General features: G+C 37.1%; 7 protein-coding genes across 8 annotated transcripts; 6 read left to right on the top strand and 1 right to left on the bottom strand.

Annotated features, from left to right (window-relative positions):
- The first annotated feature begins 11,015 nt into the window (after positions 1-11,015).
- Positions 11,016-15,590, top strand: LOC114533476. The gene is made up of 3 exons (XM_028554998.1): positions 11,016-11,137; positions 13,832-14,122; positions 14,661-15,590. Exons 2-3 carry the CDS (start codon positions 13,883-13,885, stop codon positions 15,471-15,473), a joined length of 1,053 nt encoding a protein of 350 aa, XP_028410799.1. The 5' UTR covers positions 11,016-11,137; positions 13,832-13,882; the 3' UTR covers positions 15,474-15,590.
- A 4,733-nt stretch (positions 15,591-20,323) lies between these two features.
- LOC114533515 (protein C-ets-2-like) lies at positions 20,324-31,817 on the top strand. Its single transcript, XM_028555047.1, has 3 exons — positions 20,324-20,435; positions 30,003-30,265; positions 31,244-31,817. Exons 2-3 carry the CDS (start codon positions 30,032-30,034, stop codon positions 31,364-31,366), a joined length of 357 nt encoding a protein of 118 aa, XP_028410848.1. The 5' UTR covers positions 20,324-20,435; positions 30,003-30,031; the 3' UTR covers positions 31,367-31,817.
- LOC114533486 lies at positions 23,928-29,201 on the bottom strand. The gene has a single exon (XM_028555015.1). The coding sequence runs from the start codon at positions 29,199-29,201 to the stop codon at positions 23,928-23,930; it is 5,274 nt and encodes a 1,757-aa protein (XP_028410816.1).
- Positions 31,818-34,860: 3,043 nt separating the features above from the next.
- LOC114533465 lies at positions 34,861-38,765 on the top strand. The gene is made up of 5 exons (XM_028554983.1): positions 34,861-34,923; positions 35,403-35,541; positions 37,142-37,376; positions 37,861-37,901; positions 38,084-38,765. Exons 2-5 carry the CDS (start codon positions 35,433-35,435, stop codon positions 38,509-38,511), a joined length of 813 nt encoding a protein of 270 aa, XP_028410784.1. The 5' UTR covers positions 34,861-34,923; positions 35,403-35,432; the 3' UTR covers positions 38,512-38,765.
- A 1,168-nt stretch (positions 38,766-39,933) lies between these two features.
- LOC114533460 lies at positions 39,934-44,854 on the top strand. The gene is made up of 7 exons (XM_028554977.1): positions 39,934-40,312; positions 41,547-41,948; positions 42,140-42,375; positions 42,620-42,752; positions 42,970-43,177; positions 43,316-43,353; positions 43,738-44,854. Exons 1-7 carry the CDS (start codon positions 40,051-40,053, stop codon positions 44,115-44,117), a joined length of 1,659 nt encoding a protein of 552 aa, XP_028410778.1. The 5' UTR covers positions 39,934-40,050; the 3' UTR covers positions 44,118-44,854.
- Positions 44,855-45,372: 518 nt separating this feature from the next.
- LOC114533485 lies at positions 45,373-49,593 on the top strand. Its single transcript, XM_028555014.1, has 8 exons — positions 45,373-45,874; positions 46,158-46,233; positions 46,590-46,924; positions 47,538-47,776; positions 48,250-48,385; positions 48,502-48,643; positions 49,003-49,037; positions 49,119-49,593. Exons 1-8 carry the CDS (start codon positions 45,586-45,588, stop codon positions 49,469-49,471), a joined length of 1,605 nt encoding a protein of 534 aa, XP_028410815.1. The 5' UTR covers positions 45,373-45,585; the 3' UTR covers positions 49,472-49,593.
- Positions 49,594-58,654: 9,061 nt separating this feature from the next.
- Positions 58,655-65,640, top strand: LOC114533462. 2 transcript variants are annotated; one of them, XM_028554980.1, is made up of 7 exons: positions 58,655-58,940; positions 60,785-61,029; positions 63,638-63,772; positions 64,183-64,228; positions 64,415-64,454; positions 64,606-64,649; positions 65,224-65,640. In XM_028554980.1, the coding sequence occupies exons 1-7, from the start codon at positions 58,697-58,699 to the stop codon at positions 65,496-65,498; spliced, it is 1,029 nt and encodes a 342-aa protein (XP_028410781.1). In that variant the 5' UTR covers positions 58,655-58,696; the 3' UTR covers positions 65,499-65,640. The 2 variants fall into 2 exon arrangements, with proteins under 2 accessions (XP_028410781.1, XP_028410780.1); XM_028554979.1 differs by having other exon boundaries at positions 64,183-64,454.
- Positions 65,641-65,925: the final 285 nt, after the last annotated feature.

Here is a 65,925-nt window from a genome sequence, read left to right as displayed (position 1 = left end):
TAAACTAATCAGGATATACTGGGCCATAACAATCAAATCGATTGTATAGAAAGCAAGACCGAGGGACAACATGCAGATCCGGAGGTAATGTTAAAACCAATTCAGGTCAGTAATATTTAATTTGTATATATTGTATGCATCTACACACATAATATGATCATTTGACTTTATCTATAGGTATATGTTTATCCGCGTTAAACGGCAGGGAGGTATATTGGCCTATTATATTTTCATGCTTGGGGTTTTGAGTATTAAGGAAAAGTGCATGCTGATCGTCTTCATGCATCCTATTTTTTATCACTCTTAGTTTTTTTCTACAAATCACTAAGGAATAAAATGTTCGCATCTAGTCTTCTTGAATACTTGTAGATATGTATGTTAGCTACATCACAACCAGGGCACATCTAGCCTGCGCACAGACGTAATGTACACGTAAAATACGTGTACATTACGTCTGTGCGCAGGCTAGAGCACATCATACTTTTGTCGAGATCAACACGAGCTCAAAAATATAATATACATATACACTTTATGGCCTTCGAATTAAGACTTTTAAACATCAACTAATCAATATTACGTCAGATACGAATCTCTCACTGACCTGAAAACTACCGGAACATGTATCCTTTCGAATTCTATGAGCTCATTTTGAATATTTACAAGAATGTTTACGAACTATAACAACCTCAGTTCTGTTGAATTCTCAACAAACAAACGTGCATAATTATTACGCGGAATCCAAATGAGAAAATTAAAATCACTATATTGCAATCTTCCTTGAAATTACTGAAATAAGATATACTTATATATGAAATAAGATATACAAACGCTGAGTTAAATGAAAGGCGTAGCTCATATTAACTGTGTAATCTTATATTGTGATAAATGATACATCGTGATTATGCCAGAATCATATCAAGGTATTTCAAGGTACCGGCTTCCACTGGTGTTGACTGGATCGGAGACAGCGACCAACAGCATTTATATCCTGTGATGAGTGTGATCTGTATCTCCGCTGCTCCGGGCTCAGCAAATTATTTTGCGAATCGTTATTATATACATACTAGCAAGTAGCAAATGCTTACTATAGTCGACAGATTTGATCGTAGTAATAATCAAGTTAGTTGAGTACCTACAATATTTGACGCGCTCTGATAGCAGTTCAGTATAAATGAGGCCAAGGCAAGCTTAAAAATATAGCTATATAAATAAAGTAATATGTTATTCGAGCTACTGCTTTCGTATAGTAAAACAACATGCATAAACATTTCCATGCCCCATGCCCCATGAGTTTGAGTGGTGCTTGATTATTTCAAGACGAGAGAGGACCTCAGCAGTCGGCCGGCAATTATATGATTAACCTGACTATGAAAATTCCACTTATTCTATGTTTTATATCAACCTAGCCGTTTGGACGTTTCTGTGCCATACCAGAATGACAGGCACCAGTTCATATGAGTATATTTAGCTTTGTGGACGACCGGGACTCTTGCAGTCACACGAGCCTTCTTGCCGTTACCCGAAGTCAGACGTAGGCTTTTTTGGGACAGGAAGGAACACTTTACTCAGTACAACCCATCTCAAACATATTTATTACCTAATTTGGAAAAACGTTTACGGAGTTAATTAATTATTGGCTAAAAACTGGTTATACGCAGATTGCGAAATCGCGCATGTATATCCGACCTGTTAAACATTTCCCTGACCAATTTGCATGTTCTTTGACAAATATATTTTTTCCATGCAGATTGCTTTAAGCCCCGTTTACAGCCCCGTTTACACAGCCCCGTTTACACTACACTCGTACCCGTACCCATTTCATCCGCGAGCTCCGCCTTTGTTTTGGTAGCCTGAACACTAATAAAATTGGGTACGGGTACCAATTTTAGCCGTGCCGTGCCAATAAATTGACTGTAGTGTAAACGGGGCTTACCCGGTTACACTCGATTTATTGGCACGGCACGGCTATAAAAATGAATACCCGTGCCCATTTCATCTGTGCTTGGCCTTTGTTTTGGTAGGCTGGCCAATAGTAAAATTGGGCACGGGTACCCATTTTAGCCGTGCCGTGCCGATAAATTGACTGTAGTGTAAACGGAGCTTTAATCGTGATGTATATTTCAAAGAAGAAATGAAGTCTATTTGTTAAAATAGCTCATCTATGTTACAGTATTGAGCACAAACACTATAGCAAAAAGTCTTACAATCTTACAAGTCTGGCCGGATCTTCCAATTGATATTATATATTCTTCAAAGTATATTCCCAATTTGTAGCGTACAGGGCTTTGGCTTATCATGCAATCACTGCATGCATGCATGGAGCCACAGACATCATAGACGCCTACTTAGTTTCCGGAAACAGTGGGTCAATATTTCACTGAATGCGCTGTGAAATCCTAATCTATATTATATCAGTTCCAGGATCTAAGGCAAACAAAATATTGTTTTATGAAATTTGAAAGATATAAGGCGTATATAATCTAAAGATAGGCTATATAACGTATACAAAAAAAAGGAATATAAAACATTGCTAGCTGCTTTAATGGCGCCTACGATCCATGGTATCAGAGTGAGACGGCTCAGTGCCGTCCAATCACAGGAGTTTAAGTCGGAAGTTTGAAAATAATAGTACCAGGTCGATGAATAGGAAGTGTTTGTACAACTTGTATAAGATTTTGCAAGTCATTCCCCGCCTATTATGAAATTTCTACGCTCAACTGGCGATAAGAGCCCAACCTAGCATTATTTTGACCGCGGGTGTTGAAATTTCAACAGGATATACTGTATATATATAGTGTGTAAAAGCTGTCATGTGATGGGTGCTTTCTTTCCTCTTTTACTAAATGAGAGAGACTGGATTATTGTGGTGATGTGTCGGTAAATGAAGACAGAGGTTCATGGTGTACGGTGTTGTATAGTAAATCGCTAACTTGTTTGTTATACGATTAGGATCTTATTATACTCGCGGCTACATAAACTTTAGCCCATATTTGTTGATCATTATCGTCATTGGCAAGGATTATACTGCATGGTAAGTCTTTTTACAATGTTTTTATACTTATATCTGAACTCTAAAGCTTGTAATCCTAATTAACATTATTAAGTATTATTTATTGCGCACTTTGCTATATATGAAGTTACCACTATAACTTAAGCTTCGTACTTATAACAGCTACTGAATGCTTATGACACCTGAACTGGCAACAATTTATGGCAACTTTGATATAGATATATGCGACATCTGGAATTCTTTAAAATACATTGTTATTAATTGAGATATATTTACGTACAGTATAAAGTTATTGAAAATATGTTATTTGAGTGCCGTCATGCGTGCATTAGCTTACATTGCCAGTGACTGTTATCAACTACACGATTTCACTGATGCATCTGCAAACCACCTAAACCGAAGCTAAAACGCAGGTAATAAAAATATATTGACCTGATTAGGACAAAATACGATGGATTTAATGATAGAATATAAACGAGTTGATACGATTGAATATAACGATAGAATATAAACGGTGATTGGAATTTAATATATGTCGTCTATATTATTTAAGCACAAAAAAAAATTAAGGCGAGGTGAAAAAATTATACGTGTTCATCGTTTAGATTCGCACTTAAATATTCGCATTGAATTCACTTATGTAAAGTGTGTTATCACACGTGGTTGGCCCTCCTCGAGAGCTACTTTAGTATATAAAGAGACCAAGGGACGGAAGTTACATACGTTTTGAACCACTGTATATACAGGCTACAGCCTACTCGGGGATAAATATTGATATATACGTACTATATAGCGACACGCCAAAAATCGAGATAATTAAGTTTTGACATAGAATAGTTTGTCAAGGGCGTGGTATATTCTTAGCAAGTAATGTTTAGCTAAAATTAGAATGCTGGTAAACGACAGAAGCTATTTTTTTCAATTCATGCATGGTAATTATATATTTTTTACACAAATTCTTTAAATTTCACGACTGGTATTCCCTCAATCATAAGCACTTTTTGATAGGGATCAATGCAAATTTTCTGCCGCTGTCTGCTTCAATCTTTTAAAAAGAAAAGTGATATTCTTCCAAAGCCATAAAATTGTAAATAACGAATCGATCATTTGTACTTGCCATCTATATTACTTATTTAGACACCATACGCTTATTAACTTTTTTGTCAGAACGTGATCGAAGAAGAAAATTTCAAGTAGTTATACGAGTGCCACAATATAGAGTATGGATATTAAAATTTAAACGTGCGTGGGCGTATAACGCAATGTAAGTTCGTGAATGTAAGCTCTTCAAACTCCTCCCTATATCTTAAACAAAGACGGATCTCTTTCAATATCGGAAATTAAGTTGCCCAATAAAATACACGCTTTTCAAGTTCGTAAGATTATAGGTCATTGGGTCAATAGGTTTAGTAGATTATATGGGCTAGTTCACAGGTTCCGACTGTTGGTTTAAAGTATAAACTGGCAGTGATGACGCAAGTGAATACTTAGTATATATAGCATTGCATTGCACAACACTTCAAGATGTGTAAGCCGCCGTGCGGATTTACCACTTGCATGAGATTTCTTGAAATTATCAACACATAGTCAGTTTGATACGCGTAAGATAAAGTTCGTTAACATAATTACATGCAGCTCTGTGTCATGTTTTCAGTTGACGAAAAATATCTAGAGCTATACAAAGGGTTTTCAAATTACTATATCTTTGACGATTTCAGAACACTCGCACGCGCCAGTGTATACAGAGTCATACAGACTACATAAGACGTGGCTTTAGACAATTAACTTTAAGCATGGGTAGGTATATGCAATTCCCATTACTTTAAAAGTGAGAAAAAACTGCTTGCACTTGCAGTAGTCCAGTATATTTTATTACAGTATATATAGTGAAAGACACATAAGACTGACAGGCGAGCACGTGCATGTGATTTGTAAAATAAGAAAAACTGAATGCGCATGACCAAAATATATCCCCTTTTTAGCCTAAAATATAAACATAACTTATTTAACTACCTACATCAAATACAAATCAGTAATTTACTCTCACCTATTCGCATGGGTATTATTATCATCATAAATACAGGCAACTCGCACTCGCCCCTCAGCCGCAGGCTCTGTAGCAAGAGATTGCAGCGGCATTGCAATTAAAAGCGCGGTACATATGTCGGAGAACCGAACTGAGTTGACATGCACTTTTTTTCGAAATCAAGACCCTTGAACCTCTTAGAAATTATAGCTAGCTACATGAAAGTTCACATCATAAGTAATCCGGGCTAAGAGTCCTCCGTGCCCACGTATGTCGTTTAATTTTGTGGACTTTTAAGTATTTTTTAAAGTTATCACTTAGAAATGGATCCATGCATGAATGCAGTACTATAGTCCTCGATTGATTTCAAGACCGGTTTTAAGCTAAGCTAAACGTTTATTAACGGCACAGCCGACAGGTCTAAATTAAGATATGTAATGTTGCAGATATTTTGAATACGTTTCGTCAGTCAGTAAGCCCTTTTTCGAAAAACATTTTTGGCCAAAGTTAATCGGTAGCAAAGTTTTCACTGCATATGACGGTTACACAATATAGTCAAAATGAATGCTGAAATTTCACCGCTGAACAACATCTTTTCACATCAACACGCGAGTATATGGCTCTTAGACAATCCCACATCCCTAATATGCACTGTAGACGGCAGTATTATTGATACATGGCATTTTTGACGGAACTGAACGTCATTTCAAATAAATTTATCACTCGCCGTGTTGCCTGATACATGCTGAGTGTTTATACGTCATGAATGTAATTCAATTAACTGCACACCATTTATATCAGCTGAAATTCGATCTCAAGTCTAATAAACTTCGAAAAAGAGGAAGAAATTTTGCATACCAACATGATAACTTTCACGAACCTTCTTTATCACGCGACACGCGTATCTGTACATGCTGTTTGTAGGACGAAGGAGATAGTTATAAAAAGGTTAAGGCCTAACTCAGAATTTAGAGATCCGAACAAACTCCATGCAAAGAAGCCTCTCACTCCCAGATACTATAATCAAACTCTAAATATAGGAATATAAAAAGCTTCAGAGTCACGAAGAGAGAGAATGACAGTTTTTCTTTATCTTATATGCTCAGCAAAACCCACGGCCAGCAAGAAAAACTTTACGGAGGAGTGGATTTATGCTGCGCACTAACTGATGACGTTCATAGATTGCCAAAGGCAGTACTCGGTAATAACCGGAATGCCATCGTAATCTCCCGGGGTGTGTTAATAGATCGGTGACGTAAATTATTGATTTGACGTCACAAATGGCGAACAGCACGACAAAATATTTCGATACAGTTTTCTGTAGCGGGCGGGTGATTTAAATATATTAGCGTTACAATATATTGCGAAATCGGGTGCTCCTGCAGTTCGTGAACTGTATACCAGCTATTTGTTTCGGCAAATTTTTCAAATATATTTATGCTTTTGTATGTAAATATATATATATCGGTAGGAAAATCATAACCAAAGCACGTTATTGAGTATAAAAAGCGCTGGATCCGCCATGCACTAGCCGTGAAACAAACACCTTTTATATATATAATTCGCTATAATTACATGCATGAAATTGAAAAGGAGAACTGCCTCTCAGTTTTATATTTTCGTGGCAGCAATTAATGCATGTGTTCATTTCGAAGCGCGAAAACTTCTACAGCTCCTGTTATAAACATCAGTAGACTGACAATATTTCTTTCAAGAATGTTAAGATTGCACAAAGACGTTTTATCATTGTACACATGCATGCAACTAGTGTAGTGATATTACTGTCTTTACTGGCATTAAATAATATATATATATTAAAAGTTACACTGATACGTGATCTATATAAACAAGGCTCTCTTGTATATGCTATATATATGGCATATTGATGGCAATTAAGTTATTTTTAGGAGAAAAGGCTTAATTCTTTAGGAAGAACTGAACTTCCAGGCAATAGTCGGAAAACGTGAAAGAAAGACTTTAAACTTTACATCTGCACATCAATCAGGCTCACACACCCCATAGGAATTCAACTTGAGTACAACGATTGATAACATTTGTAAATCGGTATCAAAGTTACCGTCAATAAAAGTGAGAAATTGCGACGCGTTGGCGAAATGCGTCGGTGTCTTTCGTCAGCCTTTATCTTTTAGCTCGTAACAGCGTAGACCTTCAAATATAGATATTTTATATTCTGAGAAATGATTTCCAGTAAACCATGAAAGAAGACGGCTACTACGGCGAAACATGATCAATATATCGCGAAAGAACAAAACGAAAAACACGATGCGTGATCTCCCTAAAATTGCACGCAGACATGCAGAAATGTTGCCATGGATGCTTAACAGCAATCTAAGTTGGGGGGTGAGATTAAACACTAAACAGACTTATTAATGAAATCTGTAAAAGAAGAATTGAAAGTTGTCTTTTCTTATTTGTTCCTATATACGCTTCTAATGTAGAGGCTCCAAAATTGGCCATGATAAAGTGCCTTTTAATTTCCTATAACTGATGAAGAGCGCTTAAACAAAAAATAAGAACTATATACTATACTAGTTTCAGAACCCGATGATACAGGGCCAGTTGTAGCAAGCCCATAGCTTAAACGGTGGATAAGTTCAAAATAGAAAGCAAGTCTAACGTTTTATTCAACAAGCGAACTAAATGTAAGAGTGTTATTTAATTTAAGCTAAACGGGCTTGATGAAACCGCGGCCCCAGCTAACGAGCATGTCTGAGCAAGTAATTAAGGCAGCACTTTGCCTATATCTTTGCGTAATACAAGTCAGTAAAAAAAAATTATGCAGATATAATCGTTCGTTCCATGCTTGTAAACTCGCCCACGCTTTCAAAGGGCTATCATGTGGTGACCTAATACGATGACGTTCGTATTCGAAATGTTGAAATACTCGCTGTCACAATTAAGACACCAGGTAATCAAACATCGGTGACGGTGGAGGGAGTTTGCAATATTCTTTCAAGTATAAATACAGTCAACAGGAGATATATAGTATACGCATATGTTGTCTTGATAAATAAACAGTATATATGTATACATACACATATGCAAAGTATGTAAACGTAAAATTTCCATAGGCTTTTTTATTACTTTTAAGCTTGGAACTAAATGCATAATATGGGGGCTTCCCCTGAGACTTTCACCAAACTGCTTACAAGTATGGCTGAATTTCAAAGTTTACCATTTTTTACAAATTGTAGACATGCAAGGGCGTATAAACCGAGACGAATTCACGTTACTTACATAGCTACTTTTCTCAATTGATCATTTTAATATATACTGAAGGGTTATACGAAAATGTTTCGTTATAACGAAACAAATAATGAATTTCTGAAGATTTCGTTTTTCTCAAAATACTTTAAGTCACTAGATCGATGTTGAAGATTACCATGGATTGTCTGAGGATGCACTAGAGTAAAATGTCCTCAACGATCAGTTTCTACGAATCCTGAATCCAGATACAAGTGGTCGTTTTTTGTCGAGATTCTCTCCCATACTCGCCTGAATACTGAACTATTAAGCCTGTTCTGCCACTGGTATGCACTGCATGTATATATATACGTATGATGCGAAGAGAGATCTGAAATACCGTAACGTAAATGGTCTACGAAAAATCACTTTCACCCCCTACTTGTTATCAGTTTCCGCGAGCAAATTCGCCAATACCGCTATAGTGAAGAACGCGTTAGACGGTTACATGCACTCATATCCGGCTACGTGGGAAAGGGGCTTAACTTAAGTCATGCGACTTACTCGTACACATGAAGTGTCCGTGATCTTTTAACGTAGAAAGACGTCATATATGAAGAATTATAAAAAAAGGGGATTGCAGATTATGTTACAGGTATATTATCCGAGAACCGTGATCGCCATGATCAGGCAGTGTACAGAGTGTGGCAATTGCATACATGCGCGTGCATTTTCTTGTCGGATGGGTTTTCTAATTTGGAGGGCCGTAAAAACACGATTAAACATGTCGAAGAGAACGTGCTCGTTTTAGAGTCTTGAACGTTGAAGTTCTTGTACATTTTCAAGTTGTCCTGCATCTAATGCTATATATACATAGCTTTTATCACAACCAACCAATGAATTTCGGAGTAACTACATGAATAACGATCCAATGGCATGGTTATATAGCTATATATATATATACAAATTTCAAAAATATTTTTATAACCGGCAATTCTACAAGGCTTTTCAATGTCGGCAATGTCGAACTGTTTTAATTTAACTGATTTTTACCCGCGCGAGTGTAACTTTTAATATGTTTATTTCTCACTCTAAATCTGCCATCGTCATCGAAACACGATTTCGCAACTGATTTGCATGCAACAGTTAGATGCTAGTTCGTACGTCGCATTTCGTTCGATTGCAACATATATAAGTGTAGAGACAACTATAGATGAGATAAAATTGTTATCTTTTGTTTAAATTGCATTTGCATGACGTAACAAAATGCGACGAACGAGTCGATAAAATTCTAGACTCATGCATCTTCAGTGTGTATAGATAATTAAATCATGCTAACATTTCCGATGAATGAAAGTTGCACGTTTGGCATACACAGTAAATGAGGCCATGATTTGGGATTTCGTTTAGATCCACTAAATTGCCGTCTGAAAATTTCCGCGCGTACAAGTTGTTATAAGTCCGTGTGTGTGCTTCGATCTGTATAGATACAAGACGCCAGTGTCGTATAATGCCGGGAAACCCGGGATATATTGAACCAAAACACGTGGCTCTTATATATTACGATCATTCACAAGCAGAGCTATATACAGTGGTTCGTTGAAAAAAAACATAACAAAAATACACCCCTTGACTTTGTCTCTTTATTATTAATGCATGCTGCAGTCCACATTGCAAAGCTGCGTCAGTATACATATAAAATTCAGTTTTTTATCATAATTTTATTTTTAGTCACATCTTGAAGCGTCGATTAATTCTTTTTAAGCAAACAGCAAGTCGTATTATTTTCACGTACAGTACGTATATATTATACAGGAAAATTGTATATTCTTAATTCTTTATACTTTATTCCTCATTATTATTTCGACTTAAAAATATCTTCATGCCGATTAACCAAACCGTAGGGCTATATATGTCAATAGCAGGAGTTGCCGGCTATGTCCCAACGACACTCAAACAATTTAGTGCGACAATGCAGTATAGTAGTGCATGAGATAAATGAAATAATTTCTTTTCCCTTCGAACTATATATATTATATATACATTCTCTAGATACGTCTATTACCTAACATCTGGCGACTTAATACTCCAGTAAAATCATTTGGGTATAACGCAGTACTGTTTTATTGCAATATATTTGTCATGACGGTTACATATATAATTCTACAGTTCTCATGCATAACCTTAACGGCTTAAGACAATACTGTAACAGCGCAGAATATAATTTTATAATAACTAAACAAAGACCGTTTGACATCTCCATCAGTAAACTCACCATTAAAGTACTCTATCACATGCAGCACGCCGTAAAAGATCTATTTAACTCTGTTTGACGCTCGTGAGAAGTTACTATTCCGAGCGATGGTTGACGTCAGTCGACGACTTATGCTCGTGTTGCTTTAAGTACGCGAGCGCTTGCCGAACAATTATCGAGTTAAAATTATCGTGATACGAACGTCAAACGGCGCCCAACGATCACGCGACTACGTCAATATATGAGATTCATTCGGTATCGTTTTCAAATACGTGAGGCGAAATTTCGACCAAAAAGCAAGAAAATTATATCCGAAAAGCTTCAAAGCACCTTTCAGATGCTTATTGTATTACCTTTAAGATCTTGAGCTTCAACATGCGTCGTTTCATAAAGAATCTTGCTACCTGCGAGCGAATAGTTTAGTATGCTTTGACGTCTCGGCAAAGCTTCATACGTAAGAGATACTGTGGGGGTCAATAGCCAGCCCAACCCTTTTCCGTGGCTTTAATATAAAAAGTTAGTACAATGGCTTGCAACATGGTTATTTGCTGTAGACGAACGAAGAGGTGTAACACACAAAAATATTTTACAAACGCAACGAGGTTTCGATTACCGAATGTTTCGTGGCTTGTTTTGAACGGAAGTAAGTAGGCACGAATAGTAAATATATTAATAAGACAAGAATATTATATGAACTATGTTATGAATGCAGTGTTAGGTCACTGAGGACTGTTACAGAAGGCTCTAGTATTTTGTAGAGGCTTCGCATACAGTATAAAATATTTAGTGGCTTTTTCCAGCGAAAGTTTAACGTAAAACGGATTACATGTGAAGACATTACATGAATGCTATTTCATCTTTTAATATTGGCTAAATTTCTGAATTTTAGCCATGGGAATATACATATTGTAACTAAGTTTACGAGCAAGTTAATATACAAAATTATTATACTCGTCGGTAAATGCATATCTATACAAAGCCTGTACATCGTACGATATTGCAGAAGAAATATTTCTTTGTTTGTATTCATAAATTTAGATTCGGCAAACAAAATTCGGCCGATCACTATCACAGGCTTTTATTTTGTAAACTTAGGACACAATTGTAAACACGCGTCAGGGGAATTGCTGTATGTATATAGCAATAATAATGGTAGTTTAACGTAAATCCATAATATAGGAAGTAACGTAAATCCAAATAGCTTTAAGATCGTTTTTAACGCAATGATACTGTCATAAAATTTTTATATCACCACAAACATTGACCTGGCATGCAATAAATAAAATTCTGCATCGTTCACTGATCCTTCTCTATCATACGGTGTATAAATGCATATGGTCAATGCTAATTCTGTGCTAATGTACAGTGTCCATATTGATGGCAAAGTGTATTTATATTGATGTTATAAAGCTGTATAAAACTCGTATTCTCGCCGAACCGCTATAACCACATATAATATATAAGCATGCAAGCGATTACTTTTACTATATGCTTTTACTCGCGTGCGTGTTACACAATAGCATGCCGAAAACCAATATCATTTGATGACGTCTACTTTTTTATGCAGCAAGCACCGACCGCATTATATAGTGCTGCTGCATTGGCTTGGCAATATAAAATTATTCACTAACAATGGGCATAATTAATACTACCGACTTCGAGCGAAATATACTCTAAAAAAGTATATCTGAGTCGTGATATCATACTCACCCTACCAAACTATAGGACTATCCTATAGGATTGGGTTAATAATACATGAAGGTTTGTCACTCAAATCCATGCATAAAACTTTTTTCATGCACGTTCTTTAAATCTTAAAGGGCTTGATACAACCGGGCCCTGAATGTACAAATTCAATTTTTAAAACAATATATAAAAGCAAAAAGTAATTTTAGGTGACAACACATCAAACATGTAGTATATAATAGACACGATCATTTTCTAAGTGATGGCTCGAAATAGTCTCGTAATTAATTATATCCAAATGATTTATTTAAAAATCTTGTTAGAAACTAGTCAAAAAGAGATTGTTTTAGACAACGAGCGTGCTATAGCCTGATAGGAACATCCATGCATGGTCACTGACCTTGCTACGTTTTTACTGAGACTGGGTCGAGCAGAAATGAAAACGTGTGTAATGTAACAATGTTAAGTAATGGCATTTCGCCAAATCTGGAAAATTGAACTTCCTTTTCCACAGGTGTTTGTAGTAATGTAATCTGTTATTGATAAAACGGTACTGTATTGGTTTTACTTCCTTTGCTTTCCCGTTCACATTGCAAGCAAACAGGCGATAAAACATCCATTAGGAGTGAATTGTATTCGACGGTTATTTGAAAGCATTTGCCGGATTCGATGCATGCTTTATACTATAGACGTATTGGCATGTGATGACACAGTTATCTCAGAATATTACCATTTCAGAATTTTTTGACCATGCCCCACTGCATGGTAGAGAAAGAATCACTGCTTATAATAAACGCCCTTTTTACAAATATATATATATATAGTTAATTTAAATACTCTGGTCTACCAAGCCCACGTACATATATTGTCAGATAAAGGACGATAGTATAAACTTAGCTACCTTTATTCAGAACAAGGTTTCCTGCGTAAACGGACATCCTCGTCTGAAGTGTGATATTTCAGGCTGTAGAGTGGTGCAATACTAAAATAGAAAAACAGTTATTAAGCAATTTTCATGTCGAAACAAGAAAGAAACTTATTATTATAACAGCCAACGAGTCAGCAATGATTTAATATAGACTAGACAGCGTGGTTTGACTTGATGCATGCAGGCGAGCCAGGTGTGACATATAGTTTCCTATTTCAGTTGTGAAATCCACTCGGTGTATATTGTGAAATATAACGCAGCTGCATTTGTTACAGTTTAGTAAATATTAAAGCAGTGATTGATAGTTTTATACATATATATATATATATATAGAGCATTTGAGAGTGGAATAAATTTAGAGGTAATGGCAGTAAATAAGAGCTAGTTAAATGCTGTCTGCACAATGCAAACCACATACTGTTTGAAAACACAAAGTGTAAGCTTTAGTGTTAGGTTGATGTTGACAAAGTATTGGTTTACGAGCAAAACCTAAAGCACGAGAGTTATTTTGCTACAATTCTCATAAAATATTGTTTATCAAAATTATTCACGCTTATCTACTCCAGAAAGCGGAGGCGGAAAATAAAATTCACTAAAGTAGTTGTTAACTACAACCGGTTTACAGATCGATGATATATGCATGCATTAACTCGTAAACAAATGTGATGACAGTTGTGGCAACATTATACAGCTCTTAATCAACAATTTGCTTTTCTTTTGTAGCTTTATCAGAGAAACAAGACTTGACATTCAAACCAGCTTCGTGTGATCAATATGCCTACCGTAAGACCAAGAACAACAATCTATTTATGGGAGTTTCTCCTTCAACTGCTGGACGGTGAGGAGAGCTGTGCAGCAATCTCCTGGGTGAACCGAGAACGTGGAGAGTTTGTCCTCAAAGACCAGAGTGAAATAGCCAAATTGTGGGGAAGAGTTAAAGGCCGACCACGCATGGATAAGATCAAACTTGGACGTGCTATGAGGTATTACTACAAGAAGAAACTGCTCGCCAAGGTATGATCATCTTCTATGAAACACGGCATGTAAGATGTCTCAGGCCTAGTTCATACGTCGCATTTTGGTCGCGTCGAATGCAATTCAAACAATAGATAATGAGATGGTATAAACCTTATTCAGCCTCATTATCATCTCATTATCTATTGTTTGAATTGCACTCGACGCGACCAAAATGCGACGTATAACCTAGGCCTGGATGAATTGTATTGTTGTCCTGTTATCCCCCACTAATCTGCATGCAGAGGTTCGCTTTACGAACTCAACAATGACCATCACGCGTAGGCCTTTTGTTTGTTTGTTAATCCGCATTACAAGAATTTAGGTTTTTAAATTTGCATTCCTTATTTTCCTCGTTCATTTCATCGTTCAATAATAAATAATGAATGATGCTAGCTCCGCTAACCTTCACTATCTTTTGTCCTAAACCAGACCTAAACTGGCTAAACTAAAAACCCAATTATGTAGTTGAAAGAATTTTATACCAAATTGACCATATATATAAAGCATTAAAACGGCATTTTTTATATTTTTCCAGGTCCCAAGACGAAAAGCAGTTTATCGTTTTACGAAATTTGACTATCTGAAACAAAAACAATCCGAAATAATTCGCCACGAGGATTTTCCTGAGGTCGACTTTAGCGGCAACCAAATACTTGATCTAATCAACGATGACAAGTCTGAAGGCGAGTCAGTCGCCCCGGAAGTGGACGGGGACGATGACGACACGCCGCTGGAAAGTTTGCTTGCGGAAAGAAATCGAGAAGTATTTCAAGAGGAGAAATGTCAGAAATTGCCTCCCATGGAAGCCAATTTAGATCCGTATGGTAGTATGGACAATATAAATGAGAGTGTGTGCAGTTTTTATGATTATGGCAACCATACAACAAACTTCACTTGTCCAAACGATGACTACAATGTACCATGCAGTGACATAGAACCAAACGATCAGTACCGACGAGAAAGTTATCCAACTTACATAAAAAATGGAGCATATGAAACAATGAACTATAATATGCCTCAATATTATTATCCATCAATAGACTGCAATAACAACTACCCACAGGTTGATGTTGAAACCGGTGGCCATTTAGCATCGTTGTTATTGAATAGTATTTTGATGAGTGACCAACAAATACACGAATCAAGGGAAAACTTTAATACGATCCCAGTACCTTGTACATCAACATCAGGTAATGGAACTCCTGAGGCGATACTTTCACCAACCCTCGCTCAAATGAAATCTGAAGCATTAACAAATAATTTGACACAACAAGCCGACGATACGAACTCAACTTGGAACACATTGAAGGAGTTTGAAAGACTATTGATGATCAACAGAAGCTTTTAAACTCTTAAAGAATTACCATAGTATAATTTACACAGAGAACTTATTTAAAGAGATTTTAATTATTATATAAAAACTTGTACATTATTCAGAAGAAAATTTAACAAAGTTTCAGTTTAACAAATGCATTCAGTTCTGGGGTTTTTTCCACATAACTTCCATGGCGTGGTTCACTAAACATGAATTTTTAGATGAGGGCATGCCCTCATGACTGTTGTCACAGAAACCGGTTCCAATTCCAGATCCCGAACTTTGGCAAAGGAGAAAAAACATTTTACAAACCCTACCGCTGAACTCTACTGCGCAGAAAGAGGATTTGGTAATTATGGGTGCCATACTGTGTTTTGATGTAAAATTCTCTACTGCATGTTCTTATCAGTAGTCGGCATGATTTAGTGCTGAAAGTCTCCAAGGGCCTCTTTACATGGAGCGAGTTATCCCAGCTAGGCGCATCACGTCACAGGGTTAACCTGATTAGTCTTTCATTATATGCAGTTTCAACTCGCCTACCCGGGATAACTCGCTCCATGTAAAGAGGCCCTAAAAGCACTCGATAGGTTAAAAAATTTCCCAAACAGGGCTGCGACACTTATTTAACAATGTTCTGCACAGCTACGTTTTTCTGAATGGATCACTGCATGCAATCAGGCCAGGGTGCGGCAGTGTGTGGAAGTATCAATTATATAAAGCAAATAAAGAAAACTGAACGACTTGAATAAACCGCAATACCTTATATAATACATCAGTTGTACTTGATTTGCAATATCAAGAATTAATTAGGTCTCCATAAATGTTTTCTACCATCGACCGCTGCCGTACCTTTTACTGAAATTGGCGGAAGAAAGGAAGGACATTGGAGAAAGCCTCCTATAAATTGGGCGAGATAACAAAATTAACTCTATAGTTCTTCATTGATAATGCTGATAGAAGTAACACACACACCAAATAACATTTCTGAGAACCAAACGACTATGGGTGAATCCTTATAGGGGGCGGTTCCGCATGAGAGTTGAAGGTTGAATCCACTCAATCCAGTTAGCAATCATAAAATATAAATGCTGACATTTATGTTAATATTATTTAATGCAACGGAAATATAATCATGGGCAAAAAACAAGAGTCATTCTATACAAAACCTCTATATCTATATCTATATACATAACTTAAAGTGTTATTGAAAGGTTTGAAAGAGGTATATCGTGCAGTATATCTTGTAGATTCGATTCCGACAGGTTAGCAATACTTCAGAGCTCGTGCCGCACTGCCGCGCTGTCAATACACTTTGTACCGAAATCGGCTTGCAACATATTGTATTGCATTTTCCGGAAGCACCAAATATATTGGTGTTCAAAGTACACGCAGCTAGATTCGCAGTACCTTTCTTTGCCTTTTTTGCGTGTGTTTTGGACCCTTTAAATATCGTTATCAGTTATCACTATTGTCCGCTTCTCCATCGTCCTGAATATGCAATATGCTCTCTCGAATATTTGTTGGGTTTTTTCGCCCATGTCTAATTACATTTAACCAATATTTATATAGTAGGGCTAGAAAACTTCTAGAAACTATAGCGCTTAGGTTTTCAGTTAGAAATGCACACAAAAATGGAGTATACAGTATATATATATATATATATATATATATATATATATATATATATATATATATATATATATATATATATAAAGAATAAAATCAACTGTTGTAGTCTTATTGAATTATATCGAATAATAAGCTGTATCAGTATCGTCATGAGATATCGTCGTGGTGCCGAAGAGACCCACTCTAGTCGGAACCTTTAAAGTTTGTGACCATTGCACTGGTCAGTCGGTAACATCAACAAAATCAGATCAGATAAGGCCTAAATCACATAAGGTAGGGCAACCCTTTTCTAAAAAGGATTGAACTGTTAAAAAGCAATCTTTTGTTGGGGTAGATTTTCTAGACACATCACGACGACAAACATATCAAAGAAAAGACTTCTCCATTCAGGTCTTTTACAATTAAAAACGCTTGGAACAGAATTACAGAAAGTATACGAATCCGGGAAGTACCTGTTGATTACGGGGCTGTTTCTTTTACATTCGATAGGTCGGCCTATTAAACTGTTAAAATGAAGGTAAAAATTTATGCAGTTATATGCAGCTCATATGCAGTTAATAAATTAACTTTTAATAAATAAATATAACCTCTACATCATATAACATGTGTCAGCCAGTGGACTTGTGATCAGACACACTTCTCCCAGCCAATGCATGGTAAAAATGGTATGTGATCATAGTCCAAATATATATAATCGGCAATCATACCGTAAATGATCGATTAAGCGCCGCGGCGCTTATTACAAATTCCGAGTTGAAGACACGGCGTTTATTCAAGCGCGGCGGTTATTAGACTGCAGCGGCGCTTATTTCAAAGTTAGTGAAAAGACCAGCACGTACTAGAAAAAAAACGCGAAGTTGGGCTGTTGGTTTAGTATAGTTTACAGTATGGCTCAGTTTACAGTATACAGTATACACGGTGAATCTACGACATGCACAGATGTCAGGAGACGCGGAATTACTTAGAAGGAGAAATTTAAACTTAGAACTGTTATCTGAGCCCGGTTGTAAAAGGTATGCAACAACAAAACTTCAATGTTATATACTGGCTGTGATCAAATTCTCAATCGTATGGCGTTTATTTATACATAGGCGCTGCATGCGGCGGTATATCATTTACGGTATATTAGACTAAGCTCAATAAGTACAAAAAGATATGTTCAAAAATGTTAATAAACTATAATGTATATGAACATTGCCTTTGCTATGTGTATGATAATTGTTCCAGATCGAATCGATAAACATTAATTTGAAAAAAGGACCCCCGGTTTTCTCTATACACGCACCTTGTATAGCGGCGCGCGCTCTCTCTCTCTTTCTCCCACTCTCCTCTCCCTCCCTCCATCTCTCCCCCCATTGCTCTCCCTCCCTCTCCTTCTGCCTCCCTCTCCCTCCCTCTCTTTCTACAGTTTCTACACTGTGAACATACTGTTCTGCCAACTAATCGTGTGAACCATAAGTCATGGCAGTCTAAATTAGCAAAGAGCACGTTAACTTCTTTCTATTTTGAAGTTCGTGGCGCTAAGCGTTTGCCTTCGCAATACGTCGGAACTTCATATTGCACCCACATCGACACCATTCCTCAAAATGGCGGAAATCAGGTTCCGCAAACAATTTGCCTACTCAACAAACGTTCAACCAATAAGCAATATTGCAGCAACAATCGTGACCGGTGAGACTCGGATTATGATTTCAGATAAGCTAAATTTGGTCTTCAAAAGACAAATATAGAAACTGCAGGAATTGGATATGCCTGTATAAAAAAATGCAGCCAAACCTCGACCTCGTCGTATAAACGATACAAAATGCTTGTTCGCGTCTTATTTAAGACGGGCTTAATAGGCTCCTAAAAACAGACAGCTCGCAACTTATTCAAGTCGCGTCTTAAATAAGTTGCAACTTATTTTCCCTCGTATAAATGGCCCTATCTAGTCATGCAGGAGACAAAAAGATCAATGAGTGATCGTGACAGATTATAAGTGTGATGTAAAGAGGCAACGTTGACTGTTTTCAATGTTCCGATAACTCGTGCATGGTCTTAAGGTAAAAGAGCCTGGCTAAGCGTGAGAGAGGACGGAGAAGAAACTACATGTATAAAGCCAATACATGCCCAGGTTTAAATCAAGATACACGAAACCCACTATGGAACTGACGTACTTCACTCCATTGCCCGCGCGCTTGATTGTGCAATCCGCCGATTCGCAATATTTGTCGGCCCCCATAATCAAAGCCGACATGAAATTACATAGAATAACTAAGGTTGTAAATAAAAAATTTCCAGTTATTTCATATTATTTAGTACACTTGAAAATCAATCTTTTAATTGTAAAGCTCAAAATAGATCATAGCGAAAATAATTATTTATTAATTATAGCTTAAAATAAATTATAACGGACCGAAAGCTTTGCAGTATTCAATATACTTACGTGGTGTACCTACAAGATAAATTACCCATTGATGTCACCATGCAAACATACAAGAATATTAAATTATAGCGAGTTTAGAATAACAAAACCGGGGGAAGATAAAGTTAGAGCTAGGTGAAAAATGAAGGGGAAAAGTAATAAAGCGCAACTGAACTATAATATGCACCTGAATGTTCCTGAAAACCCATGAAGCATCACCGTAACTGGACTGAAAACATTTAGTCTTATGTATGTATTAATTTGCGTGCGTGTGTGCATAGCTGTGATCAACCTGCTCACAATGACTTCATTTTATACTTGATCTGGAATAACCCATGCATCGCCAACAATTAAAAGGGCACCCGAGATGTGCCGCCATTTTATCTGTGAAATTTCTTAGTAAATCATTCATCCGAAGCTTCGAAGAACGTTCGCTTATACTTCGATTGAAATATCGCATAACGTTAGGTACACGTTTAGGGAAAATCAACGCAAAATTAGGAGCAAGGTACATCGCACCATGAATATATATATAATATGCTTGCACTATAGTTTCAAAATAATTAAGCACCTTCCATTGTAATTATAATAGCTGACACTTAGGAAGACGTATTATAATATAAATAGTACACTGTCTAGAACAACTCATTCAACCAGATCAACTATGCATGGTGATTTGTTCATCCATCCGCAATTGGACATTGAAATAGATTGCGTCGAAACTTTAAATTTCAGCATGAATTCACGTATAACACTATAGCTATTAGCTAGGCTTGGGATACTGTGGTAAAGCGAATGTTTGTCCTTCAACTTGTTAGTGCTTCATCATTATGCAAACAATATGTTGTATCCTTAATGCATGGTTGCCCTTCGTTGGGTATAAAAAATTTGCATTTCAATGTGTCTTTTGCAATTGCTTCATGGGTTTGTCGATGAAAGACGCAAAGAAAACGTCTGCATTGGTAAGTGTTTCAGTTCTTTTCTTATTTCTACCTAATTGTAGAGATAGTAACGGTTTGTCTCCATATAAGTACCATTCCGTTCTGGTATAAATCAGGCGTAAGGAAGAGATAGTTGCTTTACCATGTGAACATATGTTTCCAGTTAACTAATTGATCGAAAATCAATATAGCATTGAATTTTCCATTTTCGTATCATTTCGGTTGAGAAATGTCACGGACTATGTCACTACGGCGAAATTTAGCAAATAATTTCCAGCTGTTTTCATGCTATGTTATCCCACCACGTTATTTGTGAGAAACAACTACAATGAAACTCTAAAGTTGAGATATTAACATACTATATATACAGACACACCCGCGATTAGTTTAGTGATAAGGGGCAACAACCATGATCATGGCAATCCTTGACCGTTGCAATACCTAACGATTGCAGTCAATTCAGTGTGAAACTTCGACTCATTTAAGTCGAAATTGACTATACAGCGCGTATATCATGAATCACCTTTGTTGACTGCTTGATCTGTATTCATGCGCTGCTTACCGAGGCCTAACCAAGCAAAACAAACGATAAAATCAAAAATACCTCATATTCTGCATTAAACTCATTAGAACACAACGAGTAGCCCGGTTCAACCAGTATTAACATAGTAGCAATCAAACAGTATGGAATTTGCTCGAGAATCTATTCAAAGAAGTTGCGGTGCAGAAGAAGGTGCAATTCAGAATACCGAATGGTTGATTTAATTAGATGCAAGCAACCTTTGTACTGCTGTCCTGCGATTATAGTCAAATTGAAACGATGCTTAACCCGTTGCTTTACGATTTTAAAGAAATCATAATCATCATTTTATAGTATTGATTATCGATATACTGAATAGGGAAATCTGCCTCACTTTTTGACGTTCAGAAAGGAACTATAGACAGCAAGGAACATTAAAACAAACGAATGCAATAGAGCATGCCAAAATAAACGAGCTTGCATTGGGTAATGTCTTTCTCAGCTGACTTAAACATGAAAGAGAAATTCATGGTATATATGTTAAGCTTTTGTTTTGTTATACCATGCAGGTTTTTCATCTGTGTTGTATACGGATATAAACATGCACGTACACCACACAATAATGAGATTAAAGATCAGCAAGAGGTGTCTCGCTTCAAGAGTTGTGATGCCATGACACTGAAGTGATCACTCAGCTTTAGTTGTGATTAATGACACATAGCGAATTCATAGTTTGTTTCTCAATTGCATTGGAGTAATGATTCCACACTGTGTTAGAAATGTTCTTATTTCATCATTACTGATATGAGTTAATCGAGTTTTAATTTAAACAGGTAATTTCAACAACAGGAACATCCACAATATAGCCGCAGCAATATTGTTTGTTTGCAATTTACATCTACATGCAGTATCATCATGACTGTGATTTGTGATTTCAAAAGTGTTAATACTAATAGTGAATACGTGGATTACCGATAAAAATTTCCTCTTTTTTTCGAATAAAAGAATTCGCACTAAGGGCTCTTGACTGCGGATTAGTCCACCGCGGCACTCTTGCGGTGTATATAATATTTGAACATGCTTAATAAAAAACTATAGTGAAACAAACATAGCTGTTTATGTCATGCTTCATGCCCACACTTTACCACATGCACCCTAATAAAGCTCCATCAGTTTCTAATAAGTCTCAGGTTGAAAAAGTATCTGCAATTTTTTGAAATACTGAAATCTCTAACTAGTGTAGAAAATATCCACATCAAAATACAAAATTTTATCTCGTTACTCGTATATTGGGCCTTTGCGAGTGATTTTATAGTTCGTATATATTTTGCCTTTCACCATCTCGAGTATACTAGGCGGAAAGTTTAAAATATAAGTTTAAATTCGAACTAATATTTAGCCGGCAACCGAGATTTTAGTACAGCGGATTAAAAGCCTGCATGTACGTGACTCCATGAATACATTTTGAAGTACCAAGAATCGGTTGAAAAACGGCGAACTATAGTTTTGTGGTATGTTATCATTGCAAGAGACCAATGTTGAATGCATTTCTTCAATGTCAAAATATTCGACTGCCTGTTTCATGACATTGTCTAACAAAGGACCTTGTCATCGTCTAAGTGGCGACTTACTCCTGTATCCCACAAACACTAACCCGGTATAGAACGGCTATAGCATTGGAAAGCACCATGATGCGAGTTCAAACTCATCGAAATAACGAATTCAGTTTCCATTGTTTTACTGCAGTGACTGCCACATATTTCTCAATATCTCTGAGAATGGTTTTTAAAAAAATTGAAATAGTTCAGGTCCTTCTACAAGACTACAACTAGCGTACAGTTCAGTGTCACGAACTATAAGTTGCACTTATACAAATTGTTGGATAAATGTTTATACTCGCACTTAAAGTACGTGGGGTACAGTCCGTGATGTAAACAAACGCTTGTTTGCATCAATATCAAGAACGGTCAAAGTGTTTGACACCACTGATTTTGGTTTTACATACATTTAAACGAGGTCACGAGGATACGAGGTTAGCCTAGGCTTATGTTCAGAAATATATATACAAGTCATGCTCTTTTTGAGCAGATTAAACTGATGCACATAAGTCACTTTAACCCCCTTTTAAAATATAAAGCCGAGGTGTGAATTCAAATCCATTTTGAGATGACGGATACTTTTTTGTAATTTGCATAAATAATGTTCATACACTAAAGGCCGACACAGACCGGACGCGAAGCGGCAGGGCGCGAATTTTGAGTTTTCAGAAGCATATAAATTAAATTCTGGAAGTAAAATTTGGAAATTATGGACGCTAGAGCAGTCAAAATGTTTTATTGTTATGTAATCTACAAGAAAATTATGATAGTTTAAAATTTATTTGATTTTGAAAAATTGAAAACGTTGAAAATTCGCGCCGCGTTGCCAATTCGCGTCCGGTCCTGTGTCGATCTTAACGCGGGAAACTATAGGGAAAGACACATGCAGTGGCGTAGCCAGCCTAACGATTTTGTCCCGCAATGTTAATTTCGAGTTATTATAATTAGTCACTTCTTTACATATTTATTTGTCGGGAATTGTTTCCCCCGATCAATAATCACTCGCAGATTCTGGTTTTTTAAAGGTTTTTATTCGCGATATCTACTCTCCGCGCTGTCTCACACCACTCTGCCCTCACTCTCTTTCCTCTCACTCCCCTACTTATCTTGTCAATCAGCTGTTATTTTACCTTGTTCACATTACTCGCACATATTTCGCAATGTCTCCTATAAATGTTCTGCAATTAAAAGTTCAATTAACGCTAATGTATATATATATATAGTCACTAAATGATGAATAGCTGTCAACTTCCCAACACCCTCCCCCTATTTGCTACACGAAGGTAACAAATATAATAGAACAATCTTAACAAAACGTTTTATAATAAAGTTTAAATGTATAAAATATATCGTTCTCTCAAACAGACAAGTCTGTTTGTTCATTTTTCTTTACTGTCACTCTTCATCTCCGGCATTTTCACGTATTCGTATCGCTGCGGCTGCTGCGGCGTCTCGTTTCGGTCTAAATTCTCCAACAGATGGATCCAGACGAGGATCCATATCTCGATCGTCTTCCTTTTCTGGCTTCGTTATGTCGCACGAGAGTTCTAGCGGGTACAGGTGTTGTATGGCACGTTCTAGGTGGCTTTTACCCGCTCGCAGCTTCGCTACACGAACAACTCCGTCACGACCGGCAATCAGGTCCTCCACGATACCTAATTTCCACTTGTTCCGGTTGCGTTCGTCGGCTCTGATTATCACCACGTCACCTACTTTCAACGAGAATCTCTTGTTGTTGTGTTTGAGATTATGTCTTTCTCGCAACCCTCTCACGTACTCGTTCGTCCATCTTCTCCACATCATGTCTTTGCATTTTTCGATGCGCTTTGCGGTCTTTCTCAAATCCACCTCTTCTATATCTCGATAATCTTGTGTCGGTAGTAGATTCGGTCGATGGAACATCAGGGAATTTGGTGTCAGTATTGGCATTTGTAGATCGTCTTCGACGTAGCTGAGGGGTCTGTTGTTTAACGCCACTTCGACATCAAGCAAAAGATCTTGCAACGCATCCCAGGCAAGTAAGGTGCCCCCGCCAGCTTTGTAAAGTGCGCGCTTTACTAGACCAACAATTCTTTCAAACTGACCACCCCACCATGGTGCTCGACTCGTGTTGAATTGCCATTTTATCTCGTATTTCGCGAGCCAGTTGTGTAGTCGTTCATCTCTCATGACATGTTTGAGCCAGTTTGCTGCTGCCACAAACGTCTTGCCATTGTCAGAGTAGATCTTCTGCGGCCGTCCTCGTCTGGCGATAAGGCGTTTCAAGCTTTGTAGGAACTCGTTAGTTTCTTGATTCGGCAGTAGTTCGACGTGAACTGCTCGGGTTAGACTGCACGCGTATAGTACTATGTAAGATTTTGCTTCGCGTTTCTTTTTGGTTAGATATCTGATGGGTCCCGCGTAGTCTACTCCGACAACTTGGAACGCTGCATCACCTTCTGTTCTATCTCGGGGAAGGTTTCCGGTTGGTGGGGTTGCTACTGCGACTGCTCTGAATCGTTTACATGTATTGCATTTCTTTGTCACCCGTTTAGCAATGCTCCTAAGACGCGGGGTCCAATACTTCTCTCTGTGCTTAGCCATAGTCATTCCAACTCCCCCATGGCAGCTGAGCTTGTGGGCATGCATTATCATCTTTTCGGTGAGTAGTTCGTTACCAGGTAAATACACGGGATAATGTCCTTGTACTCTGCCTTGGCACTCGTAGAGGCCTTTCGCGTTTTTCTTCAAGTTCAGCCGTTGTTGGTCTTCCTTAAAGGCTTCCGTCTCCTCGTTTCGTTGTTGGACTCTTTTTTCCCAAAATTCCATTTGTCGACTCATCTCCTCGGTTGTTAAGGGTCCAACTATCTTGTTATCGCGACCGTTCTTCATATTGTTCACGAAACGGCTCATTCTCGCTGTTATTCGGAGCGTTTTCCAGTAGTCGTGCTTCTTCAGGAGTTCATCCAAATCGTCTTCCAGTGGAACTGCCACCGCGAATATCTCTTTCACCGCTTTTGTTTCGGCTTGTGTCTCACTGGTATCCCGGGTAGTGATGTTGGGGGGCCATTTCTCTTGATCGAGCAACCAGCCGGGGCCTTTCCACCAAAGACTTCCAGATTGCTTTACGTTACCACCTCGGCTGCCAAGATCGGCAGGATTATCCGCTGACGTCACGTGCCGCCATTCGATGTAGCTCCTCTCCTGGATTTTTCTGACACGGTTCCCCACGAACTGTTTGAATTCGCCATTCCCACGGATCCAGTGTAGGGCTACAGTGCTGTCTAGCCATCCCAGAACTCGCTGGACTGGAAATCCTTCTAAGGACTGTTTCACATTGTGAACCAGGTTAGTTGCCATGTGCCCCGATACTAGCTCGAGTCTCGGTATCGTTAAGCCTTTCTTGGCCAGCCGCGACTTTGCTGTGACGAGACCACTGCTGACACTGGACGGTTGTCGTACGATCGCGTACACGGCTGCAGAGACTCCTATCCCACTCGCATCGCCGAAAGCATGCAACTCGATAGATTCGATTGGCTCCTCTGATTTAGCAAGGCTTCTCGGTACGGTGACTTGGCTTGGTAGGACTTGTTCGTACTTCCACCATCTTTGCTGTAGTGTACTCGGTAGGGGTGCATCCCAGGCAATTCGAAGATCACAAGCGTCCCTGTAAAGCGTTTTTCCCGTTAGGGTTAATGGAGATATTAGGCCAAGTGGGTCGTATATTCTCGCCATCTTCCCTAGAATCCCTCTCTTGGTACAATTCGCGGTATCGTTGGGGATGTTCACTTGAATGTTATCTTGATCTTTATCCCAAGCAAGACCAAGTAGCTTCGTCTCCCCCTGTTTTACTCCAAGTTGTTGCTTGGCATACGTCTGATTGTCGTCGTTCGCTGTTGTGTCTTCATACTCGACTTCCTTGGCGTTTGAGTGCCATTTATGCAATTGAAACCCAGCTTCACCGAATACTTCTTTTGCTGCTTGCTTTAACTCGAGAGCCTTGGGTTTGCTATCTGCTCCGCCGATGAGGTCGTCTACGTACAAACTTCTCTCCATCTCTTCCACTAGGTCAGGATACTTTGGTTTGAGGCCTCGCAAATGTTCCTTGATCACGCCAGCAAGCAGGAATGGGGAAGGTGCCAACCCAAAGAGAGCTCGAGTAAATCTCAGGACTTCTTTCTCCTTGGTTTGTAGGTCTTTCAGCCAATGGAAACGCAAGACGTCACGATCGTTTTCCCGAATTCGCACTTGCAAAAATGCTTGTTTCAGATCTCCCGTCACTGCGATTGGATGAAATCTGTTTCGAACCAGCACATTCCACAGGAGGTTTTGCAAGGGAGGTCCGGTCTCCAGGCAATCATTAAGTGATGGTACTTTCGGGTTAGCACGTGCTGAAGCGTCGTAAACCACGCGCATCTTCGTCGTTTCGGCTGATTCTCGGATGACAGGTTTGTGAGGAATGTAAAATTCCTTGCCTTTCGCGTCGTTATCCACACGTTCTACAATTCCTTGCTCGAGCTGATCTTGTATTATCTTATCATATTGCTCTAACGAATCTTGCTTCTCCAGTTTTCGTATTAGGTTGTCAAGTCGACTCAAACTGCCCGCCTTATTGTTTGGTAGTGAGGGATGATTTCCCTTCCAAGGGAGGCCAGTCTCGTACCACCCCTCCGGATTTCTTGCCAGTTGTTCCTTGAACTCTTCGTACACCATGCTCTGGTCGCCCGTTGCAGAGTCCTCTAGTCCAAGTACGTCCAGTCTACACAACTGCTCGTAGTCCGGGCAAGCAGTTTGCGTCATTAGCATTGGGGTCAGGTTGATTTCTTTGCCGGGGGTAAGGATTGTCCATCCAAATTTCGTAAGCTCGGCTACCGGCTCATTGGGACGTCCAATCTTCGGTTTGGTCTCGGTCTTAATTCGGGCATATTCGCTTGCACCCAGGATTAGGTGCACTGGAAGTTCCGGTTTTTTGTCGTTGTCATGCATCTGGACATCACTCAAATGTGGAAATTTGGCCAAGGTCTCTTGGTAATTGGGGTTTTTTAACGTCAACAACTCCTTACGGTCCACCTTGGTTACTTCAGTATGTAATTGAAAGTCCCCTTCGAGATTGTTGATAGACATGTTGTAAACACTAATTACCTTGTTGACCGATCCCAACATCATCTCAATGTGCTTGAATTCTTTTCTCGTTGGTTTAGCTTTGATTAGATCTATAAGGGCTGATGACGCGTAAGAACTACCCGCCCCAGTGTCCAGTAACGCGCGACATTTCACACCATTGACGTCAACAATCACAACGGGGTAGGTTACCATCGCATTCCCTGTGCTTGAGGCAGTCAACAAGGCACTTGAGTTGTCAATTCCATCATTGTCACGATTATCACAGATGCTCGTATGGTGGCGTCGATTACATTTTTGGCATACCGTGCGTGATTTGCATTCCGAAGCTTTGTGGTTAGGCCGAGCGCAATTGAAGCATAGCTGTTTTGAACTAAGCAACTTTTTCCTGTCAACTGTTAGTTCTACTTTCTTACAATCCACAGATCTGTGATCAGCGCCATCACAATACACGCATGCTCTAGGGTTTCTTACTTCACGGTCTTCTTGTCTGGTATTAAAATTCCTCTCACGCTTGAGGGGAAACTGAGGGGGTTTCATTGCATGCTTCTCGTTTGACGGCTTAATGGGGTTGCGCACCGTCCATTTTTCTAGAGCTTTTACTAGTTCGGGGAATTTCCACTCCTGCCAGTCATCGTCCATACGAACAAGGTCCCCTCTAATGCCCTCTAGTTTGTCGATCGTGGCCCTGACATAACCATTTACTTCATTTAGCTTTCCTAGGGTTTCTAAGGACTGTACATTACACATTAGTTTCTCGTAAAACTCATGTATCTTCGATGGCTGGCAGCCGTGAATGTTAGGCAAGGACATGATATTTTGCACATAACTATTTACTATCTCGCTAGATTTCCCATACCTTGTTTGCAGAATATTTCTGGCTCTTTCGTAGCCCTCGGTTGTGCACGGCAACCCTTGAATTGCGATCCTCACCTTTGGCGTTACTAATTCTTTTAGGTAATTGAACTTTGTAACTGCTGGGATTTCTGCTGCCTGGATTTCTGCTTCGAACTGGTTCCAGAACCGTAACCAATCTGCGTAGGTGCCGTCGAACTTTGTAATCTGCAGCTTCTGAAGCCTCACATTGGGTTTCCGCGATTCGTTCTCGCTCGATCTTTTCGTTCGTTCTTCTGTTATTTTCTTTTCATAAACTAGCTGTAACTCCAGTTTCTCCTTGTCGTATTTCAGCTTTTCCTGGTACTGTTCATCTCTGCCTTGAGCGGCTAGGTTCTCTTTCTTCCTCAGTTCATTCTTTTTCGTAGTCTCGATGACGGTCTCCAACTCGGAGATCGCATTCTCGATAGGTATAATGTCGTTCGATTTTATTCCTTCGGTCCATGCTCGTACCTCATCAGGTGTAATTCCCTCGCCAAGCTTGATTTCTTGAATGCGTAGCTTCAAATCATGTACTTCTTGTAGTTTATCGTTTAGCGTTTTCCGTTGACGCTCTAGCTCGTTAATCTTGGCTTTAGTAATTATCTCCCTCGTTTCTTCGTTAGTGAGTCGAAGGAGATCTGCTTTTGTTTTTATCTGTTTCACAAGATCCTCTGATGGTTGCGTCTCGGTCATCCCGTCGGAGGTGCCACTGTGTCGGGAATTGTTTCCCCCGATCAATAATCACTCGCAGATTCTGGTTTTTTAAAGGTTTTTATTCGCGATATCTACTCTCCGCGCTGTCTCACACCACTCTGCCCTCACTCTCCTCTCACTCCCCTACTTATCTTGTCAATCAGCTGTTATTTTACCTTGTTCACATTACTCGCACATATTTCGCAATGTCTCCTATAAATGTTCTGCAATTAAAAGTTCAATTAACGCTAATGTATATATATATATAGTCACTAAATGATGAATAGCTGTCAACTTCCCAACATATTGTTTTGACAGTCAATGAACACCAAAATATTAGCATAGCGGGACAAATCGTCAGGCTGGGGTAGCTACGCTACTGGAGAGACAACTTACGAAGAATGACAATAGTGTAACGCGCGTATAGTGTATTTAAACTTCATGGAAATGAAAAACTTCATTACAAAAACTATACACAAATATGTAGGTCATTACTGTTTATATATATACGGAATTGCATGAGTGCATTTACATGCATATAATAACATCGTTTTCGCTCATATGGCAGTAACCCTGTGTATGATCCATACGTGCAAACCTTGTACTTGCATGTCTACAAATTAAAACTCATTAAACAATCATATATATAATTATAACCAATTTGTTCAGATACTTTTTGATATGTTTCTCCCTTCTGTCTAAACGAAACCATTTGAGTTGGAAAGTATTTGAAGTAAACCCCCCTATTATAAGCTCTAAACCTCGTCAAAATAACCGAGTTACTTTTTTCTCATTGTATAGGCTACAAGCGATTTCCTTAAAAAACAAATATGCCTTTTAGAAGAACATCGTATTTCATTTGGGAATTCATTCTTGCGATGTTGCAAGAAGAAGAATGTTCGTCGATAATATCCTGGACAAAGGAGTCAGATTTAGAGTTTGAGATCAAGGATATGGCTGAGTTGGCGCAGTTATGGGGAATGCTACGTGGTAGACCTGAGATGGATAAGAAGTCATTCTTCCGAGCTTTCAGATATTATTACAAAATAAACGTCATCATAAAGGTATGTTTTATTAATAATGCATGCATGTCAATTAGTCATACATGGTTTGCGACTCATTGCAGTTGTATTAGGGGCTGTTTACAATTTACATGAGCCCAGTTACCCGAGATTCAACGAAGCGTGAGAGCCTGAGAGGACTTTGAGGTATTGAAATAAGTCCTTATGATACCAAAAAAGCACATGCTATTGTTGTGGTGATTATACGACTGCCAGGATCATGTTATCTGCTCATTTCAATACCTCAGAATCATCTCATGCTTCGTTGAATCTCGGGTAACCGGGCTCATGTAAACAGCCCCATATAGTTGTAATAATTGTTATACAGGGTGTATAAAAAAAAACGCAACCACTTAATATTCTAAAATTCATATTGTTCATAAGCTCAATAGATTTTATGCCCCTGGGATTTTAAAATGGCTTCTAATCGTACAGTTCAACTGCTAATGGTCAAATCAGCTAAACTAATAATGGTGCAGCTAACAACTGAACAACGAGTTTTTATTGTCGTGCATGATAACTTGAATGCTAACTGTCGACCTTGTAAAATAAATTGTAAATAAAATTTTACTCGTTATATACTTTCAATTCAGCTCGTTCGTTTACGCACCCGACTTTGTTTACCGACGATTGTGCCGCTAGAATATGATTACAAGCTTTCTCGCATTCCAGGGGCCAAACGTCTTTTGTGTTGTAGAACAAAGAGGATATTCATGAATATTAAGTGGTTGCGTTTTTTTTGATACACCCTGTAGTGTGGGGGTTTATTGCATGGTTGTGAACATGGTGATGTTAACTGGTATCGATGCATGTTCACTTAACATTAAACCTGTGACTATACATTCATATAATTTCTATTCCCACGAATCATGGTAATCATGGTGGCAATCATGAATCATGGTGCATTGTAATGCAAGATGATTGCATGATGAAGGTAAAAACCATCACTGGGTCTCAACCAAACCATCATTTTTCAAACAGGTCAAATCAGGACGACGATTATACAGATTTAATAATCATCCATTCCATATTGCAAAGAAAGCTGGAAATGAACGAAAATGTGGGAAAAAGGCAAAAATAATGAAGATCGTCTCTACAAATTGACTCTGACAGACGACAAGTTACATATTATAACAATTGTGTAACTCAGTGTATACAGTCAGGCCAAGGAATTGAAGAAGATGTGAAAAGAGCTATTTATTTTACAGAGGCCATTATCGCCAGTAGGTCAAAGAAGAACGCAGTACATTCCTTTGCGATCTTCAGTTGTCGGCTGTATGATGTATGGGAGTGATTTAACCTTAAGATGACTGATTGATTGATTAACTGAATAAATATGAACAAATATCCATTAATAAACAACCAGTGTGTAGATAATGAAGAGAGTAATCCAAGTGAGTTAGTTAGTTGTTCACTGTATTTGTTGCCATTGTTAGTGATAACAAATATCGTACCGAACATGCACCTGGAAAACAAGCACCGAACCATAATCAAACCTTAGTAAAATTATTGATTGTAGAAAGTTTATTTAATTTATGTACTTTTTTATTATTCTTGTATTATATATGATAGTTTATGGTTATATACAATGTATATTCCTTTTTCGAAGATTTAGCAGGCTAGCAGCTAGGGAGTCATGACAATGATGGGTACCTTTCTTTAGGTGTTGTTGCATGCAATGTGTTTATACACCTAAGTACAAAATCCATATAAGGAATACAAAGCCGAACATGCGCATAAAACAAGTGGATAACTACTTCCAGCTTTGTTTCAACTTTCCACTTCTGAGTGTGTGGTGCATGAGTCAAAATTCGTTGTTGATGCAACCTTCTTGAATGGTTAGGAAAGTGACGACGAATCTATACATTATACACTTAGTCCATGGAGTATATCATAGACTATACAAAGTTTTAAATCGGAGCATTTTATGAATTATGTGACGACAGACAAATGTTTCAAACATTGCTAAGATGGCGTGATAAAATATTGACTTCGATAATAGCAAACTACTTGACTTAATGAAGAGGTGGCGAAACAACCCAAAGCCATGCACTTCTCTCATCTACGTAAACACATTGTTAAAGTAGTCTGAGAGACGATTAGTCGAAATCTGATCCACCAGTAGCCAGATATACGCCAAAGCAAGGAGAAAATAATTATATCGAGCAAGCAGTAGAACGTAAAATCTATCAAGCATGAAGTTTATGTATGTTAATGTTTAGCCTGAAAGCTGTCCGGTTTGGCTTACTATAGACTTCCGCATTTTTTAAGAAAGCTTGGGATGCAATACGTATAGACAACAGCAAACTCCATTTACAAAACTTCGAGTATCTATATATCATCGGGTTGATCATTTCACAGCCTCAACATGCAGGTTTCATTGTTGTCAACCGTAGCGTGGTATTTTACTCTGACGACATCGGCATTTTTTCTAACTCAAGACAAGGACGTGAAAATAATTCGGGCAGAACGCGACAGATTTACAAACGTTGCTCGTTGTAACGAGACGAGTGCTGTGTGTTTCGATGAAAACTGCAATTATTGTCAATGCATGGTGAATCAGACATATATACAGATGAGGGGACAATATGGGGAGTGCGTGTCAAACGAACATGTAGTCTATGCAACAGGTAATAGCTATTAATTTCTCTTTATTAAGTGGGTCACAAAAATTAAAATGGTGAATTTGAAAGTTAATGTGAAATACCATAAACGGACGAAGCCTGTTGTTTTCGATTTTCTCTCGTAGCTAAATCCGTTCAATGTATTGACCTCGGAGACGTATTTATTTATATATTAAGGTTTGACTGCAAATTAAATATTGTGATATTGAAATATTGTGATAACCTTCATTTCATGCTTTCTGCTGGACCAGCGTGGCGTACAAACTGAAACCATACATACATTTCGATAGACTAGTACACAACTAATATACAAAGCTTTCGAAACGGTTATATAACCATTCAAGTTGATAAGCATGCACCACCACCACATGATGAGGTTCATATTGCCCTACTTTGATATTCCAATTACACTTATTCACTGTTATTTTATAGTGGTGGCAATTATAATTAATATCTAAAATATATCTTTTTCATCTGCATGCATCGACAAATATATCATTATTATATTTAGACATCCCTCAACTACAGATTTAAGCTGAGTCATACAATATGGTTTGCTACTTGCTATTTCCTTTATTTATTGATAACGGGAATTGCGCGATGAAGCTTTAGTATAACAAGGAGTATCAAGGACAAGGATAAAAACATAACAATGTTGACAAGTCAATACATATGATATTGAGGCTCTAAAATGGTTTGCATAATGTCGAGAATTTTTTGTACGAAGAAAACTATACTCGTAAAAAAATAAATTTCATCTTCGTGTCAGATTTCGTCAGTTAACAGCTAGGGTGGACTGGTTTTAAAAAGACCTTAAATAAACCTGTCAATTTCGCTGTATGCATGGCCCATTGTCAGCCAATCATAGTAGAAGACCTGGGATCGGTTGTACAAAAACTGGATTGCGCTACCTGTCAATCGTTTTGAAATTGCTTGTTGTACACTGCTAGACGAACGGAAGAAACTAATAAAATAGTCCGAGGAATAGCGAATGTTTCACATTTTTGTGTCGATATGAAGCAAGAGACGATATTTTTTATTTATTTTACAGCATATAAATCTTCATTTCTCATCGTCAGAAATCTTCATACCAAATGTATTTACCAAAGTCCAACCAAATATTATACGTTTGTCCAAAATGATATTTGTAATAAAAGTAATCCAAATTATCGTTGGATCTGGACCAGCCATGGGCAATTGTTAAACTGGGCTACCTTAGAATGTGCGACAGATGATTTTTATAGTGCAAAAAAAAATTATCACCTTATAATGAAGAGATGTGACCGAGGTAATCAGAAGCAACTATGGAAGTGTGTGGGTGAAAAAAAATACGACATGCAGTCAATGACAGGCCGATACATCTACTATGGAGATTATATTTTTATGGGGAAAAATAACTCTCAGAAGACCGAATGGAAGCGCTTCGGTTCTCAAAATGATGTATGTTCACAAGGTAAATTTTACGAAATAAATTAAAACACCAGGCGATTACTTCGGAATATTTCTCAATATTTTAGGACACATTTGTGCTCGTTATACAGGCTGTTCCCGGCGAAGATCTAGACGTTTGAAATTTAAAAAAAATTCTAGCGCAGCACCAACCATGGTGCTGCCTCGCAACATATCCTATTCTTAACATTAACCGACCTCCTACATGCAGGCTATATTCAAATCATAAAAATTGCCTTATGCCGCGGTATTGAAATTAAGCCATATTCTGTAAGTCAATTAGGAAAAATCTCGTTCGCCACGCCCCTGTAATCTTCTCACATACCTTGACAAGCGCGCAATGTGTTTTCAGGTGTTACAGCATGTGACAAATTTGCAGACGGTTCATCCCTCCTCATCCTTAACAAAACAAAATGTGAAGAAAAGTCGGAATGCGTGGGAGAGAAGATGATAAGTTTGGAGAAAACAACATGCCTTCTGTCTTCAATTGGAACTCAATATTTAATGGAACATGGAACATGGAAAACGTTAGTAGTTAAGAATGGTACTGTAGGAATTGATTTAACAGAAGAGAAAGTGCGCCTACAGGTATCAGTTTAAACATAAAAGAAGTACATTTGTGTTATTATTTAGTAATACCTCTCGTTTTGAGGTCAACATTTGGGGGGGGGGGTGAAAAGCTATTTGCCGCTCGGAGATCAAAACCTATCAACTGTTTGTTATCTCTTTCATAGGAAGTATTTTTCAAATATATCATGAATGGCTATCATGAATTCACGTCTGTACTTCGTACATGCATTAATCATATACACATGCAGAATACGCTATAATTATAATCAAGATCCATCTAACAATTTTCAAATAAACTAAACCAATAAATCAATTGTCAGTTTTCGAGAGATGCTTATCAGCAAATGCATGGTTTACAGTTGGCAAATACAGAATTGATGCGAACTTGAGTGATACCATATGCATATACAGTTATAAAAAATAATTTGCAACTAGTATAAGAATATAATTTGAATAATATCAATGCGGTTTAGATACTATTCTCATTTGTTATATAGTGGAATTTAAAGAAAACTCCAAAATCCTGGATGGGATTAATTATTAAAGTACAATTTAACTGTTCGAAGTTCCGAACCGTAAGCTCAACAGACGATCATGAACACTGCGTCGTGATAAAATATACAGGGACTTCTACAGGTGAGGAACTATACTTAATTATATTTAATGAAAGCCGTTGTAACGATTACTAGCAAGAGGGTTTTCTGTGCAAAACAATACGCACACGCGTTTTTTGTGGGAGAAGAGGTTTGGGGGGAGTTCTCCAATAGGATGTAACCTTTAAATCGTAATGTCATGTATGCGCACACGTTACATACCATGAAAGAGGTAGCTAGCCTCTAAGACATCAACCTGACCAACTGTACGCGCTAGTTAGACAGTATACGATTCGATTTTTACCGTGTGCAAGCTTCAAACCTTCTGTGCAAGTTATATTTTGTTGAGCATTTGTAAATCTTTTTGCTCACCAAGTTTGTGCTTTTCCAGCGGCTATAGATATTTTAATATTTTGGAGTAAAACAAGCGTGGCGATAAACTGTCAAAGAGCAAAGCGGGCGCGTTTGATTCAATATCGCATTTCTAACAATTCGTATTCATCCGGATGTACAGCAACCTTGCCCAAGCAACCTTGCCCAAAATGAAGACTACTGAAAACTTTCTTCGCGTCGAATGCAATTCAAACAATAGATGAGATGATAAATCTCATTAAGCTTAATTAACATCTGATCATCTAGTGCTCGAATTATATAACCTAGGGCGTATTACCTAGGGCTCCTTATGGTCGTAAACACCATCCCGATGAGTACGTGCTGCACAGCGTATTGAGCTCATTGCAGCAATTCCTGGGCCTATCCCGGGAACGAATGAGTCAAGACACCCATATAAATCGTAAAGGCTGTAGTCCACTGTTCAATGTCGGTGATTTTTGCGAGAGACTAAAAAGACCTTTTAACATTAATTACCGAGTTCGCAAGCGTCAAGGTAAGAGGCTCATCGTCAGATGCATTAGAGAAGTTTTTTGGGAGAAGCTTAGCTAAGTTAAAACACTCACAAATTGAATTCCGGTAGGAAATTGTGATTTGAAAATATGTTATACGTTAACTGCGCATCGGTAAAAGCGTTCGCTGTCGCGTCCTGACGAGGATTATCCGAAGCAGTTGCGGGGACCATCTTTGAATCAGGAGAGCTCAAGGAGGCGTGCCGCTGTAGTCGGTGAATCAGCGTGTTTCGCCGTCCGTTCGTAAGCAAACCCTTTCCGAGCCGTTAAGCTTATCTAGTTCGGTGGTTGAGCTGTCCAGTGCAGTGATGTGTTAAGTAAGAAGGTTGGGCTGGTGCATTTTTTTATGCATGTCCCTCTGAAATGCTATTGGTTGTCATTGCGTGTCATTCTAAAATGCTATCGTTTGCGCCAAAAAAAAGGAGTTTAATTGGTTGGATTGATCAGGTCAAATGCCGATTTTCGCGTGCGATGCCATATTGGATCTACCGCTTACTAATGCATTGGAACTCCAAATAACTTGTTTTAAATATGCTTTCCACAAAACATATTCCATGCTTAGAGGCAAGGAGAAATCATTAAATTAGGGATTCTTAGAATGGGGCAAAGGCCCCTGGGCCCCAGATTTAAGATAGTCCTAAAAAGACGAATTCACAATAAAAAGGAGGGGCCCGAATATCTCTGTTAACTGTTAACTGTTAAGTCTACCTTCCTAAGAAATTTTTCTCCTTTGACACACAGGATTAAATTACAATAAAGAAGTCTTTCATGATGATAATAGTCATTGGGTGACAAAAGAGCTAGAGGAAAACAGCAACAGAACCAGAACAACTATAACACGTCTACCTACTACACAAGGAAGTAATCGTAGCAGAGATAGTGACAACGATAACACGCAAATTATTATTATTGTCTTTGCTTCAATTCTCTTCTGTATTGTAGCAGTTGGAATAATTCTGTATAAATATAGACACAGGTAAGTAATACAAAGCCAATGGAGCATGTAGATTTTAACTATTATGGCGGTTTTTTGTAAGGATATGTACGCACGCGCTTCAAAGTTACAATGTCACTTATTATAAATCCAACAATCATTTGTTAGATGTTCTTGTTGAAGATTTATTGTGTTTTTGCTGGCGCAAAATTATTATACAACAGGTTTTAAACCTTTGGCGTCTTAGCGACAATGGAAAACGGCCTTAACTCAAATCCGGCAGAAATTTAACCTATATAGCGCTGAATGTATCCTTGAATATTGAAAGAATTAGAAATATATTTCTTTATTCTTTTGTTCTGCCTTTTGATTCCTCTGTTTACTAAGGCAACGCCTTAGATAGTGGATTTAAAATTTCATATAACGGTATTCCTATATGAGTTTTTCACAACCGGTCCCCTATCCGCAAGAATTTCCAATAAGTATAAGTCTATATTTAAGTCTGTTTAATTGTTTTCTTCAACAGGTTTCTACGTCAAAAAAATCAAAAGATAGAAGAAATTCCAGGTAATTTAGTGAACTGCAAATAAGGATTAAACCTTGACAACAACAAAGATAATCGGTAAATTGTACTCGCTGCTTATAGTATATAGAATACATAAAATATATATTCTAGTATAGGTCAGTGTGGTTGTTGACTGTTATAGAATGTGATGATGTTGATCATGCAAAGACGTTTCTTTTCCTAGAAAACCAAAGTTCCTCATCCGATGTTGGAAGGTTGCCAGAGCCAGCAAACCTGTCCGGTGGCCAAGCAATTCCTACAGAATGTGAAGATTATGTTATACCAAGAAATGAACACGAATACCTGTATACAAACACCGGCGATCGAAAATCGTTTGCACCGACACAAAGCCCCAAATATGAGTATCCAGAAAGGCAATCATGCACCAACGAATTACATAGCCATGCATATGAGTATCCTTCACTTACTCCACCGCTTTTGAAGAATGATAGTGAAGGCAGTGCACTGTCAATGAAAAAGAAAGATACCGGTGTAATGGATGGCGAGTATTTTCCACTTGGAAAGCGGTCGTTAAATAATGATAAAGATGACCTTTCCGGTTATACATCTCTGTTGAAAATTGGCGATCAAAGAAACAAATCAGTGGAGTGATCGTTTACTGGACATATTAATGAGTGTCACAAAAGTTGCGCAAAGAATGTGAAATAGTTTTGATTAGGTAAAAACAGATTTAGATCGAGAACGGGATCGAACGTCAACTGACGACGTGAAAATTGCAAAAAAAGGCATGACCCGTCCATGACGTTCCTTTTCTCAATCCTGGAGTCTTGAGCGGAACATTTTTTTCAAAATCGTGAGCGTAAGACCTCGTAACGGCGGCTTTCTTTAATTTTAGGTTGAATTGATTCTCCAAATGCTCTGTTGCTTCTTAAAAAATTGCCTTTCATGTTGTTATAATTTTTTAAAACCATTTGATAAGATTGAAAGCACCCCAAAAAAGTCATCGTGAAAAAGAATTATTGAGAACTGGCAAAACGAATGACGTTTTGTTCACTTCATTTCACTTAAAAAACTTAAACTGCGTGTTTTTCAAAGGTCTATGCCTGAACTAATTTACAATCAATAAAGTCTAGTTATTTCCATGCATTGGTTTGCTGATTCCAGACCCTTGCTCCTTTGCGACTAAAATTCCTTTTCATATACAGTAGAACTTGTTTATTTGGAAAGCCTATATAGATTTAGATTTTTCACTCTAACATTTTTCAAATATAGATTATGTAGAAATTATATTTCGAGATAGTACTCTTAATTTCTCGTCTTTTTCTCATAAGGTTGGCATGCACTGGAGTTTTATGTTAGCGTTAACCACAACACGAGCTCTTCTGTCCTCTTATTTTTGGTTTGAAGCAAAACTCTTTCCATTTTATCAAATCTCACAAATTTGAAAAGCATTATATGAATGACGCTTTATTAGAGTGGGAAGGCTGCACCGCCGCAGGTTTAATTTGTTTACATGATCACAGTTAAGCTGGATTTCCACTTGGAGGGAAATAGTTCGCTAGCGAACTATTTCTCTGAAAGTAGAAATCCACCCTTACCTAGAAAGGAAGCGCGTGACACGACTGTGAGGTAACACGATGCTAATGGTATAGTGTATAATCATGCATCCTGATTCTGTATATAATTGTGCTTATGCAAAATTTATTATAACTTATTTAACGCGTCGTTCATCTCAGGAAATTAGTATTTATGCTGCATGTCACTGCATGTGTATATATAATATAGTAAAAAATTACAAAATCGTGACAAAAATTTTAAAATCAGTTAAGAAACTACTTGTTTAGATGTGATTGTGTGAAACTTTCTGTGAAAACTTTTACCAACATAAATTGATGATCAGGTTCTTTTCACCGTTCAGCCAAAGGCAACAGTGCAGTGTTTATGACGCCGATGACACTTCCCCCCACGGAACTTAAAATTGTGCGAAAAATTGCAACATCATACAAGGTGAACGTAATAATTATCAGGACTCGCCACGCTTTGTTAGAACTTCCGCTTTTTAAGAAAGCGTGGGATGCAACTGTGTATAAACATGTCATATGTGACTGTAGCGACAACAGCAAACTGCCTTTACGAAACTTTGAGTGTCTATCATCGGATCGATCAGTTTACTGTAATTGCGATCTCAACATGCAGGTTTCATTGTTGTCAACAGTAATGTGGTGTTTTACTCTGTCGACATCGGCATTATTTCTAACTCAAGGCAAGAACGTGAAAATATTTCGGGCAGAACGCGACAGATTTACAAACGTTGCTCGTTGTAACGAGACGAGTGCTGTGTGTTTCGACGAAAACTGCAATTATTGTCAATGCATGATGAATCAGACATATATACAGATGAGGGGACAATATGGGGAGTGCGTGTCAAACGAACATGTAGCCTATGCAACAGGTAATACTGTCTTTACTGAGCTATTAATTTCTCGGCATTAAGTGAGTTACAACAATTAATGGTGAATTTGAAAGTTAATATGAAATAAATACGGTTGAAATATTTAACCATAGCCAGGTCCATAGTCTAAACGGACGAAGCCATGTTGTTTTTGATTTTCTCTCGTATATCCGTTCAATGAATTGTAAACGTATTTATTAACAGGAAATAAAATATTTTGATACCTTAGCTTCATTTCGTGCTTTCTGCTGGACCAGCGTACAAACTGAAACCATACATGCATTTCGATAGACTAGTACACAACTAATATACAAAGTTTTCGAAACGGTTAACCATTCAAGTTATAAGCATGCACCAGCACCACATGATGAGGTTCATATTGCCCAACTTTGATACTCCAATTACCCTTATATTACCGTTATTATATATAGTGGTTGCAATTATAATGTCTAGAATATATATTTTTCATCTGCATGCATCGACAGATACATATTATCATTATATATAGACATCCCTCGATCAGCTACAGACTTAAGCCGAGTCAATATATATAATATGGTTTGCTACTTGCTATTTCCTTTATTTATTAATAACGGGAATTGCGCGTTGAAGCTTTAGTATCAAGGACAAGGATAAAAACATAAAAATGTTGACAAGTCAATACATATTATATTGAAGCTAGATTCAACGAGGCATGAAATTATTTTGAGGTATTTAAATGAGCAGATGACATGATCCTGGCAGTCGTATAATCACCACAACAATAGCATGTGCTTGTTTGGTGTCATAAAGACTTTTTTCAATACCTCAAAGTCCCGTCACGCTTTGTTGAATCTCGGGTAACCGGGCTCATGTAAACAGCCCCTAAAATGGTTTGCATGCATAATGTCGCGAGAATTTTTTGTACGACGAAAACTACTCGTAAAATAATAACTTTTATCTTTGTGAGTTTGTGTCAGATTTCGTCAGTTAACAGCTAAGGTGGACAGGTTTTAAAAAGGCCCTAAATAAACCTGTCAATTTCCCATTGTCAGCCAATCATAGTAGAAGACCTGAGATCGGTTGTAAAAAACTGGATTGCGCTACCTGTCAATCGTTTCCAAATTGCTTGTTGTACACTGCTAGACGAAATACCTTTGGAATAAACTAGTAAAAAAGTCCGAGGAATAGCGAATGTTTTTAAATTTTTGTGTCGACATGAAGCAAGAGACGATATTTTTTCTTTATTTTACAGCATATAAATCTTCATTTCTCATCGTAAGCAATCTTCATAGCAAATGTATTTACCAACGTCCATACAAATATTACACGTTTGTCCGAAATGATATTTGTAATAACAATAATTCAAATTATCGTTGGATCTGGACCAGCCATGGGCAATTGTTAAACTGGGCTACCTTAGAATGTGCGACAGATGATTTTTACAGTAAGGAAAAAAATTATCACCTTATAATGAAGAGATGTGACCGAGGTAATCAGAAGCAACTATGGAAGTGTGTGGGTGAAAAAAAATACGACATGCAGTCAATGACAGGCCGATACATCTACTATGGATATTTTACTTTGATGGGGAAAAATCAGACTCAAAAGACCGAATTGAAGCGCTTCGGTTCTCAAAATGATGTATGTTCACAAGGTAATTCCCAGCGGAACGTTTCATTTGGATTGAATCTATGCTCTATATGTGTCGAAATGTCTGCTATATAGCTGTGATAAACTGTAAACTCAGTAACTCACTATACATAAGGTGTTAGGTACACATCACGTGCACGTTCAAAAATTTTAATATAGTTCCAACTTACCATGACTCATGCTATGTGTTTTCAGGTGTTACAAGATGTGACACGTTTGTAGACGGTTCATCACTCGTCATCCTTAACAAAACAAAATGCGAGGAGAAAGAGTCAGAATGCATCGGAACGAAGACAGTTAGTTTGGAGGAAATGAAATGCTTTTTCTTGCCAAACAGAACTCAATATTTACACAATGAAACATGGCAATCGTTGGAAATAAAGAACAGTAGTTTACGAATAACTTCAACTGAGGATAAAGTACACCTAAAGGTAATATTATATAATTTATTATACTGTATCCTACAATATCATAAGGAGTAGGTGAAAAGAGCTTTGTCGGTTTTTTAAACAAACTTGAGCGAAATATCAATCAGTTTTGAAAACTATAATATGTGCACGCGGAGCAATTTATTTATAGCAATAATAATATATGGGTTGCAAAAAGTGAGCGTGAAGGTATTTAATTACCATTTTAATTATGATTTTCTAAATTTACTCTTTGTCTATCTTGCAGTGGAATTTGAAGAAAACTCCACAATATTTAGAAGGATTGATGGTCAAAGTAACATTTACTTGTGAAAATACTTCAACAAATGCAGGGACAATTGAACATTGCATCGTGATAAAATACACGGGAACATTCACCGGTAAGAATGGATAATTTTCAAGTTTACGTGGTTATGATTAGAAAAAATAATCAAGAATCTAAACTTATTTCAAGATAAGTCAGGCCGTTGTTAATAATTGCTGTGATTTGATGCTGAATAAAGAAATCTGCTTTTAATGGTAAAAGGTAACAGACGTAAGACAAAGTGGTTGCTTTTCAACAGTCTTGGAACTGATATAAACATCAATTTAAAACAGGTTTCTATGATGAAGTCGAAGATAATGGTGACAACAGTAATGAGGGTAATGAAAATAGTGACAAGTCTGATCCAGATAATGACAAGGAATACAACGCAACGACAGAAGACAAAACCAATGGTCAAACTATAATTATAATTGTCTGCGTTTTGGTAGTCCTGATCCTCGCTGGTATCATCATGTTCGTCGTCTACAGATACAGACACAGGTGAATACTTTTAAGAGCCTTTTTGTATGTCGATACCTGCATGCTAAGTCAGGAAAGGTATTGATTGTATGGCAAATGAAAAGATATATTTTGCGTGTGTAATCGACGTTAAGCGTGTGGAGTGATTTTATTTTTTAGGTGCGTTCGTCCAGCGAGAGAAAAAACAGAAGGCAATGGTAATTATACCATCTTTTTTAAAAACATCGTTACTGTTTGTGTCCATGCCTCAGTAAATAACACCAGTGTATGTGTTCATAAATGGAGAATGCATTTCCATGATTGCAAAGAAAATCGAATTTAACTTGAAAAATGTACATATGCTTCACGTAAAGGCTCTCGTCATCCACTCATCGCAATAAACCAACTCGCAAGCTAACTGCGAGTAATTTCGTCCAATCACAATGCTTGACAATTTATTTTAATTAGATGCAAGCACTCGCAGCGAGCTCGCGAGTGGATTTTTCGATGAGTGGAAAAGAGCCTCTTCGTCGAAAACTATATAGCCTAAGGTTTCAAACTTTTCTTCGAAATACTTCTAGCCGAGCATTGTTTATTTTCAGCCGCAGAACCCACACCTACAGAAGAGGACGCAGATGCTCTGAACCCGCTATATCCAGCAAACAACAACCAGATGGCTCAAAGAGAATGTGATTTATACGAGCCAACCCCTGACCATCTTTATCAATATGTCGACGTTGAAAACAAAACAGCTGATCCGCCACTGCAAAATTTAACATATGACTACGCCGTCGTCGATGGTCCAATCAACCAAAATGTACCGCAAAAGACAGAACTTGATGAAATACAAATGGAAGCTGTGACAGAGAGTAACGATGAAAAACGTATTGGCGATGGCGAAGAAGAAATGAAGGAAACGAAAGATACAGTTCGATCTACAAAACCTCCACCACATAAGTATCACGTTCTTGAAGGACCGTAAATGTTTTTAGCTTTGATTATATAGCTGACGTTCATTTTACAATATACAGGGTATTTTTTAAACACTCAAAAAAGCGTACACTACACCGAATTCATTCATTGTTACAATTTGAATGGATTCAGGGCATCATGAGTGACCCATGCAGAGTGCCTCTTAAAAGGCTGACCGTAAAAATGTTCGTAATGGGTTCAACTTGGTGCTATTCCTTAATTCAAAGTGATTTCATTAGAGAAACACTCTGCATGGAGCTCATGATGGAATGCTAAGGCCAGTCCAACGCCAACAACAGATAAATTCGGTATAGTGTTCGCTTCTTTGACAAACTCTGCGTTTTTAAACATTTGTGGACGCTAGGAATATTTTGATAACATATAATTAACATTTTCTTCAATCACACAATACATGATTATTTCACTTCACAAAGCTAATCGTCAGGGCCAACGTTAGAAGATTAAATGCATGGAGAGGGGGGTTGATATATCGTCTTTCTTGAACACGAATATACAAACAATGTACATCGTCATGGACAAGGTGGACAAGGTTGCATAAAATTATCATGATATCATCAAGCTGCATTTTCTATGCATGCATGTGAGTATTCTTGAGGATAACCTTGTATGGCTTGGGCAAATGATTGGCGCTCAACATTGCACTTGAACTTCATTCCAAAAAACGATAGCTTTTATTCCAATTAAAAAACGTTTCGCGTTTTATATATAGGATGCAAACACAGTTATAATTTTACGTTATTTAATAGAATGCTTGTAAATATTTAAATTAAGTTTTATGCAATATAATATTGAAAATTCACGGAATAACGAATCTCAGTGTCTTAACTCTGATCTGCCTGGGTATGCAATAGATATATGGACATATTCGCTATCCGAAAAAAATCGCCCAATCTCTATGGTGCGTTTTTAGTGCGTTTTAGACCATCTCGGGTCTGTTCAAACGCAGGGTGCTTCTCTTGCTTCTAATTTCCTGCGCAAATAATGCAATCGATCACAAAGCTTGAGTTATAAAAACTATTGGCCACGCTTTTCCATACATTTTAGCCACTGTTATAAAGACTCAAATTAATGAACTTTCGTCTTAAATAGCTTAATTTGGGGCTTGTATATTCATATATTCATGCATACATGTTCAACTGAGCGTAAAAACAATCACTATATTACGTCGGGCATAAGACGAAGCAATTCGGTCATTCGGACAGCAATTTCACACCAGTGACGGCACTGCGAGTTTATATGCCCGGCCATGGTAATTCATCTCTGTCCATTTGCTAGCGATTCGGGGTTGGTCTGAATTGTTTTATAAAGAATAGGAGTTATAGGACTACAAAAAATTTGACTTCCGCTTGTTGGTGACAAATTGCGTAGCAAAATAACAAATATACACCGCATGATATCACATATATATCGCAAGCGGAACTGGGAATTGATCAAGTATACATAACAAGTTAAAAGCAATGAAGACGAAGTGGCTCTTTAATTCACTCTCAAAAATGATTATTTTGTTCACAATGTCGGTAATATCAATATTCTATCAAGCTGAAGGTCAAAATATAAGTATAATAAGAGGGGAAAACGATATTTTTACGAATCCTGCTGCCAATGTTAGCTGTAATTCCACCAAGGCTGTTTGCTTTGACAGGAATTGCACATATTGTAAATGTGAAAAGACATGTCACTCTTTTGTACAATCAAGAGGCACTTATGGGGAGTGTGTACCAAACGAATACTTGGTTTACGTTACATGTAAGTAGCTCATGCAATGCAGGTGCATTAGTATAATATAATGCTTCGTAAAACCCTGTGCTTGCAGGTGCATATATATATATATAGTTCGCGCCATTAACCTACTGTAAGTTAGTTGTGAATTGTATACTCAACTAAATTGTAAATAATCAACTATATAAGCTTTGTATGAATTTTTTATAATGAATTTTATTTTCCAACTACTATTGTTTCCAGATCGTGCAGTTGTGCTATATCAACTTAGACCTACTATTGTAATTACTATACATTTCTCAATCTACAGCATATAATTCATCCTTCCTTGTGCAAGACACCACGAATAAATTATGTTTGTATCATTATAGACCATCTAAAATCAGGTTCGTAAAGTTCATATAATTTGCATGCATGAAATTTCCTCATACAATACCATAAAAAAAGTAACAAAAAGGTATTCCATGTCTGTATACATACAAACTAATAATTATCATATATCGCCGTTCGCTATGGAAAATTACAGAAATATCATAAATTCATAAACATTCCAACGTTTCCATGTTTTTCAACATCATGCATGACCTGAAAGGCACCTTAAGGCTTTATTTACCTCGCTTCTTTTGAGTTTGCTTTCTGGTCTGCCTTTTCTTCAAGTTATTGTGATCTGAACATTTATTTACCTTCAAGCAATTTTCAGAAAGTGCGTGTATACTTTAATTTCAGTGTATAATTGTTACAGATATGTCATAGCAACCAAGTGCGAAAATAATGCTGGGAGACGCTGGTTTTGGACAAAAAATGGACAACTTTTGAATTTAGAAAGGCTTGAATGTATCAGCGTCGGCCAAATCGCCAACTACCTCATACTTACGCAATGCGACGTACAAAAGAAAAGGCAAATATGGACTTGCAGGAAAAATTATCCGTATTTTCTTTGGCAACAAAAATCGCGGGGGTACTTGCACTATGAATACCCCGAAAGATATAAGTTTTATTATGTACTTAGCCGCGCAGAGAGAGCTGGAATTCTTAAATGGAAACGGTATGGTTTAAACCGAACAATATGTTCAATAGGTAAGTTATAAATAACAACGAGGTATAACCGCAAGCCGATCAGCCCCCCACCCCAAATAACACATGAAACCGATTTCCATTATATGCATGTGACTAAAATAGATGTCGTTTAAAGGGGGATTACAACGGCTTTTTGTCATCAGTTCTGTTCGATCGGCCATTACGGCCAATAATTACAGCATGCAAGCTATCACTATATATAACCTTCGTTAATTGTTTATGCAGGTTTCTAACACTATTGGTTTGTGTTTGACGCATTTTTTGGGATGAATTAACTTTTAGTAGTAAATTATGCAACTTAATATTTCATAAATACTGATTTCAAAAGTTTTTTGACACACCCTGTATGTAACGTCTTTATTAGTTCTCTGTGGACTATTTAAGCAATCTCAGGACCGGTAAACATGCTTCCTTTTTACCGGGAAAAACCTAGCAACATACGTTAAGGCTGAAAAATTTTTAAAAGCATTTCCAAGCATTCGTCTCCTAAATTACCATGATATAAGGGGGGGGGGGTGGTACTTGCCACAACTTGCGAAAAATCATGAACACGCAAATAATATTTGAAGAAATATTTTGAAGAAGTATTCATTTTTCAATTATTTTTGAGCAGCTGTTGGATGTGAAATCTTCCATGATGGTTCATCCATGCTTATTTTAAATACAACACGGAATTGTGAACGGAAAGCAGAATGTTTGCATGGGGGGAAAGAAATAGATATTTCCGATGCTGCTGAGTGTTCTCTTCTGCCAAATGAAGGACAGTACTTACACAAAGATCAATGGAAATCATTGCTGGTGGAAAATGAACCTTTCAAAATAGAAACGAGCAAAACCAAAACGTCATTTAAGGTATATAGCTATATATATATATATACATTGGGTTTATTTAAAAGCGAGATTACTGTAGTTGCCGTACGTATCTTTATATAAACACAGTTGACAACATTGTTGTTATCTAGCTTAGTCTGTCCACTTCGAGAAAAGAAATTAAGTTCCTACAGATTGGACAAACGCGTACTTACTAAGAGGCTATGCGTACTTCGGATTATAGTTTGTAGGTACACCAAAACAAACTAATTACTTATAATTATGTTCGCAGTTGCATGATCAAACGTGTATACAATATTTTTCAAGAAAAAACCCATTTTTGTTACAGCGGCAGAGAAGACGTTTTCTAACATTTTACTGAACTAAAGTAAATAATACTGATTAACAGGAAATACTTTAAAACGATACATTGCTGCTGCATGTGATGTCCGTTACTGATATATATATTCACATGCACTCACTCAATTGTTGTAGAGATTTACTTTCTTTTAAAGTGGGATTTACTGCAAACACCAGAAAGTTGGAAAGGAATAATTGTTAAAGTACAGTTTCAATGCAAAGTTGGTGGAGATAAAGAAAATGAAACAAGAGTCTACTGTGTCTTGATTAAATACACAGGACTTTTTACTGGTACGTATACATGCATGTGTATAAAAATGAAACACTTGACCCGCTTATGATTATTTATTTAGCCTACAGCTGAAAATTCAATTTATATAAACTGCTTGTTTTGACTTATTTTTAAGGCTTTGAAAAACAAGACGGAAAGAATGATCATCGTGAGGAAAACAAATCTCGCACTAATGTTATAATCGTATCTATCTTGGTAATTACTCTTTTTGTTGTTATTGGACTGGTCGTGTACCTTGGATACAGAAACAAAAACAGGTAAACACTACCTGCATGATAATACAGCAAGTAATGCCAACAATAGATTTATTGTAATGATGGTTTTCAAGAGATATTAAAACAATGGTATATTTTACTAATTTTTTTCTGAAATTATAAAAGGCTGCTGCAAGCTTGGACGTAGAAGCAGGGTCGATCTTTCAATATTTATGCATATACAATTGTTATGCCCAATTGTTATATGCACAATTGTTAGTATTAAAATAACAATTATTATTGCCACACGACTCAAAACGTCTATATTAAGTTTAGATAAAACAATTATCTAAAAGGTACATTGTTGATGGGTAATTATTACCACTTCTTTATTATATACATCATTTTTACTTTTTTATTAGATTGGTCACCTTATGCAGAAACATACAAAAACCTGGTAACACGATTTTGCATATATAATTTTCCGGTTATAACGCATAGTATAAAATATTTTAGCTCTTCTTTTTAATTCTAATAGCCACAGATGTAACAAGAAACACATCTCCCGGACAAAAGTCTGGTATTTCAAACAACCCGATCTACAACTCCAGCGACAATTATAAACATTCAGCCCAAAATGATTGTGAACTGTACGAGACAACTGATGCTGAGCATGTGTATTCGTATGCTAATTCTGATCATGAACCCGACGAGCAACTGCAGCCAAACTTAACAAATGATTATGCTCTACCCGATGACCACACGAGAATCGGTCAGCAGAAAATCGCGCGAGAAGATGAAGAGGAGAAGAAAGCGGCCCAAAGTGGAGCAGAACTAAACAATACGAACCAGTCATCACCTGTGTATCACGTTCTTGAAAAAAAGATCTAAACCTGCATATATCTTAACCTAATTGAAACTGCCCTGTGATTCTATTGACATCATTAAAAGGTGGGCAGACCTGGAACAATACATATATTCAACCGTGAATTGTTCATTTTCAGTTCACTTAATATTGTCTCAAAACTTGTTTTCCTTAGCAACTATAGCTACAAAGCATTCTATCTGTACTGTTTTTCTAAGACACCGCGCATGTTGGCAGCATGGTGTCAAATATATTGTATAATGTTTTTATGTTTATACAATCTACCTAAGCAACAAAGTCGTGTGTATGATCATTTGTTCAAAATGCACTACTATATATGGAGGGTGTGCGGTTTTCACTATTACTATAATTATAGTATATATAGTATACTATATAGACGATTAATTCTAGATGTTATTGGTACAGAAAGCATCTCCCAGTATATTATTTATATATATTTAAAGCGCTTTTTTCTAAATTTGCTGGGAGTTAACCATACAAATAATAAGGAAATTCAATAATATAATGCATGGCAATAAACGTAATTCTAAAACCATGCAATATTTCAAAATATTAACTACTTTTATGCTATGTTTTGTAAGTTTCGTACGAAGTTATATTTTCGTCTTCTCATAGTTTATACCCATAGTTTAGAAAGTAAGAAATTCAGTTTGACGCCCGATCACATGCACAAAATATTCCGGCTCCAAAACAGGACCATTCTCTGGGAGATCCAGCTAGACTAAAAGCATACGTGCTCAGATTAAACAAAAATCACTTTTAAACTAAATCCAATATAAAGACAATAAGTGGAATTGAGATCATATTACAATGGTTAAAAAAGTTGTGCATCAAAATAGTAGGCGAAAGCTAAGAAACTTGTTATGCATTGTTATTATCGTCATTCAATATTTCTAATTGAATTGTAATTAAGGAATTACCTCTAGACTAAATTTCCTGCTAATGAGCTACCACAAGTACCACCAAAACCGTCTTTGTTCTGACGAAGTAAATATAGAGGATATATATTATCTTTTATAAATAAAAAAAGAAAGCACTAAGCTATAACTATAAAGGGGTGGCAATGTCAACGAAGAGAAATCTATTGTCATTAATGTTCATAATATCACTTGGAGTTATCTTTCATCCTGACGCACTACAAAAACACGCATGCAGAGTTATTGTTGTTCCGGAATTGCCAAAAATTTGGCACCGCGAGGCGACGTAGCCTTGAGCGAAAAATATTTAAACAATTATATATAAGAAAAAAAATCGCATTCACCATCCTGACAACTACAAACAGGGTATATAGACTTACGAGACGGAGGGAGGATGAGTTTCCATCCGGATTATGTGGGCAGAATTGGTAGTAACGTTGGGCAAATTGTATTAAGCATGCTTGCAGACAATCTTTGCTGTGATAATTCCATAAAAAAGAAACGGCAAATCGCGTGTCCGAGAGTTCAAGTTTCAAAATTTTCCCAGGATGAATGTCCTTGGACCAACACCCGTGCGGTTGTCGATCGGACGGACATTCGTCTAAAAATATGTCACTATATATTCAGATTAAAAAACCTGAAGCACGGAATTAATTGTTCAGCCAATTTCTATACGACATTGCGGATAATCTTTCAAAAGATAAAAGTATTTTGTTTTCCTTTATTCAGCGAGCAAAAAAAACATTCTTTGTTCTAGATTGATTTAGTTGGTAGCTAAGGCCAACGGAAAAGGAAACATAAGTAGTCTTTGAATTGATGCCTTTCATTTTAAAATCATTTTGAGATCTTCCCGATTCACTAGTGGTGGTATAGTTCTGAACTTCCCTTCAACTTCGGAATCTCCTTCAATACCTTTAACACAATTCAGGAGGGCCGAAACAAAAGGTATACGAACCAAGTTTAATACAATGGCGAAACTTTGCAAGGTTTTTTTCTTCCTCATATTTCAAATGACGTTTGAATTTACTTCTTCGATGTATCACATTTATCGCGGTGACATGGACAGGTTTTCGCGCAGTATCTTTCACAAGGTTCCTAAGAATACACCGTGTGGTGATGACGGTTATTGTAGCTGTGAAAATTCGGAAACGTTTACGTATGGCTACGACAAACACGGTCATATAAAAGGAGAATGTACAAGTAACATAAAATTTTTGTCCAAATCAGGTAATTTTCAAATCAATGTGATAAGTTGACTTAGCTAAGGCATATAATATCAGTAACTATATCTGCGACGGCCAAAATACTAATAGGGCTACTTCTAGATATGCTGTCAATCTATACTGCATGCATACACTTATACTGTGGGCGATTGTCTTCTGACGATATACTGCATGTGATCGTTTGAAAGAGTGGCGAACTAAAGACGAATATACAAGCCACTAACATATATGAAACATTTTTCAAAAATATACAAGAGTCAATATACAAGAGACATTTTTATAAGTCAATTAAATATCGCAATAATGAGCTAGGTATAGCCTTGAGATGATAGCCTTTTATAGGATACGACGAGACATGCAGCAAAACATGCACAGGGGTCAGATGAGACTATATATAGTACAGCATTCTAAATCGCACATAAGGTATAAGAAATGAAATAACATGCAATAAAACATGTATACTGTTTAAACATACAATGTACCTTTGAAATAATTGACAAAACAATCATGATGCTAGCATAATGAAGTCTGAAATATTGTGAATACGATATAAGACCAACCAATTATAAATTATATAAGCTTACTATATTCAGATTATATATTGTATAATGCAAACAATCTTTCATTTTAAGGTTGTGAAGCGGTTTCGACCGGCTCTCCCAAGCACACTGAGATACAAATTGTGCATCGACACGATTCATTTCTGACATTTTCTTTGATCACATCCACTGATGGATATCGATGTCATCGGAAAAGTACGAATTACACAATCAGTGGTGATTATGAAAACTGGATGACTACGGGCAGCAATCCTGGAAGTATTATTGTAAAACAGCAAAATATTTTAAAACTGCAGGTATATATAAAGCATGCATGCATACCACTCGGTACGATTATTTGTGATCATGCAGAACACTATAGTTCAAGCAAAAACGACACAGTATAGGCTATATGACAAGTTTTAAATCGATCAAAATATTGATTATTCTCGATTTTGCTTTCAAATGTTCATTACATTATTTACTTTCTCTTTAAGATCAAAAATACTAGTGAACTTCTGTCAATGTATCCTGGAATGTTACTAAAATTACAAATTGAATGTCGATTCTCGAATGGTTTTCCAAGATTTCCAAAAATTGAAAAATGTTTACTACTTAAAATTGAGGGAAAAACAAACGTAAGTATTCTATTTGTTATTTGGCTTGGATGTATGAATTCTTATTTGTTGTCTTGTTTGCACTGTCTCTGCTGTCTACCGGCCATCCATATAATCGTTTATTAAATTGTTTAACAACAATTAATTGTACCTAAAAGGGTAGTTTTTGTTTTAAGCCGGTTTTATTCACTTAACGATATTTTTCACGCGAAGCGAATTTATTCTCTTGTATTTGAGCAATTTGTTTAGGATGGTTGCGGTCGAGAGATTTGAATAAAAAGTCGCTTCGCACGAAAATTGCCGTTATTATGAAAAACCGCGGCCTTACTTGTGGGCTTTCAGAAACAACCTTATAAAACCTTTGCTACGTGAATTTATTTTAAAACTAAATATTTTTATGTGCATGCAGATCACCACAAATTTAGTGCCACCTAACGTCACAACATTTTCACCTACACCATCAACAAAAATATCAACCCAACAAGCGCCAGAAATAATAATGGCACCACAGACAGGTTTCAATACAAAAATATCCTCGATGGCCCCGAAGACCATTTTATCGACCACAGTCACCCCATCAATATCAGATCCAGAAAGCGATAACCGTGAGAGTAAGAAAGGCGACTCGAGTAGCCTGGTACCCATCCTGGTGCCAACTCTATTTGCATTTGTCTTGATAGTCGTGTTATTTGGGATCTTTATGCTTCGAAGTCGGTTAAGGTAAACTGGAAATGTTTCGTGCACTTGTTGTTGTAGTTGTAGCCGTTATAAAACTTATATCTATCTATCTATATAACTTCAATTGTGGCTTCTTTTTATAAAGATCATCATCCGCGAGCATTAAAAAGGATTTTCACAACAGTAAGTATTGTTTCTGGGTTTAGTGTAAAGTTACGTCATGTTCTCTCAACTTAATTTCTCGTGCATTGCGTGGGCTTTGTACGAAGGCTGGATAGCGCTATCCACCGGATAGTGGTTCTTTCAATCGCTTTAAAATCGCCCGTTGTCAGTGGGTATAACTTTGATTAAATCTCAGTATTTCTAAATTAGGGAACCTCTAATAATTTGTCGCTTCAAAGCTGAAATTATATTGCTTTTCAAGCGTTTTTAGAACGGTTGAAAAAATCACTATCCGATGAATAGCGCTATCCAGCTTTCTTATACAACCGCCCAGCTTCTTAAATGCTTTGAATGCATTATGGAACACCAAAAATTACGGAATAATTAATAAATTCCTACAATAATTAATAAGTGCCTGGACATTTCATTGGCCAAAAACCACGTTTCAAAGTTATTTGCTTTTACTTCTAAGCGCCAAAAAACATTTCACCAGACCAGGCAGATCCTACGAAAGCACCTCAAGACTCCTCTCAATCCTACGACACGCCCGAAAGTCTGATATATACAACGCCGACTCACGATGCTGCTTACGAAAACACAAACGTGTTACGCCAAAGCGCTGCGAGCTATTACGAGTTCGACGATGAGGACGGCTATGCCGCCTGTGGCGATCCACGATTGCGGGATGGAAGTGAAAGCCACGTTGGCCACATATCAGCGCAGCCAACATCCACAAATTCCATCTACAAACGTTTACGAAAACAACGACTTGGCCCTAGCTCCAGAATCAACTGAGAAGGGTAATGATAACTTGGGATATCTGAATCACTCATTAGAGAAAGACGCTTCACGCGAAAACATCTATGACAGAGTTGCAGAAGATCCACAAGAACCTTTTTACAGCGTTTTAGAAAAACCAAACTAAATGTATACTTTTATTTTTTAATACTTTTATTTCGTACTAAATGTATATACATTTATAAAATAGATTTTTTGCTGTGTAGATGTAAATGTAAATAGACATGCAGGAGACCATTTTTATACTAAAGTATAGACACTGAGACAAATATTTATCCAAAACAATGTAAGATTTCTATACTCACTCATATAATCCGTCGTATAACTAATCATACAGAATGTATATTGAAACATTGATATAATAACACTTCAAAATTAAGACTCAGCAATACTCAATATATACATAATTATTCAAACTCGGAATACGTTTACTCTCCGTTAATTTATATTTTCCGTTTTCACTGAATGATATCTATAGTTAGACTCTCTCATTATTCGTGATCTTTGCATGGATTCCTGATTGATTCTAAAAAGATTACTTCTGCTTTGGATTCGCAAAATTTTATACGCCAACTAGCTAACTACCATGGCAACAAAACCACTGTTTACTTTTATGTTTCACAAAAAAACAACTAAACTATATTGTATACGCGCGTAGTTCTGACTATAAAGTAAACGCATGTTAACTTTTCCCAGAAAACGAGGGCTATGACCTGGAATATATGAAATATCATACAGATATATTTCTATTGCGTGATGTATATAGATAAGATTGATTAAGTGTACCAATAAAGGTGGGAGAATAATCTTCATAATGACAAAGTTCTCTTTCAACGTCTTTCATTTCCCAAAAGTTCACAACCTCCGTAGTTATCGCTATACAAATGTTCATGCAAATGGCACGACAGTCGATACTTGAAAGGGAGGCTTTGTTCTAATAATTAATATGCAAGGGGTGTTCAGAATTAAACGATTGAAAATAATTATTGTAACTTTCATATGAGCATTTTTTTCGACGTTGAGGACTTTGTTTGAAATATCGAAGATAAACTTGGAGCATGTTCCTGGACTAATGGCATATAATAACCAAAGTATGATACAATGGAAGCAGGTTGTTAAGATTTGTGGACTATTCTTTGTTGTTCTGGGAATTCAATGGCTTTTTCAATCTACATGGCAGACTTACGACCCTTACGGTTTATCAGCTACGACAATTTATCGCAGCTCAGTCGATACATTCTCCACACATATTCCGTATCAAATTACTGGAAACTTATTGATGTGGAGTTTTAAAAAGCAGAGTTGCTTGGACTCCGAAATATTTTCCTATAATGAATGGTCACATACAGGACAATGTGAGGAGAATCGCAGATTCGTGCTCCAGTCGAGTGAGTTAATTGAATACATCGCCGAGGATTTTATTAATAGTTTATTGATAACTAATGTAAAACGTAGTTATACCATATTATACTGAGTGAATGATTTGAATGAACTCATACTGAGGAATTACTAATGACGTGGCTTACCACTTTAGATTTAACAGGAGATAAAGCAGATAATTATCATATTCAGTTAAAATAATTTTAAAAAAAAGTTGCGTAATGTTCTAATCTGCACAATATCTAATGATATAACAATTTGTTGTTAAACTCATATAGGTTGCACCTCATTCTCAAACTTTGACTGGATAAAAATCCTATACGTTAAGCATTTGCACCCACGATTCTCATTTACTGCCCGAGGAACATGTACATTGCAAGGTATGGAATATAATGTATATGGGAATCATGAAGCCTGGCAGCTCACAGCGAATATACTGGGAAATATTTCCATCGAAAATCGCCCGTTTGATAAAACTATACAGGTAAAGTAACTAACTATTATACTTTGAAATGTTTATTGAAATCTTGATTAAAGTCCTAATTTATGCACATTATAGGTTTTCTTTTTCATACATATAAAATTTATAACGATAATGAGAGTGGATATTCGTCGTAAGTAGCACTATATGCCGCTGATATAATTACATTTTCTTCCGTGATAGATCAATAATCCTGGTGAATTTCGTTCGACGTTTTCTGGAATTTTACTCAAGTTAAAAATTAAATGTGTCAGAAATCGGAAAAAGGGAGAAAAAGATTCCACAGATATGTGCTTAATATTCAAAGTTCAAGGTAGAACAAACGTAAGTGTATCACATTTTTCTCCTTAAAGAAAATAATTACCATACATGCAAGCTGGGCATCCTACTTATTTGCGTTAGTCTTATAGCTCTGTTTGTTCATGTTTACAAAATTCATTTTCTGAAATCACAATTTCTCAACCATTCGCTGGAAGTTATTCGTAAAATGTCAAAGTATTTAGCGCGGTAAGGCTTCTCAACGTGTATCTGGTCAATGAGATAGTCGATCCTTTCTGATCAATGACAATGAGATAGCCCTTATTAATCATTGGGGTAAAACATTGAAAACCAAGCTTTTAATCGAGGAATCGCTAAGAAGCTCTCCGAGATCTCCGACCCAATGAGTTTGAATGCGAGTGAGCTTTTAGAATACAGGAGTGAGTGATTATTCTAATCTAGAGTTGCTACCATGCACCTTTTGAAGTTGTAAGAAAATTTCTACAGAAAGAAATTAGTTATAATTGTATATCTACAGTTACTCATGTACTAATTTCCATCGCCGCAAATGTTCTTACAATTTCAAAAAGTGGTAGCAACTCCAGCCTAGAATAATCCTTGGACTAAGTGTTTCCCATTTATGTATATCATTTCAGACTACACCAGATAGAAAAAGGCATATTGGTCGTGAAAGTGACCTTACCTTGGAATCTAATCTGGTATCGGTAATTTCGCTTTTGTGCGTCTTAATAGTCGTGCTCATTGGAATGCTAATTTCCTACTCCAGAAGACAAAGGTAAAATTATTGACTTTCAAGATATCTTGTCATTCGGAATTTGTTTTTTACTATCCGCATTGTGTTTCTATATATAGTCTTTAAAGTTGTTTGGAATTTTTGTTGTGTTTTTGTTCTTTTCTTTCTTTGCGCCGACATTACGTTGTGAATGAAATTTAAACTAATTTAAATCCTTTGTATGTTATAGATTCCCTAAATTAGAAGAAAGTAAACACGTCAAACCAACTAGCGTTCCAGAGCCTATTTAAAGGTTAATTTTCGACAGGCGGAGAGAAAGAGGGTGCGCCCACGGTAACCTGTATTTTTGTAAATTTCGATACTTTTTCTATAAATGACCACTATATATTACATTAAACTAGCCGACTTTCCAACGTTTATTTTCGCAGTTTACTTTGTCCTTTACAAGAGTGTGAGCTTTAATTTGGTGGATGGAAAATAGATGAACTTCAGTCTTCAGCCGACCTTCTTTCTCCGCCCGTGGAAAATTGAACCCCTAAAACTTTGACATTTTTTATGCCACATAGTTTTTTACAGTTTTAAATTACAGTTTTACTATAATTTTTACGTGCATTCGAAAAACAGTAAACCGAAAATGGAACAATTATTGTATTCTTCAAAATATTCGAGGCTTGTGTGAAAATTTCTTGCCAAAAAAATAATGAAAATATATAATGGTGAGCAATCTTCGGGCAAAAGTTTTCGAGTCAAGCTTCATACCACTCTAGCAAGTTTCCAACGCACACATTTCACTTGAAAGGTTAAGAAATAAAACGGCAAATGACCTGGTTTTCACACTTAATAATTCACAGTCTAGACTTTTACAAAACGCCTTTCCAACTAAAAGAGATGACCTTAGGACCTTTATGGAAGTGACAATTGACGTTGATTTCTTGTAGGACAATTGGACATAGTAACCTGGGTACTAGTACCGAGTGCTCATCCGCAAACTGCAATACCCCCTTTTTCGCATGCTTCTGCAAAGGGCCCAATATCTGAGTAGTCCGGCCATCTTGAATGGCATCGCAAATAATTTATTGACATTATAACAACTGTATTCTTATTAAACACCCGTTGGTGTAGGAAGGTTACCAAATCAACACTCCTCATCCTCATCTTCATCAAAAAGACCACAAAATATTATAATGTCATGCTAACGACACTATTCCAACTACAAACGGATGTACCAACCCTTCATATGCAAAATAGATGTAATTAGCGTAGGCATAGTCATTTAGCTCACAATAAGAAATTGTCGAATTATACTGTTAAGGAGCTATTAAACTGAAAACAATATTGAAAGTTCATAAGGTCTTTAAAAGACAAACTTATCGAATCTATGTATATGTATTTATAGAAAATCATTAGTATATTATTTAAAGCTATGTCTATTGGTCTATGGACATTTTTGGGGTCAGTATTATGTGTGTTAAAGATCAATGGACTTTTGATGAATGTTACAAGAGGATATCGGGACTCAATATACACAAACATTCAACAGATACCAACTACTGCCCGTATTGGTTTGATATGTGATGATGGAGCTAGGTTTTGCAGGTGTAAAAAAAATACAAATTATGTCCGCGGTAAATGTGTTAAGGATCATGAAATAGTCGAAGACAGATCCAGTAAGTACTTCAAAATTTATAATAATAGAGTTTAGACATCAACAGATCCTTTTATAAACTTTGAGGCAGGAAAAGAGATAAATATACTGTGAATTTTTCAATGTATCAAACCACGAGAAATAGCCAAGAAAGCCTTTTTCTGAGAAGCTTTGACTGCATGCATTGTAATAATAAAGTGGTAAAGAGTTTATACACGGGTAATGATGATTACCAACTTTGTTACAGAATACACCCATTTCCATTTGTCTTGTTTGAAAAATATATCCTTCAAAAGCTCAATTATCAGCTTGCAGTCCATTAATACATAACTAATTAAGATCCCTGTTCCAAATAAACATGAAAAATTGCGAAAATAGCAACTGAAGTTTACGCTTTATTCTACATGTAAAAATTTATTCTAAATGTAAGACAGGCGGGTGCTTTTAATGTTATAACTAGCGTATTAAAAAGGAGCCGGTGCTTGTGTGGTCTGGGCAGATCAGGTTATCCCGAATAGGGCCAAATGGTCCATTTCTTTCGCGACATGTGTATACTGCGTGGCTAATCAGGACATATATGTCGCCTGAAACAATGTTAAAACTTTGGAAGTAGGGATATCCGCTTAAATATAAACATGCTGTAAAACTAGCATAAACATTTTGCTGGGCTCAGATGAAGGATTTTCGTGACTTACGTTCCTACTAGAATCAAACATTTCTACTTTTATTAAAAGCATGTATCCCTGTTTCAAAAGCAAAATATAAACAAGATACTCGAGACTTGTCTCACTTCCTGTGATATGAAGACTTGTACGTGCGAAACATATTGTTAATAGTTCTTTACATACGGAATCACAAAAAACATCTGAATTGTCTCAAATTTGATGTACATGTAATGTACTATATACCCTAAACGACAATGATATTCAATCTTTATCGATGTCGAGATGACCCTGTATGTACATTTATCTTATCCACGCATGCGCAGATTGTGCCAAGTTATTTGTTATGTGTATATTACTATATAATCCTTTGAATATAACTGAGTTCCTATATACTGGCCATACACGCGAATTACATTTTAGCTGGGTTGAAGGCATGCAGGATTGAAAATAAAGTAAAAAGATGAAGTTCAATGCAAGTGTCAGAAAACAATGACATATTTCATTGTTCTTAATTATCGCGGAGGTATAACACAGAAAAAACCACAAATTTCAAGAATGCGGTCAAATATTGAGCCACCCACATTAAAAAGGAAGCAGCGCCAAATATCCACACGATTTGTCTGACAAATAAACGCGAAAGGTCTGACACATTTACACGAATATTTATATACATACTCACCTGCATGAACACACGGTCACATATATTGATGAAAATTAGCAAGCCTCGCAACGTCATATTCAAAACTGTAAAATGAATGAAATACTCAATTTTAATTATCAAGAGCAATCGCTGCCATCATATTGATATCTTTAAACAACAACCCCGCCATGCAGAACGACTTTAAATGGCATTATTAGCTATTCGGCTTAATTTAACTTTTTAAACTAGTAGCAGTTTATAAAAAGATAATATAGAGCTGCCTTGAGACGTATGCAAAAGCCAGTGTGTCAAAAAGTTAGTTAAATTTAGCTTTAAATTAGCTCGGCCTGTTGTATAAAAGCTAGTTAGCTTCTAAGTGTAGTTAAGGTCGGAATTGGCCAATCAAAATCGTGTATTTCTGAGTTAACTAGGATTTAACTGTGCAAAATAGAGTTAGATAGTTTTATACAACCGGCCCCAAAAATCAATTCTAGGACTTTTTGGAGTTAAAATACAACTGAACAATGTAGTTAAGAATTTAATTTATACAAATGACCACAGGTTGCTATCGTTTTGCTGATGGAAAGTTCATTAAACTCATCAACACTACACGATGTGCCGCCCATCATGATAGATGTAATCTTGAAATAAAAATACAGGCTCCAATTAATGCTGAGCACACAAAATGTCGACTGGTTTGGGAAACGTCTGCCGTTAGTATCAGCGGTTTCGAGTGGCGTTCTTTTCATGGGGAAGTAGTACCAGGAATTCAACTGAACACCACAGTTTATCCACCAACGTTACAGGTCAGTAACTACAGCTAGGAAGCTTTTTATACTGTAATTGCATGCGCAATATTTTTGTGATCGTGATATTCGTCAACAACAACCGCAATGAAAAAGTTATAAGAAGATTGAGATACTGCGTGAAATCAATGTCGTGAGTTCGAGTGTGAGTGAACCTTTATAGAATACAGAGCTGGAGTGATGAGGTGTGAGTGAGCTTTTAGAATACAGAGCTGGAGTGATATGAGGTGTGAGTGAGCTTTTAGAATACAGAGCTGGAGTGATATGAGGTGTGAGTGAGCTTTTAGAATACAGAGCTGGATCCGGAGTGGTGCGGTATGAGTGAGCTTTTAGAATACAGAGCTGGAGTGATATGAGGTGTGAGTGAGCTTTTTGAATACAGAGCTGGAGTGATATGAGGTGTGAGTGAGCTTTTAGAATACAGAGCTGGAGTGATACGAGGTGTGAGTGAGCTTTTAGAATACAGAGCTGGAGTGATATGAGGTGTGAGTGAGCTTTTAGAATACGGAGCTGGAGTGATATGAGGTGTGAGTGAGCTTTTAGAATACAGAGCTGGAGTGATGAGGTGTGAGTGAACCTTTATAGAATACAGAGCTGGAGTGATGAGGTGTGAGTGAGCTTTTAGACTATATACAGAGCTGGAGTGATATGAGGTGTGAGTGAGCTTTTAGAATACAGAGCTGGAGTGATGAGGTGTGAGTGAGCTTTTAGACTATATACAGAGCTGGAGTGATATGAGGTGTGAGTGAGCTTTTAGAATACAGAGCTGGAGTGATATGAGGTGTGAGTGAGCTTTTAGAATACAGAGCTGGAGTGATATGAGGTGTGAGTGAGCTTTTAGAATACAGAGCTGGAGTGATAAGGTGTGAATGAGCTTTTAGACTATATACAGAGCTGGAGTGATATGAGGTGTGAGTGAGCTTTTAGAATACAGAGCTGGATCCGGAGTGGTGCGGTATGAGTGAGCTTTTAGAATACAGAGCTGGAGTGATATGAGGTGTGAGTGAGCTTTTTGAATACAGAACTGGAGTGATATGAGGTGTGAGTGAGCTTTTAGAATACAGAGCTGGAGTGATACGAGGTGTGAGTGAGCTTTTAGAATACAGAGCTGGAGTGATATGAGGTGTGAGTGAGCTTTTAGAATACAGAGCTGGAGTGATATGAGGTGTGAGTGAGCTTTTAGAATACAGAGCTGGAGTGATATGAGGTGTGAGTGAGCTTTTAGAATACAGAGCTGGATCCGGAGTGGTGCGGTATGAGTGAGCTTTTAGAATACAGAGCTGGAGTGATATGAGGTGTGAGTGAGCTTTTTGAATACAGAGCTGGAGTGATATGAGGTGTGAGTGAGCTTTTAGAATACAGAGCTGGAGTGATACGAGGTGTGAGTGAGCTTTTAGAATACAGAGCTGGAGTGATATGAGGTGTGAGTGAGCTTTTAGAATACGGAGCTGGAGTGATATGAGGTGTGAGTGAGCTTTTAGAATACAGAGCTGGAGTGATGAGGTGTGAGTGAACCTTTATAGAATACAGAGCTGGAGTGATGAGGTGTGAGTGAGCTTTTAGACTATATACAGAGCTGGAGTGATATGAGGTGTGAGTGAGCTTTTAGAATACAGAGCTGGAGTGATATGAGGTGTGAGTGAGCTTTTGAATACAGAGCTGGAGTGATATGAGGTGTGAGTGAGCTTTTAGAATACAGAGCTGGAGTGATGAGGTGTGAGTGAGCTTTTAGAATACAGAGCTGGAGTGATATGAGGTGTGAGTGAGCTTGTAGAATACGGAGCTGGAGTGATATGAGGTGTGAGTGAGCTTTTAGAATACAGAGCTGGAGTGATGAGGTGTGAGTGAACCTTTATAGAATACAGAGCTGGAGTGATGAGTGTGAGTGAGCTTTTAGACTATATACAGAGCTGGAGTGATATGAGGTGTGAGTGAGCTTTTAGAATACAGAGCTGGAGTGATAAGGTGTGAATGAGCTTTTAGACTATATACAGAGCTGGAGTGATATGAGGTGTGAGTGAGCTTTTAGAATACAGAGCTGGATCCGGAGTGGTGCGGTATGAGTGAGCTTTTAGAATACAGAGCTGGAGTGATATGAGGTGTGAGTGAGCTTTTTGAATACAGAGCTGGAGTGATATGAGGTGTGAGTGAGCTTTTAGAATACAGAGCTGTAGTGATATGAGGTGTGAGTGAGCTTTTAGAATACAGAGCTGGAGTGATATGAGGTGTGAGTGAGCTTTTAGAATACAGAGCTGGAGTGATATGCATGAGGTGTGAGTGAGCCTTTAGAACACAGAGCTGGAGTGATATGAGGTGTGAGTGAGCTTTTAGAACACAGAGCTGGAGTGATATGAGGTGTGAGTGAGCTTTTAGAACACAGAGCTGGAGTGATATAAAGTGTGAGTGAGCCTTTAGAATACAGAGCGGGAGTGGTGAGGTGTGAGTGAGCTTTAAGAATACAGAGCTGGAGTGATATGAGGTGTGATTTGTGAGTGTGCTTTTAGAATACGGAGCTGAAAAGCGAATTTTAAATTCAATCCGTGCTTTAGTAGTCCCAGCATGAAGGAAAACGTTCTTAAATAAAAAAATCCATGTATCAAAATTTTAGATCATCAATGTACGTGATTTCCTATCCAAATGGAAAGGTCACTTGATCAGATTTGATATAGAGTGTAGGAATGATAATGGAAGTTCAGAACATAATTGTACACTATTCAAGGTTGAAGGAACAGCAACCGAGGAAGTAAGTGTAATTATTTATTCTACATTTTAATAATAATATAGACGTGATACTAATCCTTAACGCGGTACACTACTGTCACTACCCACTTTTATTCGTCCAAATATTCCAATTTAATTCTATTACCAAAAATTATTCAGGCCAAGATTTGCCATTGTCAAAGAATCAAATGATTTTAATTTATTTCATTAAATGTAATAACAAAAAAAAGTAATGAATTCCTACAATGCACGACCATTAATAATGACAGATTATGTAACGTACGCCTCACTTCGATTCGTTGAGTCAAAAGATTTTTGTTCATACAATTAGTATTGTTATATATATATCTTCATAATGGGGATCAACAACATGGCTCGCATTATAAAAAAGGTTCGTTTTGTTGAAAAAAATATATCAAAATAATTTCGTAGATTCCAGATCAAACAGCGAATACTCCATCTACAATATCAACGCTAAGTATGATGTCATCGTCTCCGTCATCATTTCATTCGGAGAAGCTAACAACTCCATCGCAAAAACTATCTTCAACGGAAATATCACCTTCAGAAAGGGACAGTCAAGATGAAAACGATGACGATGAAAGCTCTCCCATTTTAATTCCTATCATCATTTCAGCTTCCATCTTGTTTTGTTTATTGTTAGCAGCGACGGTGATAATAATTGTTTGCAAACGACAACAAAAGTATGTTATATCTACACTGTTATTTTAAGTAAATGCATCTGAATTGACTTTCCTTACTTTACGTTTAGTAAGTTTAGTGGTGCCTTAAAGTTTGAGGAATGATTCCTGTTAAAGAACATTTTATACTCATCCTTATCTTTTATCATTGTAGGAAGTTTGAAGGCGAAAACCAAAACGAAGAACATATTTACGAAGGTACGATAACGTTATAGTTGTGTCCAGCTTTACTATGCGCGCTGAAATATATAAACGACCAGACACTAGATTTATTTAAATTGTCATTATGTGCGGATAGGGAGCTAGTGACTAACAACACGGATTATCAGTAAGGTATATGCAGCCAGTCTTTCTGCAGCCAAAGCATAGGGGTGGCGTTAATTATATAGAACAATATTTACCACGTAAATTTTTTTCTTGATGGTTATAGTTGCAATCATAGGCATACAGTTGTATACAAATATTTCAAATTACATGTCGTAAAAAGTTCATTTTTCGTACTATCAAAGATTTCGGAGTAAAATAGAGTATAGGTATAAAAAACTAACATATACAATATTACCTTTTTGGTTCGTTGTTGTTTAATAAAATCAAATTTAAACCGCCGCTTTGACTACGCTGAATCTGAAAACAATTCAGGAAAACTTATATTCCTTTTGACGAGCTTTAACCGAGGGTCATGCAGATTATTCGGTTTTTGAACTAGCAAGATGTACCTCGTGTTTTGTAGTAGAAACAAAAAGTCACATTGCATGAAATTTTTCATCCATAGAAGCTCATCCTGTAGATAAAGGACCAGTATCTCCTATCTACATGGACATAGACAATCTGACAAGAAGCAAGAGCAAGAAGAGAAACAGCAGCCGAAAGGCAAATGGCAGTCAAACCTACGATGAACCAAAAAATCCCTTTTACCACACCCTGGAGAGAACAACAACAGATCGTACGAATGATAATAATGGCATTTATGAAGAAATAGACGATATACTAAAGTCACCTAGTCCTAAATCAAAACCAAAGCAATTTGAAGAAGAAATGGATGTTTAATGGATGTTTAATTGGGACATGTCTTACATCATGCTCAAACTACGGGTCGCTATAATAGACACTTTAAATGAAGTGGATTGCACGTTTTACTTTAACTTTACTTTAAACTATGCTAAAAGAAGAAAAAATCTTTCTTAAAAACGTGGATAAAAAAAAATTTAATCAAGAAAAAGTATATAAAAATATATATACTGTATATAAGTATAGACTGTATTTCAGAAATATGGAAAATAATGTATATAGTTATTATGAGAAGTTTTTTCAATAACAAAATTATATTAATCATATAAATCATTTATATAGTTGCAAATTAAAATGAATCCTCTCCTGCTACACATGACTCTCGTCATATATCACTGCTTTATTGCAGTGACCATTGCATATAGCAATAATACATAAGTTTAAATGCACATATTTTAACCTTAAT

The sequence above is a fragment of the Dendronephthya gigantea genome, unplaced genomic scaffold (genome assembly GCF_004324835.1).
Source record: "Dendronephthya gigantea isolate DGI-Jeju-01 unplaced genomic scaffold, DenGig_1.0 000092F, whole genome shotgun sequence".
Lineage (NCBI taxonomy): Eukaryota > Metazoa > Cnidaria > Anthozoa > Malacalcyonacea > Nephtheidae > Dendronephthya > Dendronephthya gigantea.
This window is presented reverse-complemented; position numbering and strand designations above follow the sequence as displayed.

Coding starts and splice junctions, on each gene's coding strand:
- LOC114533462 (XM_028554979.1), top strand. CDS start 58,697: ATGTCTATTGGTCTATGGACATTTTTGGGGTCAGTATTATGTGTGTTA. Junction 58,941..60,784: donor AATAGTCGAAGACAGATCCA/GTAAGTACTTCA, acceptor AAATGACCACAG/GTTGCTATCGTTTTGCTGAT. Junction 64,455..64,605: donor GTTTGCAAACGACAACAAAA/GTATGTTATATC, acceptor TTATCATTGTAG/GAAGTTTGAAGGCGAAAACC.
- LOC114533485 (XM_028555014.1), top strand. CDS start 45,586: ATGAAGACGAAGTGGCTCTTTAATTCACTCTCAAAAATGATTATTTTG. Junction 46,925..47,537: donor CCGAACAATATGTTCAATAG/GTAAGTTATAAA, acceptor ATTTTTGAGCAG/CTGTTGGATGTGAAATCTTC. Junction 48,644..49,002: donor GGATACAGAAACAAAAACAG/GTAAACACTACC, acceptor CTTTTTTATTAG/ATTGGTCACCTTATGCAGAA.
- LOC114533515 (XM_028555047.1), top strand. CDS start 30,032: ATGCCTTTTAGAAGAACATCGTATTTCATTTGGGAATTCATTCTTGCG. Junction 30,266..31,243: donor AAATAAACGTCATCATAAAG/GTATGTTTTATT, acceptor TTTTTCAAACAG/GTCAAATCAGGACGACGATT.
- LOC114533486 (XM_028555015.1), bottom strand. CDS start 29,201: ATGACCGAGACGCAACCATCAGAGGATCTTGTGAAACAGATAAAAACA.
- LOC114533460 (XM_028554977.1), top strand. CDS start 40,051: ATGCAGGTTTCATTGTTGTCAACAGTAATGTGGTGTTTTACTCTGTCG. Junction 42,753..42,969: donor ATACACGGGAACATTCACCG/GTAAGAATGGAT, acceptor AATTTAAAACAG/GTTTCTATGATGAAGTCGAA. Junction 43,354..43,737: donor AGAAAAAACAGAAGGCAATG/GTAATTATACCA, acceptor GTTTATTTTCAG/CCGCAGAACCCACACCTACA.
- LOC114533476 (XM_028554998.1), top strand. CDS start 13,883: ATGCCTACCGTAAGACCAAGAACAACAATCTATTTATGGGAGTTTCTC. Junction 14,123..14,660: donor AGAAGAAACTGCTCGCCAAG/GTATGATCATCT, acceptor ATATTTTTCCAG/GTCCCAAGACGAAAAGCAGT.
- LOC114533465 (XM_028554983.1), top strand. CDS start 35,433: ATGGGATTAATTATTAAAGTACAATTTAACTGTTCGAAGTTCCGAACC. Junction 35,542..37,141: donor ATATACAGGGACTTCTACAG/GTGAGGAACTAT, acceptor TTTGACACACAG/GATTAAATTACAATAAAGAA. Junction 37,902..38,083: donor AAAGATAGAAGAAATTCCAG/GTAATTTAGTGA, acceptor TTCTTTTCCTAG/AAAACCAAAGTTCCTCATCC.